This window comes from Rhipicephalus microplus, chromosome 5, assembly GCF_043290135.1.
Source record: "Rhipicephalus microplus isolate Deutch F79 chromosome 5, USDA_Rmic, whole genome shotgun sequence".
Taxonomy (NCBI): Eukaryota; Metazoa; Arthropoda; class Arachnida; order Ixodida; family Ixodidae; genus Rhipicephalus; species Rhipicephalus microplus.
In genome coordinates this window covers 41,581,865-41,642,812 of record NC_134704.1, presented here as the reverse complement: position 1 = coordinate 41,642,812, position 60,948 = coordinate 41,581,865, and the positions used below count along the sequence as shown (strand labels likewise).

General features: G+C 46.4%; 2 protein-coding genes across 5 annotated transcripts; both read right to left on the bottom strand.

Moving 5' to 3' along the window:
- Positions 1-511: 511 nt before the first annotated feature.
- Positions 512-16,539, bottom strand: LOC119173462 (uncharacterized). 2 transcript variants are annotated; one of them, XM_075894308.1, is made up of 6 exons: positions 16,365-16,539; positions 6,437-6,549; positions 5,002-5,073; positions 2,789-2,824; positions 1,629-1,694; positions 512-1,179 (listed from the first exon to the last, which is right to left on the bottom strand). In XM_075894308.1, exons 1-6 carry the CDS (start codon positions 16,441-16,443, stop codon positions 1,081-1,083), a joined length of 465 nt encoding a protein of 154 aa, XP_075750423.1. In that variant the 5' UTR covers positions 16,444-16,539; the 3' UTR covers positions 512-1,080. The 2 variants fall into 2 exon arrangements, with proteins under 2 accessions (XP_075750423.1, XP_075750424.1); XM_075894309.1 differs by lacking the exon at positions 2,789-2,824.
- Positions 16,540-27,274: 10,735 nt separating this feature from the next.
- LOC142817245 (uncharacterized) lies at positions 27,275-37,850 on the bottom strand. Of its 3 annotated transcripts, none has more exons than XM_075894305.1 (6): positions 37,654-37,850; positions 33,613-33,725; positions 32,469-32,537; positions 31,175-31,210; positions 28,035-28,100; positions 27,275-27,470 (listed from the first exon to the last, which is right to left on the bottom strand). In XM_075894305.1, exons 1-6 carry the CDS (start codon positions 37,748-37,750, stop codon positions 27,375-27,377), a joined length of 477 nt encoding a protein of 158 aa, XP_075750420.1. In that variant the 5' UTR covers positions 37,751-37,850; the 3' UTR covers positions 27,275-27,374. The 3 variants fall into 3 exon arrangements, with proteins under 3 accessions (XP_075750420.1, XP_075750422.1, XP_075750421.1); XM_075894307.1 differs by lacking the exon at positions 37,654-37,850 and adding an exon at positions 35,407-35,536; XM_075894306.1 differs by lacking the exon at positions 32,469-32,537.
- Between the last annotated feature and the right edge of the window lie 23,098 nt (positions 37,851-60,948).

The window sequence follows — 60,948 nt, the reverse complement described above, 5'->3', positions numbered from 1 at the left end:
CTCAGCAGACGCTCTCCCCACCCTATAGCGCGCCTTCATGGAAGCCAGCAGCGAGATTAGTCGTTTGTATACTATTTTAAGTGTTAATACACTTTATAAGCGACCCCAAACCATCCACCGCCGTCGGCGGCGTCCGCAGTCTTCTCTCTATCTTTAAAAGAAAGAGGACTTGGCGGGCCGCAGCGCGACGCTCTACCGAATAAGCCACGGACGTGACGCTGATATCGGTGTCGCTCCTCCGCTCTCCTCGCTCGCTGCAGCTTCGCGCGCACCCCTCTCTCTCGCGCGCCCGCCTTCTCTCTCAGTCTCCCCCGTCGAGAACGGGTCGTGCGATGGATGTCCCGGACCATCTGGATATAAGGCGCGTTACTGACACCGATATATATATATATATATATATATATATATATATATATATATATATATATATATATATATATATATATATATTTTTATTTATTTATTTATTTATTTATTATATATATTTAAGGAGCTACGCTCATCGGCTGTATTCGTAGACAGAACAAATGCTAGCTTTATTCATTTATATTGCGTTTGCAGTACAGTGCCAGTTATAAAGTTCCATATAGCCACATAACAGCTGATACATATGTTTAAATCACTTTGCTGTGATGGTTTAGCATTACGATGTACGCACTCCTAAACACACGGTATGCAATTGTTCCACTTAACTGGGCTATTTATGAATGGAGAAGCTTTATAAAGAACGGAAGAAGGTGGCTCGTAGCGCACATTTTAGAACTGTGGTGAATGATACGAGTGTTCCATGTGCTCATTAAAATTTGATGCGAGCTTCCTTGTTCGCAGTACTTATAGCGTGAGCTAACCTTGTTTCCTTTATTGTTACTCGTTCGGTCGTGCCTTTCATTCTCCTATATGTGAAAAAAATAGTTGATTTCCGATGATTGTCTATTCAGAACTGCATGTCCCAACTCATTAAAGCCAAAACAATAATGAACTATTATCATCCGAGATATTAAGAAAAAGTTCAACCGAAAAGTTCTGGCTATGGTCGGCGCGCTTCCTGTGCCTCGCGCTTCATTGCTGCTTCCGCATATTTCACCGGCCCGTCGACTTGATGTACCGGTTCCCAAGTGCAGCGAGGTCATCCAACACGTGCGGGGGCATATCGATCACTTCGGTATTAAGAAAACAGTCCTGTAACAAGAACGGAAGAGTCAAATCTGTTTGTCATAGGCAAGCAATATATCGTATAAGTAGTTGTAATAGGCTACGTCGAGAACGGACCATTTAGGTAGGCAAACCACTGGTGGCCTTAAATGTAGTATTACTGCTACTCCTCCTCCTCCTACTACTACTAATAATAAAAGTGTTTAGTTAGAGTTTCTCGCCTAGGTGTGTCTACGCTTGTATGTGTTAGGACGGACGACTCTGAGGATTGATATAATTGGTATGACAGATTTTTAATTGGTTCGCCATCTTGCAAATTTCTTCTGTAACATGTGCTACCAAAAATAATTTATGACTTTCCATATTGGTATGGTTGCGTAGCTAGTACACAATGCTTTCCCTCTAGGAGATACGTAAACCTCCATTTAAAGAAAGCGAAATAAGGCACAAAAGGATATTATGAAATGTTGTTTTACGAGAATTTTTTTGACGCCTTGGAATTGAACGGGAGTGAAGTCCTTAGGCGAGTACAGCATGTACGTCTGCAGGGAAAAGTAAAAAAAGAAAAGAAAAATTAAGGACTACGACAACGGTGGTTTGTTGTCTGCATACAATTGTGACAGACTGAATGTCTTCACATGTTAGTTGAACGCACTTATTAAATTGCGTTAAATAATTACTTCAATGCATGTAATGCGTTAAGATGGCAAAATCCATATGACGCAACTCTGAATTTGAGCGTTTTTAATTTTGCAAAATTAGACAAACAGTTCAAACGGGTGATGAAACTTGTGAAAATGCCAAGTTAATGTCCGCAAAAGCACCCTTCTTTCCTTTAGAGAGTCGATATGAACTGGAAAGGCAATGTACATTACATCAAATATTGAAGGCTCATTGAGATCGAAAGTGGTGTTAGTTTTAATATTTCCGCCAAGCAGATATGACAGCGTTTACTTAAGGCCTTAAAGGGACACTAAAATCAACTATTAAGTTGAACTTTATTATTAAAATGGCGATCCAGAAACCTCGTAGTGTTATTTTTGTGCCAAAGAAGGGCCTATTTTGAAATAAAATCACGTTTCAGTGCTCCGAATAGGGTAAACGCACTTCAAATATTCTAAGAGAACTTGTTGTTGGGCTAGTTGGTAGAGCATTCCGAAAAGTTAATTCGAGCGCGAAAACTTGACACAATCACTCACACACGCACACACCCATGCATCAAACACACAGCGCGCTGTGTGTTTGATGCATGGGTGTGTGCGTGTGTGTGTGTGTGCGTGAGGATACTGTTCATACATTGAGCTTTCACTCTGACGTAAATGGTCATTTGACTTTGGTGTCACTTAAACTACGGACTTGCAACATATCTTCTAATATGTGCGTCACAGAACTTTTTAATAGACGCTCGAAATCGTCGTCTTGAATACAGCAATTTTATATGTGCCCATGTACGTAATCTCGTGAAACATACTGCAGAAAAAATCGGAGAAATAAATCTGAAAACTGTTTTTCTGTGGTGGCTCTTCAGCCGCTTTTATACTGTATATCGATGCAAGCACATATCATTTCTGCTTTATGCTGTCTAACGAACTTAGCGTTACATATATAGCGCCAGTATTCTCGGCTGCCTGTTTACCTTATTTTCGAGAGCCACACCCCAACACTCGAGGACCTGAAAACAAATAGATAAGAGAGGAATATTAGAGCCATGAAACTGATGTGATAATGTCTGCGATATTTGAGATCGTTATCAGTTTGATGAATAAACTAGAGTTGAGGAAACAAAACACAAACAGATAAAAAATTAGGGGGCACTTGATCTTCGTCTTCAGTAGTTGATTGTTTCCTTAGGGCACCGTTGAGGCGTGCGCCGAGGACCGAAACTATAGGCCATTAATAGTGTAATGTAGGGTCTCGTGCGGAGCATCTCCTTCTCATTTGCTAACCTATAGCTTCGGTTCTCAGAAGTGTGGTGGTTTGGGCTAGTTGGTATGACATGACGGTAGATATAGTGCGAGAACAGAACGACGACAAAGGGACAAGAAGGGGACGAGCGCTCGTCTCCTTCTTGGTACCTTTGTCGTCGTTCTGTTCTCGTGCTACATCTACCGTCATGTTCGGTTTTCGGTAAGGAAACGATCGACTGTGCGTGTAAGGTAGACCGTTTTAAACTATTCTAGATTGCCTACTGCAAGCACAGCTGTTAACCGCCCGCTAAGCCATAATTCTTCCTTTTGCGAATCAGAGATGGGATCACTACGCGTGCGTAAAGCAGCATGTGAAACTGAGCAGCTGCTTACTTTGTTGATGCCTTTGCAGGTCATGATGATCAAATGTGTCAGAGTGGTTTGTAATGGGTGGGTTTTCGAAACACCCAATTGTTGCAAAATTCACATGTTCAGACGCCTGGCGCGATTTTATACGCTTCTGGCACGCGATATTACACGCGTTAAGGAGAATCCTTTCACTACATGACATTTGTGTTGTGTTTTTTTGTTATTTTTGGAAGCTGTTTTGAAAAAAAAATATATTGTCACCCTGTGGCAGAACACATACTTGCTGCACAAATGGCCTTGGTTGGATTCTTACTACACATAAAGGTTTTTTATTGTTTATTTTATTTGCTTCTTTCTCGGTTTTTCGGCACCGCCGCGGTGGTCTAGTGGCTAAGGTACTCGGCTGCTGACCCGCAGGTCGCGGGTTCGATTCCCGGCTGCAGCGGCTGCATTTCCGATGGAGGCGGAAATGTTGTAGGCCCGTGTGCTCAGATTTGGTGCACGTTAAAAAACCCCACGTGGTCAAAATTTCCAGAGCCCTCCACTACGGCGTCTCTCATAATCGTATGGTGATTTTGGGACGTTAAACCCCATATATCAATCAATCAATCTTGTTTTTTCGGTCATGGACAAGATGATGACTTTTCGCTCTCAACCAATGGCGCCGACACCGCAATTCCTGCGATACGTGCTCTTTAAACGTAGTGGAACCGTGACAACAACAACAACAACGACAACAACAACAACAACAACAACAACAACAACAACAACAAAAGCGTATACAAGCACGCATGCACGCGCTCTCCCCCTGCTCTACGAGCATTCTGGTTACCTATTATTGTATAACGACTACTCCTGAACGTCATTGGTCTTGCGTCCGATCATCAGAACAAAATGAATTTTTCTCGTCCTGCAAACATCTTCATAAACATAGATAAGTTTTCTACGTACGCGTCTTTCTCTTGTGGCGTCTGAAGGTGGTGAGCGCCACCACGCTCTTGGAGTGAACGGACACAGCAGCCACGGTTGGAACAAACCAAGTAAAACATATTTATTTAACTACTTTGGAATCGACGATATTGTCAGCCGAATTATTATAACATCAACTGTCATCCACACGCTAAACAACCTTACACATAATTACACAACACTCAACATAACAAACGCAAGGTGGCGTCACCAATGCCTGACTTACCACAGTGGTCCCCGGCAGACGGCCCGCGGTGCCGTGCACCGGGGACACACCGCGAGAGACAACCGTTCGTGCAAATGCCATCAGAAAAAAGCGACTAGTTTCGTGCCGCCACTGAGCCTTGCCGCCAGGGGTCACCACTGGTGCTCATACCGGTCTAACCATGATGATGATAGTGGTGATCAACGCCCGCGAGCACAACGCCACCTACCGCTGAACAGTTGTGATCCCCAAATTACGGCTCCTGTGCGAGACACAAGTGCTACGCGGCACAAACAACATTACAGGGGGTGTCAGCACACCCACAGTTTAAACGTGGCTGCTCACTTGTTTATCCCTCATGCAGTGCGGCAAGCTTCGTCATACAGGACCAATCGTTACCTCTTTCGCTGTGTCGCCATCCACCAGTGAATCCATGCACGAGCTGTGTACCTTGCAGAATGCCTCCATTCCCTTAAAGAGCAAGCGATGGAGTTATCTTCAGGGGTCAAAACATGTACAATCGGCATCAAAAGTTGTAAGACCACTAGTTTTTTTTTTTTACTTTTGCGGCAATTTGTGGCTGTATTTGGTTGAACTGCTCACTATACGTTGTCAGTGCATTTTATAACAGGCCGGAAATCGGATTACAAGTCTTCCTACAGAAGCAGAGGGAATCTTCAGCATTTTTTTTTTTGCGTCTAGCGGTTCCTAAACTTTTGATGCTGACTGTACGTGGGGTAGTGATTAAGGGAGAAAAAAAGTTATGTAGCAATCAGTACGAGTAAACAATCACACGAAAAAGTTAACGAGAAATGAAACCAAGTTTCAGAGTTTCGCATGTCTCATTGTGAGGCAAGTTGTATAGCCCCCAATAATGTAAAAGTTCTAATGCTCTTTGAGTTTGCAACTTCGTCTCATGACATTCAGCCACTTCTTAATCGACGCAGTGCCACTTTATGAAAATTTAAATACATCCATCCTCTTCACCAACTATTTCAACTGAAATTATCCACTGTGGTGCATAGGCTTTTTCGTGGTATCGTATATATTGATGGCATTATCGAGGATAACCTTATGAATGACAACGATACCAGGTTTTCTAAGCCGAGTAATCATCTTTTGCGAAAGATTCGCACGAACTACGGCAAGTTTACCATCGTGTTTATGGGAAAACAAGCTGTGGCATTCCCTTTCTCACATAATTAAATCGACAACAACTGATCATGCAATAAAGTAAAGAAATGCTTCTTGCAACAGTCTTCATCCTATACTTATTTTTATTTGGTTCATGTTACATTGTTTTTGCTATTTATTGTAATTTCCGGTTTTTTTTTTAAATGTTACCTTTTCCTTTTTGTCTGTTAAACATATACGTATCTTTGATTTTGTGTTCATTTTCGCACTGTTACTTTTCTTTCTCACCGAAGATACTGTAATCACTGAACCATGCATATATTCTTTCCCGTTCACATCTTGTATGGTAGCCCTCCTGATAATTTAGAGACTCTGGTGCTTCTTTTGTATTACCAATCTTGTACACACTTTTCTGTACACTTCTGTAAACTTCTGTATCTATATTTAGGCACACTAGGCTTTCCAAATTTCATCCCCATTAAGATTTCGCCTCCATGGCTTAAATCAAACCTACGACCTCAGCAGTATTAAGGCAATGTCCTAGCCACTTGAATACCGCAAAACACCGCAAAGGTGACTTAAGTTCCTCGCTTAAAGCAGTGCTGCGATAAAAAAACGAAATTTGTTTTACAAGTGTTTCGAGGACGCAATGAAGAGAAGAAAAAGAGTCACGGAAATGAAAGAGAGAGAAATATCGTACATATTTCAGGTCACCTCTCTGAAGGAGCCCTAGGATGTTGTGAACCTCGTTCTTGCATTGACTGAGTACTCTGCCTAAATTCGCTTTTAGATCCAGAAGCCTCTTTCCTTGCGCTGCAGAAAAAAAGCCATTCACATAAAAAAATGAGTCATTTCATTCTGTGACGGTTAAGGCCAGTAAGGCTGTGTAGCACAGCAAACTAGCCCTTTAATTTACACTTCATTTATTCATTCATATCTAGGGTCTCGTCCTGGCAGACTTGATGCCTTCGGGTAGTATGCGAGGGATTGTTGGTTAGCTGCCAGCACCTAATGAGATCACGTGCTATGTGACCTCAAATGGGCAAAAAAAAGTGTTCCACACGCGCGCCGTTATGACGACAGGTGACCCTGACTTACGCTCCCACGTTTAAATGCACAAATATGGGCAACGTGTCACAGTCAAAGGTTATCAGTTTACCGGAAAGCGCACAACAAACAAACAAACAAACAAACAAACAAACAAACAAACAAACAAACAAACAAACAAGCAAACAAACAAACAAACAAACAAACAAACAGGCTCGCTGTTGCGCGCCTGTGTTTCAAAATGCAAACATCATCTTAGGAATAGCAGTTATGTGAGCCGGATAATAAAATACGCTTTCCACATTAGAAGAGAGAGAGATGGGTGCGTCAGTGAATCTTCTATAAGTCTGTTAGATAAGGAACACGCATATCTGAGTTTCACATGTCACTGTTCACTATATGTCGTTTTACATGTGACCCTGTATGAATGAATATCTTTGTGCGTTTTGCGGTATGCTGAGAACGCTAGACTGTAGCAGTTTGCCTTTTCCTGGACACTATGTAGCTTCGATTACGCTTACAAGAAATCAGTTGTGAGTCTGCGCTCGTCTGTCTCATTTCGTTTCTTCTTTATGTCCCGTCTGCTGCGCGGTTTGCTAGGAGATGAACCGTGTCGTACGCTAAAGAAGCTAAAGCAGTACTCGCATTAAAAACCATAAGAAAAAAAAATGGCCACGTATCTGCATGTTACACCACAAATGTCGTCGAAAGACGATAGTCTTGCGTCTGGAGAGAGTGAACAAAACGTTTATTTGATGTTCTGCGCAAGAAAATCGGTGAATGGTATACTGGAGGGGCTGCGTTAGAGTGCCTCGAGCATACAGTGGAGGCGAACGAGTGCACCAAGTCACGTCACACGTGAGACATGAGCGCTATCTGGCAGTTATCTTGGAAAACGAAGCGCGTGCGCCTTGCACGCCAGTCTCGGAGGTGATAAGGTGTAGAACGCAAGGCGAAGGGTAGGTGCCACCACTGTGTCGTCTTACTAAAGCGTTGGAAACGCTTGCCTTTTCGTGCAAGTGTTGCATGGTCAGCGCAACGTAATAAACGCTATGGTCCTTAGAATTACTTATGTGCCTTTTCTAGTAAAACATACACATTCATTGATTTGTGGGGTTTAACGTCCCAAAACCACCATTTGATTATGAGAGACGCCGTAGTGGAGGGCTCCGGAAATTTTGACCACCTGGGGTTCTTTAACGTGTACCCAAATCTGAGTACACGGGCCTACAACATTTCCGCCTCCATCGGAAATGCAGCCGCCGCAGCCGGGAATCGAACCCGCGACCTGCGGGTCAGCAGCCGAGTACCTTAGCCACTAGACCACCGCGGCGGGGCAACATACACATTCATAATATTGACGTGTTGTAATGATGCCTCATATATGCGCAATAATTGCTTTTTAATTGACAATCGCACAAGTATGAACGCTGAACCTTGAGCAATATTGGTGGGCGCTGCGGATGGTGTCGGCCGTTAGGAGTGTCGTTTGGTCACTTTGGTGCCATTTAGGGTGCCATTAAGGGTGGACAAATAGACAAATGTACAGACAGACAGACGAAAATTATTGCGTCTAAGGTCCCCAAGAAAGACTGTCGTCTTTAATAATTGTGCAAGATGAAGCACCAGTGAAGTAGCGTTAATCTTCGAGAAAAATTAAGCATCCAAAATTTGAAATATCGAGATTTTCTCCGATCAGGTTTCATGACACGAGAGCTAAACCTTACCCGGATGGGGCTCTGCGTCCACTAATAAGTGTTAACACGCTATACCATGTACATAGTGTCTGATATGTGCACGTGGCAACCACCGCAGTGATTTGATGTCATGGCGCTTCACTCATAACCCAATGGAAGCGTGGTGTAATCTCGTCGTCGGCGGCTACATTTCGATGGAGGCGAAATTACTGGTGGTCTGTGTTCGAGGCTTAAGGTACACGCTAAAGAACCCCACACTCTTAGAAAAAAGGTAGTAGTACTTGTTAATTTTGGGGTAGTAATGGTTTGTCACATATGCTACAACTCTGGTGGTAAGCGCAGTTAGTAACGGCGAGGGTGTTAACAGTTACTACCTTTGCTATTACTACAAGCATTTAGTAACTGTTACTAACTACCCTAGCCGTTACCACCCATGAATAGTAACTTTAAAGGCTTAAAAAAGTAGTAACTGATAATACACTCTTCATACATTTTAGTTATTATTATTTCTCCGTTACTAATGCTGGTCAATCTTTGTCTCACTACACAACTCCGGGTAAGCTAGCGTGGTGTGCTATGAATGCGAAAAATACATAGACGCATGTCTGGCACAAGGGAGCACTTATGTTTCAGGATGAATTATAACAAATGTGAACTTATAGCACTTTATTATACTACTTAGTTACGTGTGCTTGGGGACGTAGCACAGAATGTTTAATGAACCTTATTTATAAAAAAATTACATGTATTCGTTATAAAAGGGCCACAAAAAGGCACTATATTGCCACGTTCTATTTCCCAAGTTTTTGTTATCGTCCCAGAACACCACACCGATCAACTACTAACAAGCGGCGAAGCGCGTCGGCATTTATACTCTTGCCATCGAATGTTCTAGCGTTATCGCTGGCGGTGGCGTAGGTTCCAGAACAATCTGTACCGTTCGCACAGTGGGCGTGATCTTATCGAAATGATCTACTACAGTCTGGAACCTTCTCGAAAACTGCAGGCGCGGTTCGCGCTGAGAATGGTGTGGTGTTTTGGGACGATAACAAAAACTTGGGAAACGGAACGTGGCATAGCCCCCATCTTAAAAAAAGGCATCGTCCCGATGCTTTAACTAAAGATGAAGGTACAATAATAATGCTAGAAAGTACAATGAATAAATTACGATACAACTATAATACAAAAAAACACTGTTTCAGTTTGTTAACGCGCATGAAACGGCTTGAGGCGCGCGACATGTACGACTTCAGGTCGCGATCGGCGTCGTTGAGAGTTCGTGATGCCGTCGGGGACAACCTCGTAATCAAGTGGGCCGAGACGTCGAACCACCATGTACGGTCCGAAGTACCGTCGCAGAAGCTTTTCACTTAGTCCACGTTGGCGTATCGGCGTCCACACCCAAACACGTTCACCGGGCTGGTATTCCACGAAGCGTCGTCGATGGTTGTAACGGTGGCTGTCGGTCGTCTGTTGATTCTTGATACGGAGACGCGCAAGTTGTCGGGCTTCTTCGGCGCGTTGAAGGTACTCGCTCACATCGAGGTTTTCTTCGTCGGTGACGTTGGGTAACATGGCATCGAGCGTCGTTGCCGGGCTCCTTCCGTAGACCAATTTGTATGGAGATATCTGCGTCGTCTCCTGCACCGCCGTGTTGTATGCGAAGGTCACATACGGAAGAATGGCGTCCCACGTCTTGTGTTCGACATCGACGTACATTGACAGCATGTCGGCGATCGTCTTGTTAAGCCGCTCGGTGAGGCCGTTGGTCTGTGGGTGGTACGCTGTCGTCCGGCGGTGGTTTGTTTGGCTGTATGCCAAGATCGCTTGAGTTAAGTCGGCAGTGAATGCCGTTCCTCTGTCGGTGATAAGGACCTCCGGGGCGCCGTGACGTAGGACGATATTTTCGACGAAGAACTTAGCTACCTCGGATGCACTGCCTTTTGGCAGGGCTTTTGTCTCGGCGTAGCGGGTGAGGTAGTCGGTAGCTACCACGATCCACTTGTTTCCGAAAGCCGACGTCGGGAACGGCCCCAGTAGGTCCACACCATTCTGCTGGAAAGGTCGGCAAGGTGGATAAATTGGCTGCAGAAGTCCCGCTGGCCTTGTCGGCGGTGTCTTGCGTCGCTGACAGTCCCGGCATGTCCTCACATAACGAGTGACGTCGGTGGTAAGACGTGGCCAGTAGTACCTTTCTTGTATCCTCGCGAGCGTGCGAGAAACACCGAGGTGCCCTGCCGTCGGATCGTCGTGCAGGGCCTGCAGGAGTTCTGGTCGCAGAGCTGAAGGCACCACAAGGAGGTACTTAGCTCGAAGCGGTGAAAAGTTTTTCTTTTGTAGAAGACCGTTTCGTAGAAAGAACGACGCAAGTGCGCGCTTGAATACCTTCGGGACTTCGGTGGTCCTGCCTTCGAGGTATTCTATTAGGGCCTTAAGTTCCGGGTCGGCCCGCTGTCGTTCAGCGAAGTCGTCGGTAGTTATCGTTCCCAAGAAGTACTCGTCATCCGGGTCGTCGGGTAGCGGTTGGTCGACAGGCGCACGAGAGAGACAGTCGGCGTCAGAGTGTTTTTTGCCGGACTTGTAAATGACAGTAATGTCATGCTCTTGAAGTCTCAGGCTCCATCGTGCGAGGCGACCTGAAGGGTCCTTCAGGGTGGCTAGCCAACACAAGGCGTGGTGGTCGCTCACAACTTTGAAGGGCCTGCCGTAGAGGTAGGGGCGAAATTTCGACGTAGCCCAGATGATGGCGAGGCACTCCTTTTCTGTTGTGGAATAATTTGCTTCTGCTTTGGATAGCGATCGGCTGGCGTAGCTAATAACCCTTTCAAGTCCGTCAGCCCTCTGCACAAGAACGGCGCCAAGACCTACGCTGCTTGCGTCAGTATGTATTTCTGTCTCGGCGAATTCGTCGAAATGGGCAAGTAACGGAGGCGTCTGGAGGCGACGTTTAAGCTCCTGGAAAGCGTGTTCCTGTGGCGTTTCCCACTTGAACTCCACGTCGGCCTTGGTAAGGTTAGTGAGAGGATCGGCGATGCGGGCGAAGTTTTTCACGAACCGCCTATGATAGGCGCACAGGCCCAGAAATCGGCGCATGGCCTTCTTGTCAGTGGGCGGCGGGAAGTCGGCGATGGCGGCTGTTTTCCGTGGATCGGGACGAACTCCAGACTTGCTGATAACGTGTCCCAGAAACAAGAGCTCCTCATACGCAAATCTGCACTTTTCTGACTTCAGTGTGAGTCCGGACGTCTTGATGGCTTTAAGTACAGCTTCAAGGCGCCGAAGATGCTCGTCGAAACTCGAAGAAAACACGACGACGTCGTCCAAGTACACAAGGCATGTTTGCCATTTCAATCCTGCCAGTACTGTATCCATAACGCGTTGAAAAGTTGCAGGCGCTGAGCAAAGGCCGAAGGGCATCACATTAAACTCGAAGAGGCCGTCCGGTGTTATAAACGCCGTCTTCTCTCGGTCTCTTTCGTCGACTTCGATTAGCCAATAGCCAGTCTTGAGGTCCATTGACGAAAAGTACTTGGCGTTATGGAGCCGATCAAGTGCGTCGTCTATTCGTGGGAGAGGATACACGTCCTTTCTTGTGATTTTGTTCAGGCGGCGATAATCGACGCAGAAACGTAGGGTCCCATCCTTTTTCTTCACAAACACCACGGGGGATGCCCAAGGACTCTTGGACGGCTGGACAATGTCATCCCGCAGCATTTCATCAACTTGTCTCTTCATGGCCTCACGTTCTCGCTTCGAAACCCTGTACGGACTCTGACGGAGTGGTCTGGCATTTTCTTCGGTTATGATGCTATGTTTCGTGATTGGGGTCTGCCGAATTTTCGATGACGACGAAAAGCAATCTTCGTATTGCAGAAGCAGGGCCTTGAGTTGTTCTTGCTTATCGTTCGGTAGTCTGGGATTGACGTCGAAAGCTATGGGAGGGGCTTGGTTCCTCTGAGCAGGTTCCACAGAATCGGCGAGGGCGAAAGCACTGGTGGCTTCGACAATTTCTTCGATGTATGCGACCGTTGTTCCTTTGTTCACATGTCTGTACTCATTGCTGAAATTCGTGAGCACAACCGTTGCTTTGCCTCCCCGCAGCTTTGCAATTCCTCTTGCGACGCAAATATTTCGGGTGACCAACAGATGCTGACTGCCTTCAACGACGCCTTCTAAGTCAGGTGATTTAGGAGCACCGACGGAAATAATGACGCTTGAGCGAGGCGGAATGGTGACTTGTTCTTCCAGCACATTTAAGGCATGGTGTCCTGACGGCGTGCGCGGTGGTAGTGCTTCTTCTGTGAATAACGTTATCGACTTTGTTTTTAGGTTGATGACAGCACCATGGAGGCATAAGAAGTCCATGCCAAGGATGACATCTCTCGAGCAACGCTGTAGAACTACGAAGTCTGTAGGATAAATACGGCCGTTAATGGTGACTCTCGCTGTGCAGATTCCTGCAAGCGTTACAAGATGACCTCCGGCTGTGCGGATTTCAGGGCCTTTCCAAGCTGTCCTAACTTTCTTTAACTTCGCGGCGAACGACCCACTGATGACAGAATAGTCGGCTCCAGTATCGACGAGAGCGGTCACACTGTGGCCGTCAATAAGAACGTCGATGTCGCTAGTTCGCCGTCTCGCATTACAGTTAGGGCGTGGCGTCGGGTCACGGCTGCGTCGGCTTGATCCGCTGCTTCCATGTTGCGTCGTCAGGCCACTTCCGGTAAGTGAGCTTTCGCCGTCGGGCTTTGCCTGGTTGGCATTGTGTCCGGAAAGCTCCGTCGCGGCGTCGTCGTCATCGGAGGATCTTCGGTAGTTCGTCGCACAGCAACCGCACCTCCACCGGTTGCTGCCCTTAGTTTCCCGGATACGGGCTAGGAGACCGGCCCCGCGTTGGGCCGGAGTACTGCCGGGGGTGCGGTGACATGCGGCGGCTGGGCGACGGCGAACGGGAAGGACTTCGAGGTGTCCATTGAGTTCCTGTCAGGTAGTCGGCGATGTCACGTGGCCGTTCCCCTGGCTGCGGACGTGGTGCATCGACGGCGAAGTCACGCAGTCCCATCTGTCGGTACTGGCAACGGCGGTAAGTGTGCCCGGCCTCGCCGCAGTGGTAGCACAGTGGGCGGTGGTCAGGGGTGCGCCAAACGTCGGTTTTCCTCGGCGCACTGCGCTGGCCCGCTGGTGAACGGTAGGTCGTCGGTGGGGGTGGTGGCGGCGGTGGTGTCCGGCGACGGAAGTGCGACGGGGCGGCGTTTTGGCGTGGACGGGGAGGAGCGTTATGGCGCACTGCAGCGGCGTAGCTCATAGTTTCTGGCTCGGGCAGCGGTGTTTGGGGAATTCGAAGTGATTGCCGAACTTCTTCTCGCACAATGTCGGCGATCAAATCCACTTGAGGGTGCGCCGAAGGCAACAGTTTGCGCAGCTCTTCCCGCACGATCGCTCGGATCGTTTCACGCAGGTTGTCGGAGTCACTGGTTTGAGCAGCAGCGCATTCTGGAGTCAGGCGACGATTATACTGTCTGGTGCGCATGTCAAGGGTTTTTTCAATGGTGGTCGCCTCGGATACAAATTCTTGGAACGGTGTTCGGTGGATTCCTCATTAGTCCGGCGAAGAGCTCCTGTTTGACCCCTCGCATGAGGAAACGAACTTTCTTCTCCTCAGGCATGTCTGGGTCAGCGTGACGAAATAGGCGGGTCATCTCCTCTGTGAAAATTCCAACCTTCTCATTTGGTAGCTGAACCCGGGTCTCTAGTTGAGCAGCGGCCCTTTCTTTGCGAGCGACGCTCGCGAACGTTTGCAGAAATGCGCCGCAGAAGACATCCCACGTTCGGAGCGTGGACTCACGATTCTCTAGCCAGGTCCTTGCGGTGTCTTCCAGGTAGAAGTACACACGACAGAGCTTTTCTTCGTTGTCCCAGTGGTTGAGGGCGGCCACACGGTCGTATGTTTCTAGCCAGGACTCCGGGTCTTCGAACGATGACCCATGGAAAATTGGTGGTTCCCTGGGTTGATGCATGACCATCGTGGGCTGGGATGCGGCGGTTGTCATTGTCGCTGCAGTCGCGGTCACGGCCTTGGTCTTCCGCGCCTTGTCTTCTAGAAGCCCGTACTCCGGTGGTAGCCCTTGCTGTCGGCGGCTTGTTCGCTGCTCCTGTTTGGCGTCGGTGTCTTCTCCGCGACGTGGGCTGGGTTCACGGCTTGACGGGGGCGTCCGGTACATGAACGAAGCAGCACCTCCACCAGATGTCACGGAGTCGTGACGTGGCCGAAGACAGGAGACTTCGTGTTGGGATTTAGCTGTTTATTTGGGCGAACCTGTGCCCGGTAAACGGAAAGTCCAATTACAGCAGTAGTCTCGCACAGATAGCAGTCTCGGACTGATAGCGGCGAACGGAGCGTCGGCCTTCGATCAACTACTAACAAGCGGCGAAGCGCGTTTTTCCGATGGAGGCGGAAATGTTGTAGGCCCGTGTGCTCAGATTTGGGTGCACGTTAAAGAACCCCAGGTGGTCGAAATTTCCGGAGCCCTCCACTACGGCGTCTCTCATAATCATATAGTGGTTTTGGGACGTTAAACCCCACATATCAATCAAATCAAATCAAGCGGCGAAGCGCGTCGGCATTTATACTCTTGTTGTCGAATGTTCTAGCGTTATCGCTGGCGGCGGCGTAGGTTCCAGAACAATCTGTACCGTTCGCACAGTGGGCGTGATCTTATCGAAATGATCTACTACAGTCCGGAACCTTCTCGAAAACTGCAGGCGCGGTTCGCGCTGAGAATGGTGTGGTGTTTTGGGATGATAACAAAAACTTGGGAAATGGAACGTGGCAATATGTACAGTGGCCGAATCAAGGTACCGAACTGATTCTCAGTGCATTTGAATGCTTCACACGGCTAATATATTAGCGGTTAGAAGGTAATAATCGTTTTTGGGGTATGGCGCGCCAAAACAATGATAATATTCGGACACACGCCGTAGTGAATTAATTGTGACCATTCTCGAGCTTAATTGCGACCGTCTGGTTATTTTCATTCGCTGGTCTTGTTAATTTGTTGTAATTTGCTAAATTGGCTGTAATTGTCTACTACAAAAATTAACGCGTGTAGCACTTATGGTTCGCTAACTTGTAGTTCTCTGTTTCGACAATATCAAAATGATATTTACATATCTCGGTTGCACAATTTAAAACAAAATGTAGTTTTTTTTATCTATGGATATCTTCTGCGTCATTTTTCAGTTTAATGATAATACGTCGAGGCGATTCCTCTCATAAATGATCAGATTCGGAATCACAGACTATTTTGGATTAGATAGTCAGCTTCTTGGTAGCAAAAAGGTAGTAACAGTGCAAGAAAGGTAGTAAGGGCTACAGTTACTACCTCTTTCAATCCAGTTACTGTTTACTAACGAATGTAGTAAACAGGTCACGAAAAGTTAGTAACGGTTGCAGCTAGTATCTGTTTACTAACGTAAGTAGTAAACAGGTAGCAAAAGGGTAGCAACAGTCCAAGAAAGGTAGTAACCACTGCAGTTACTACCTATTTGCTTGCGGTTGCTACCTTTTTACAGTTTTTTTTTGGAGAGCGCAGGTAATTCACGCTTCCGGAGCACTCCATACGGCAAAATCACATCACGGTTTTGGGTGGATGAACTCCCCAAATTTTGTTATCTATACTTACGCATGATAATGTAAGTCGACAATTGATTACCTTTCACACTATCGCTGCCATATTAGCGCTAGGCACTGCGCCGTGCTCCCGACCGGGTTGCAGAAATTAGGTGCCTTTTCTCATCTTCTAACCATTACCACCACCACCATATTCGCGACGAATGAGTTTGTTTTTGTCTATATATGCGTGTAATGAAAAACATCACACTCACAGATTTCGAAAGGCTTACAACAAAAGACCCCGCCGTTTCCGAGTGCGACGATCAGGAGAGTTAGCGCGTTCCAGTGCATTTCGCCTTATTGTATTGTCAGGAAATTATATTATCCTCTCGAAGATGCGATATTCCTAATTTTCAGATGGCAGATCCCACCCGCTTGTGAGCTGGCTTTGCTCCTCCATATAAGTTGAAGAGGAAAAAGGAAATGTCGGAGCAATCCGCATGGGACGAGAATTCTACTTTTTCATTACAGAAGTCGTACGGTTCTCTGAGAAAATAGTCGGTCAGGTGTGATTAATGGCGAAGGCTAACGCGCTCTGCACGTGGTCTCACTCGCCTCTTTTTTTGGCATTAATTTCGTCTATTTATGCAGCGTGTGGGGCCAGATCGTTAATTTCGATGTTACAGCTGTATTACAGACTTTTTGTTGCGACCATATCACTATTTTTTTTCACCGATTCGCTCTTCGTAAGCCATGAGCCCGTTCCAAGGTTGTGTGCATGTCTGTCGATGCCTTGATGGCACCCTTCGATTGAAACTCGCTGCTGTGGCAATAGAAAACGTGCATATAACACAACTGTTCTGGGTGCGTGCATGGTGTCATTGCACGCATCGTTTGTTATACCCCTGTCACACGGGCACCCGCGCACTCCTTTTAACTTCCTAGTCTTTACGACAATTGTCGTAAAGACACGGACCACTTCTCCGTTAACGGAGAAGTGGTCCGTGTATTCTAGTTCACTATAGGTCTGTGCGCACGGTGTCACAAAACGAGCGCTCAAAAAAGGGCGCACCGCCAAATTCTCGCGACGAAACGCCGTAGTGACGCCGCGAGGTCAACGATAAAAAAAAGAAAGAAAACAAGCATCCAAAGACTCCCCGGGCACGCGTCCTTCTCCCCTCGGAAGCGTATACATAGGTTTGCCGACGAACCTCCTCACCCCACATCGGCGGCCGAGCAGGCCCTGGAAGATTCTCGATGGAAAGGGGCGTGGTGATGCCCGGTTGCGTCATCCGTCGCGGACGGCCTTCGAACCGTCTCGCCCTCTCCCCAGCCTTCGCTGCGTATCGCGCCGACGAAATGATGAGAACTTTCTGGACTCTCGCGCGGAAGGTATTTAATCGAGCAGCCGAGATGGGAGATCAGGAGAAGAAGGAAGTTAACGCCAGAGTGCGTAGGGTATCCCGCCGCGTCGGTCGGTGAAGGCTTTGTTCTTAGTGACAAAGCAGGAGAAGAAGAAAGTATGCGTCAGAGTGCGTAGGGTGTTCCGCCTTGTAAGCGAAGCCTTTTGTCTTCCGTGACAAAGGAGGAGAAGAGGAGGATTTCCACCTGAGGGCTGACGACTCGAGCTACAGGCAAGAGCGTGTGTCTACCGCTATCGAGCGAAGACGTGTGGCAACAGCTGCGAGTGTGAAGCCGACGTGTTTCCGGCGAAGAAGTTTGAAGCTTGGAGTGCGGCCAAGTGAAGACGCGAGGTTTCCTTGAAGAGAAACTTCGGGGGCAGCGGAACGACAACAACGCTGGACTTTGAGTGAGTGATTCTCGAAAGAGTATCATTCAGACTTCTGTTCCAAGGACTTTGGACTGAATAAGCTTCATAACTCTTTAGTCTTTAAGTGTCTTGGTTGTTCGATGCATGCGACTGCATTGTAGTGCGTATTGTTGTCTGTGTCCGTTGTTTCGGGTGTGGCTGATTGTACTGTGTAGTACATTGTTGATTGGTGACATATTGTATTCAACAATTGTCGAGTGTGCATACTTGTGTATCGTTTTTATCTGCCATTATTGAGAATATAATTTTGTTTTGTTTATCAACTCTCGGCTCTGACTTGTTCTTTGGGCCACAGCCGGCGTCCGCTGGCGCGCCAAAAAGGACCACTTCTAAATTGTCCACGCTTTCGTGGTGCGGTTCGGGGGGCCGATACTTCGGCCCTTGTAATTAGCCCGGCGATTGCTTCCCGAATTAACGGGACCTGTGACAATTAATCTGGCGTCCGCGACGAGGACCTTTTGGTGCACAGTGTGTCCAAAGTAGTGAGAAAGAGCCTCGAGTTGTTGATACTGCTATCGAAACGATTTTGTGTGTTGTTAAGTGTTATCGTTAACGAGTGCAGGGGAGTGTTCCCATAGACTGATTTAGGCAGATACGTTTTACACGCGGCAACGTTTTATTTGCAAGACACAATGGATCTTGAAAAAATAGTAGCTCTTGGTGAGAAGATGGGTCTTTCTGGCGCCGAACTAAGGAAGTGGGTCACCCAGAAGGAGAAAGAAGAAAAAGAGAGGACCAAAGAAGAAAAGGCAGCTGAGCTGGAAAAAGAAAGGTTGGCGGTCGAAAGAGCCGAAGCGGAAAAAGAAGCTGAGTTGGAGAGAGAGAGGTTGGCAGCTGAGAGAGCCAAGGAGGAAAAAGCAGCTGAGTTAGAACGAGAGAGGTTGGCAGCTGAAAGGGCCAAGGAAGAAAAGGCAGCTGAGTAGGAACGAGAGAGGTTGGCAGCTGAGAGAGCGAAAGAAGAAAGAGAGCAGCAATTGAAGTTGGAGCTGGAGAGAGAAAAGAGTGCAGCTGAAAGGGCAAGAGAAGAAAGAGAAGCAAAGGAGCGACAGCTGGAAGAAGAAAGAGAGGCAAAGGAGCGACAGCTGAAAGAAGAAAGAGAAGCGGAGATGGCTGAAATGGAACGGCAGCAGCAGCACGAGATGGAACTCGAGCGGCTCCGTTTGCAACAGCGAAGTGAAACTCCCGTCCAAGCTAGAGTTGAAAGCAGCGAACGGGAGGACCACGGCTTCCGCTTGAACCCAAGCAAGCTGCTCGTATCGTTTGATGAAAGGAAGGACGACCTTGACGCGTACCTTCACAGATTTGAGACGATTGCGAGGAGCCAGAATTGGCCGGAACACCAAAGGGCAACTGCTTTGAGTACTTGCTTGAGTGGTGAAGCGCTCAGTGTGTACGGTAGGCTGACGCCGACCGATGCAGCCAACTATGCAAAGGTGAAAGCTGCTTTGCTGAAGCGACTTAGATTTACTGTGGAAGGATTGCGGGACAGATTTCGGACAGGAAAGCCAGCTGATGGTGAGACGGCTACGCAGTAGGCCGCCCGACTTAGCCATTATTTCAACCGATGGATTGAACTTTCGGGGACAGCGCAGGAGTACGATGAGCTTAGAGAGCTCCTTATTAGAGAGCAATTTCTTACTAGTTGCCACCCAAGCCTGTCGCTGTACTTGAAAAAGAGGAAGGCTGAGTGACTTGAAGGAATGCTTGAATTGGCTGATCAATTCTTGGAAGCGCAAGGTGGCACTAATTGGGCCAAGGTCAAGAAGGAGTGTCCCGAAGATTCAAAGAAATCGGCACCAGAACAAAAGAAGCGTGCACCGGAGAGCGTTCCGCGATGTTTTCTGTGTAACCGAGTGGGTCATCGCGCTACCAACTGTCGAACTAACTTTACGAGTCGCACGGTCGTAAAATGTTTCAAGTGTGGTCAGACTGGGCACAAAGCAGACGCTTGTCGTAACGGAGTGAGTCAAACTCACCAGGTATCCTGTGTGCTAGCAGCACCGAAATCCGATGGCGATGCCGTCACCAACGGATTCGTAGAGTTGAAAAATGGGGAGAAACTTCTTATTGTGGGTGCTGTAATGACAAAACAGCTGACCGGTGTTACGAAGGGAAGTGTTACGAAGGGAACGCTGCCGGGAAAAGTTGCGGACAAGAAGGTTACGGTGTTAACAAATACCGGCTGCTCCACTGTTATCGTGCAAAGAAATTTGGTACGGGAAAGTGAGTTAATAGGCAAAACGAAACCAGTTTGCCTAATTGACAGTACGGTTCGGATGCTTCCCGAAGCAGAGATTGAGGTTGAAACCCCGTACTTCAGCGGGAAGGTTACGGCTCTATGCATGACGACCCCCCTCCCCTGTACGACCTCGTCATCTGAAACATCGACGGGGTGCGAGGGCCGAATGATCCAGAATGTTTGGGGGAAGACCTGAAGATGGAGCCCCCGCCGACACAGGGACCACGAGATACAGCAGAGAACAATCGCGTGAAGGATTTCACTCGAGCCCAAGGTGAAGCCTGGGCGCAAGAGACAGTGAATGAGAACATCATCGTATTGAATGAGTTTACATGCTGGGCAGCTGCACTTACGTCAGCTCGACCTCAACCGACCGACAGTGTAAAAGTGACGGAGTCGGCCAGCCAGGCCCAAAGTCGTGATATGAACAAGCGGGTGACAGGATCGGTTGAATGTTATGACCCGTTAACGGTGTCGAAAGTGACAACGATGGCTGAGACTCCGCCTCAGATACCATCGGTGGAAAGGGCTCGCCGGAACAAAACGAGGAAAAACAAGAAGAGATCGAGCGAGCACCGCAAGAAAGGACGCAAGCGCAGCTCGAAGTACACGGGATAGGTTTTGAGGTCGACTCGAAATGTGTTTGACAGTGCTGAGTGCAATATGTTAAGTTAATGTGGTTGTTGTCCTGTGTCACAACTGTATGTCGAGTGAATCAAAATGTTTGTTGCAGTGATGTGATGTATAGTATTGTACAATTGTTGTAATGAGAGAACTTTGTACATTTGTATTGTTTGGAATATGTGATGGAGCGTTGTACTCATGTACCTGTGGTTATATTTCGTGTGTTGTGAGATTGAATTACAATGTAGAATTGTATTGAGTGATCTATTGTGAATGTGACGTGTCATGGGCGACGGACTATGTTACAGTCTTTGAGAGTGTGGGGACTGTTCGCGTTCGTTTGTGTGGTTTTGAATATTATGAGATAATATTCTTAAAGTGGGGGGCAGTGTCACAAAACGAGCGCTCAAAAAAGGGCGCGCCACCAAATTCTCGCGACGAAACGCCGGAGTGACGCCGCGAGGTCAACAATAAAAAAAGAAAGAAAACAAGCATTCAAAGACTCCCCGGGCACGCGTCCCTCTCCCCTCGGAAGGGTATACATAGGTTCGCCGACGAACCTCCTCACCCCACATCGGCGGCCGAGCAGGCCCTAGAAGATTCTCGATGGAAAGGGGAGTGGTGATGCCGGGTTGCGTCATCCGTCGCGGACGGCCTTCGAACCGTCTCGCCCTCTCCCCAGCCTTTGCTGCGTATCGCGGCGACGAAATGATGAGAACTTTCTGGAATCTCGCGTGGAAGGTATTTAATCGAGCAGCTGAGATGGGAGATCACGAGAAGGAAGTTAACGCCAGAGTGCGTAGGGTATCCCGCCGCGTCTGTCGGTGAAGGCTTTGTCCTTAGTGACAAAGCAGGAGAAGAAGAAAGTATGCGCCAGAGTGCGTAGGGTGTTCCGCCTTGTGGGCGAAGCCTTTTGTCTTCCGTGACAAAGGAGGAGAAGAGGAGGATTTCCACCTGAGGGCTGACGACTCGAGCTACAGGCAAGAGCGTGTGTCTACCGCTATCGAGCGAAGACGTGTGGCAACAGCTGCGAGTGTGAAGCCGACATGTTTCCGGCGAAGAAGTTTGAAGCTTGGAGTGCGGCCAAGTGAAGACGCGAGGTTTCCTTGAAGAGAAACTTCGGGGGCAGCGGAACGACAACAACGCTGGACTTTGAGTGAGTGATTCTCGGAAGAGTATCATTCAGACTTCTGTTCCAAGGACTTTGGACTGAATAAGTTTCCTAACTCTTTAGTCTTTAAGTGTCTTGGTTGTTCGATGCATGCGACTGCATTGTAGTGCGTATTGTTGTCTGTGTCCGTTGTTTCGGGTGTGGCTGATTGTACTGTGTAGTACATTGTTGATTGGTGACATATTGTATTCAACAATTGTCGAGTGTGCATACTTGTGTATCGTTTTTATCTGCCATTATTGAGAATATAATTTTGTTTTGTTTATCAACTCTCGGCTCTGACTTGTTCTTTGGGCCACAGCCGGCGTCCGCTGGCGCGCCAAAAAGGACCACTTCTAAATTGTCCACGCTTTCGTGGTGCGGTTCGGGGGGCCGATACCTCGGCCCTTGGAATTAGCCCACCGATTGCCTCCCGAATTAACGGGACCTGTGACACATGGCCTCTCTTACGTAAAAAAATGTTAAACGAAGCTTTTATCAAAGGGAGTTCGGCGATTTTCCTTAGCGGCGGAAGGCAGTACTCTCGTCCCCAGTAATCTGTAGTTACGAAAAAAAAACTGCATATATGCAAGGTTGTCGCAGTCCACAAAGTAATAAACTTTATCTCTATTAATAGTTCCTTTACTGCGTAATGCGCTCATAACGTGCGTTTAACCGAAAGTAAATATGCGTACAAGTGTATACCATGTCTCGATAAAAGCCACCGTGTCGCCATTTTGAAGAAGTTATCCAAGTCCGTGCCTGCGCGCTCGCCTCCGCGTGATTACGTCCGCTTCGTTCTCGTCGCTGCTTAGGCACTGCAGCACGTGGCAAGTTCCTACGATGAGTGTTTCGCAAGGGTACCGACATCCTCCCAAGCCTCCTCACCTGCCTGCTCTTAACCCCGTTGAAAAGCGCCTGATAGCCCCACGTCTGCCATTTGTGAGCGACAGACATTTTCAAGGCAGCGGCCAGTATGGTATAAAAGGGGAAGGCGGTTAACGTGCCCATTGACGTGGCCAACACTGTGCAGTACCGGCTGCCGAATGTGCCTGACAACACTGCCTTCGAAGTACACATCATGCGTCGACTCGTTAACAAGCCTTCCTAAACAGAGATGGTCGCGCCCAGAAATGCCCCGCGCACCTCCGAGCAAGCTCCTCTGACATTATTCACTTTGTGGATGTGGTGGTGATTTGTTTTTATTTAGGTGTGAAGGTACAGCTGCTGAGACGACGACGACAACTACAACAATGACAACGAGGGCGAAAACGACAGCAGCAATGACAACAACGACCAAACGACATCGACGACGGCGAAAATAACGGCTGAGTCAACTGAACATTATCTCATTTATTGTAATAGAATCTCTGCCTTACGTAAAAACACTTTAGGTGCCGTTTGCCACCTTCTCGGAATAGATTTGAATGCTCAAAATGTGCTTTTTTTCGGGGCTTTGTGTCTAGGCCACAGTCACGGGAAGATGGTTGACGCATTGCAGGATTTTGTCAAAAGTTCAAAGAGGTTAAAGTGTTGAAATCATTGTTCGGTAGATTTTGAAATTTTCAAATTCATATTAAATCAAATACGACGCTTTATTGCATTACACTACAGATTATTTACAATTCAACCATCAAATTCGTCTTGTTGCACATTTCTTTTATTTCTCGTAAATAGGTTAATTTTAATCTGTTATTAAAGACGAAATTCATGAATACTATCCAGTTCTTGGCCAATCCCCCAGCGTGGGTACGCGCCCCACCGTCAAGGATCTTGACTCGACTTGGCTGCGATGGTGGCGGTGTTACGCTGTTGGAGCGTGCTGCTGTCGCGAATAGCGAATAGATGGCCTGCTCATGGCGTCACGGACGCAGTTCCTGGAAGGAATTGGTGCTCCACAATGGCTGCTTCGATGACAACATTTCCGATGGAGGCGGAAATGTTGTAGGCCCGTGTGCTCAGATTTGGGTGCACGTTAAGGAACCCCAGGTGGTCTAAATTTGCGGAGCCCTCCACTACGGCGTCTCTCATAATCATATAGTGGTTTTGGGACGTTAAACCCCACATATCAATCAATGCTTCGATGACAAACAAGTTTCTTTTATGTGAAAACAGGAACGTCTGTGTGAGTGAATAATGAAGAGATCTGCATGTGATGTGTTGATAATGTGGCATCGGAGACGTGGTACCCCCCATGCTGGTGCTCCAACATGGCGCTTTCAGTGACGTTGGTGCAAGCCATCTTTAGCTTTCGGACTGAATATATATATCGGCAATATATACCAAATTTCATTTTCTTCCATATGCACTAATCCTGCACTACCTATTACATCTTTTTCACCGAGACAGCTATTAAGCATTATTCATCTACAGTCGCTCCAGTTAGAGCACTCTCAATTATTTATGTATACGCTTCAGGTGACAGTTACTAGGATCACTGTCAACAGAACAAGTAAAGCTTACATTGCCGCCGAGGACGACACATATACAGGAGCTGTGCTCTTTGGTTACGTTTATAACACTTAATTTAATTGGGACTAACTAGTGAGTTAGATTTACTCGCAAACTCTGGCATCAGCACCCTAACTCCCCATTAGGTACTAATGGGAAGGGTAAACTGAACTGGGCGTGCACGTTTATGACATCAACTAAAGGGAGCTTTAACCAGGCGACCTTATTTTATTCAATTTGTTTCTCCTACTGGCTATAGTTTGCGTCTGAGTTGATTAAGTGGGGACACTGCTAATCCGTTTAGTTTAGCTCAAGGGATTCTTTTTACTCCCACTTCACGGGGAACCAAGAACATTGCAGAGACGTTGGTGACAGGCAAATGTGAATGACCCCAGTAGCTTGTCTGAAGCCGTGATCTCATCGGACAGTAGATCCACGTTTTATCTCATCCCTAATCCGTGACAATATGACTGGGAACAAGAAAAAAAAAAGAAACGCTTGTTAATCTTAATCAAGCCGTTGCTGCCATTTTCGCTCCCTCGAGCTTTTCGCGCGACGTTTCGCTCGTATATATTGTTACGAACGATTAGGCTTAGATGACTGCACTTCAATTATTGTCAGTCACTCAGTTGACACGTACCTTAGATGACCGAGGTTATTAGATATGTTTCATATGATAGCTTTTGATTCGATTATACGGTATGGAGACACTGCGTACTTGTTTTTTTTTTCATGCCAACTCGAGATAGGTGATACGTACATTACAGGCACTATTCATCGTATGTGGAAGCTCCAAGATTTATAGATTATTAGGAGTAGTTTTTTTCTCAAATCTCGCAGCAGAAACAACGTCCATGCGCTCCACCTTTATGCGCGCGTGATAGAGAGTGAACAAACGTTTACATAGAGCAAGCGCACTGCGCACCCACGGTGAACAGCCTCCGTATTTCACCCAGCCGCGGGCCTTCAACATATATCATGCCTGTTAAACAGGGCTTTGTTGATTCTTTTATACACGTGAATAGTACTTCAATTAACCGCCTTCCAATAGGCTTCAGGAAAATTGTCAGATACAGTGTGCGAAATAGCCTACACAAAATTTAATAAAATCTCACATGGCGCCTTGCACATTTACCCAAAACGACCCGAAGACGAAAGTGATAAGGGTTGCTGATCTGGCGAGTTGGTCATCCATGAACTCAGCGTGTATCAGCGCAGTACATAAAAGAAAGGGACACGACACAGACGTAGAGAAGGTAGGCGCCTACCTATCTACGTCTGTGTCGTGTCCCTTTCTTTTATGTACTGCGCTAATACACGCTACGTTCACGAAATTCATCTTTTTCTTGTCGATCCGTTGATCCTCGCCCGCCCCTTCCGAAATATTAGATGCGAAGCAGCTCTTTGACTATCCTGCGGAACGCTGTCCCTCCGTACGAACGCACCGCGCACAGCAGGTGTTGGGGCGGTATGAAGTAGGTCACACCGCTGCTGTGAATTGACGTCACGCTCCCCTCGCAGTGCGGACTGACGGCACTCTCTCCCTCGCGTATACCGCGCGCTCGCCTCGGCGCCCGCAGCTGCCGCGTCGTCCGTTCGCCCGCTACACCTGCCGCGACTGCCTCTCGCTACACCCACTCACTAACCGGGATCCGGAGAAAAAGCTGTCCAACCCAGATGAGGAGGACACAAACACGGAACTTCAAGGACATCGAGACACCCTCGATTACTATAGACGAGAACGCATTCGGTACCCTCCACCACACCACACGCTCACACGAGAAGATGCAATTGCGGTGCGTCAACTGCAGGCGAACACATTTCCGAACCTCTATTTCCTCCACATCCTCCATCCCACTTGTTTGTCTGACTAATGCCCTGGCTGTGGAGCGGTACCGACGTTATTTCACGTGACGCTGGAATGTCAGCGTCCGCCTGCCAGGCGCTCTGCCAACTCCTCTCCTATTCATACCCTACAAGACTGGGGGGCCATGCTGCGTGATGAAAGCCCGAGTGGCCAGCGGGTGCTGGTTCGGCGGGCGCGGGACGCAGCAGCGGCTGTTGGAGCTCTGGACTGAGAGCACGACCCGACATTTTTCTATGATTGAAATAAAAAGTTTCTCTCTCGCTACACCGCCGACTTGTCGGTTCACGCGCAATAAACCTGACGCGCGTCTGACGTACGCGTTGAAACATGTGTGTACGTGTGACCTACAAGACCTACGCCAGCCATCGCTTCAAACGAATCTTCCAGCGCTCACCGCAGCACCCACGCTAGCGCCGTTCAACCCGTAACGCCACCCGTGCGCAACGCTGCTGCTGCTTCGCATCCCGTAAGGGTTTCCTTCGGGGAGATGGTCTAAGTTTTTTTTTATCTGCACTTAACTTGGTTTTCTATTGCCTCCGAGATCTGTGGCATTACCGGCTTTCTGCACGGCCTCAGCGATCTGTCAACCTTTGACCAAGCGATGGCATCTTGTGATGATGTAATCTTACAATTACGTCATGTCGTGTTCACAAATTTCGGTCATCTCTGACTTCACCATCGTGATGATGCACGAATTTTTTCATCACTCTTGTTGACGCTGACTGCAACAACGATCAATTTTGCGTTTGAGGATGCTCTTAATTGCTTCTGATTGCTGTGGTTTCGCATCCCAAAACCATCATGAGGAAGCTGCAGTGGAAAGTTTCTGTAATTTTGACCATCTGGTCTTCAACGTACACCTAAATTTAACCTAAATTTAAGTACACGGGCCTCTATTATTTGCGCCTCCCTCGAAAATGCGGCTGGTATTCGACCACGTGACTTTTGCGTCAGAAGTCGAGCACCGTAATCAGCTTCAAAAGAGCACCGCGGTTTCATAAGGTAGGATTACGACGTGCGTCAGAAGTCGGTGCCTTCATGGCGTCAGCGCCCTCTTTATTTCCAAGAAGTACAATGAACCTTTTATTGCTCTGAGATGACTCCCATTTCGACGTGACTCTCAGCCGAAGGAGAGGGCAACCCAACGTGAGTACGTTGCAAGATCGTCGATTGCTGTGATGGGGCTGTCCAGGATGTCAGTTAGACCGGCGCACATCTGACAAAAAGAGAGAAAGAAATTGCGAAACGACAGGAACGTTACCGCGACATCGTTGCGTGGGACACGGTCAGCAATGTTGCTAAAGGCGTAAATGGGTACTTCGACTTCGGCATAATTTAGGAAGTACTTGTCTCGACTTTTGGCCTCGTTGTATTTAGGCACTCGGAATTGAAAGCGACTGCGTACGAAACAAAGGACGCGCACGTTGAAAAATCGCAGTTGAGCTGCAAGGAATGTCTCGTTCTATTCTGTACGTAATCTCGTATCCATTCGGGTAGTCCCGCATATCTATTCAGATTATCTGACGGGTTATTAGGAACTAACGCCAAATCAGCTATATCTGAAAAGTGCAGATATAAATAAAGGGACAAGTTGGTATTGAGAACTGAATGAAATAACTTGTTACGCGTTTCTATACTTCTAGCGGTGTAAAAAGAATAGAGTCATCGATGTCAACGATATTATGCTTCTGAATCCAAGCGTCAGTAAAGCGACATTTTTTACTTGAACAACCACCTAATTTTCTGCGAAGCCGTGAAGTAGTATGGTAGTATGCCTTACCATGCCGTCAAACACAGCCTGTCTAAAATCTTCTGTTACGTTGAGGTAGGTGTAGAAAGGGCCGACCTGGGCAAAGTATACAGTTGAGACGTTTTCAACGTTTTAATTTGTGGGCTGAAAGAATAAGGTTGCACAAAAAGTTTCTCAAAACATTGTTTTTTATTCTTTTTTAATGTACCGCTTTCTCGGAGCATTAAGAGTGTGTAAGTCGTGGGAGATACTTCTTCTGCACACGGTCTTGAAGATGACGATGAAAATCAATTCAGTTGATTTATAACTGCAGCACGTTAATAAAACTGCACGACTGGTTGTTTTGAGACTCAGTTCACTTTCCTTTTTATTTATACGGCCAGTAAAAATCAAGAGAATAGACCAAGACACCTACCAAAATAATTTGAAAACACAAATGTGGTATTCCCTTCCCCATAAGACTGAAATCCTGAGACTGATATTGGGCTAAAAAAATATCAGAACGTAAAGCACGCCGTATAGTGTCTTTAACGTTTGAACTGTTTGTAATCAAAATAAAGCCATTCCTGATTGTAACGTGGACTAAAAAAAAATCACTTTTCAATGGAAAAGGATTGGAATCCTGCACCTGTTTGAAATAAACTAAGCTAGATTCGTTAAATTTGCGCTACACCAACAATTGCGATCAAAACAACCAATCCAACATGTCACAGTTTTCGTCAAGTTGCTTTCCAATCGTGCTTTCGCTTGGAAACTGCAATTTTTTCCGAGTTGAAGTTCACTGAAGTACGTGATGGTGAAACTTGAATATAAAGAATAAAATACCAAATTTACTACTTCCTCATGTGTATCATGTGTTTGTTTTCCAGCTTTGTGCTATAGTATCATGTCTTTTATTTTGCTGCAGGACAATATGTTTGAAATGAGAGGGAATGAAAATGAAGTTTTCGGGCACCTTGAACAAAAAGTGTTTCTAAATGGTGCGTCATATTGATTTTTTATTGATATGTTATATAAGGAGATGTTAACGCACAATTATGGCACAGGCTACTCCTTAGCCTTTGAGTGAAACTTAAACACGTATCCTAACGTAAAACATACAAAGTAGCGTATGGAAAATAGAACAATTGGCTACAGATATGCAAAGACACACTTATATGCACATATCACAACAAAATGGTAAAGAAATGTTCGAAAGTCAACGAATGAAGCCTCTGTTAATGTCCCTCGTTAATATCCAGTCCAACCAGCACAAAGCAGCAGAACACACGTCTGGTCCTTATGAAGATGTATTCGCTGGTCTGTACATAATAGTCGACACGTCATTCACTTCAGTACACACATATGATGGATGTCACATGATACTGTGCATAATAAGTACATGTGTTATACAAATTCGTTATTTCTAAGTACTTGTCAGCAATTCCGCTCTCTTGTAAGAATCGTGTCAATGCTTTTAAAGCGTGCGACTGTAAAACTCCAGTTGGCCACGGACCCAGAAGTGTCTTCATGCGAAAGGGTCCGTGGTCTTATGCCAACAGTTCCGATTTAAGACGGCGTCTCGGTGTGTCATGACGTGGACAGTCTATGAGAAGGTGACATACGGTTATAAAACCAGCTAGGAAGCTAGAAAGAAGATGATTGCTGACGCATTTTTTTTGCTTTTTCGAATGCCTTCAATAGACGCCAAGAACAAGTAAACGCTGCCTACAGTTCAGGAAAGTGCACCTGTTTCCAGGAGGAACCACACGCTCTTCAAGTCTATAGCCTTCACTGCTACGTCACTTAAAAAAAAAAGAACGCAGTCGGCAACTACGAAATCACAAGATGGCGATAAACTTGTGGAAACTCATCGCAACACCGTTCTTTCGCTGCCATTTAGATTACGTTTGCGCAGCCACTTCAAGCCCAAACGCAATGCTTCGATCCATAAAAGCCCCATTTAACTTTTATTCACCTCCCGCCGACCAGCAATGGGCCGTCCAGCAGACCCTGTCGGTTCCTAAGTGGGAGACGCCCGCTACGTGCTAAGCGTGTCCTGCAGGAGAAAAATACATATTTTACATTCTATTTCATTCCTTGATACCCACGATAGTGAGCTGCAATAAATGTTCGAAGTATACTAATGGCAGGACGACACTGGCAAAAAAAAAAATGTGGGAGCTGGCTCGATCATATTTTCAATTCCAACAAACCGCATTCTTTTCGGTTTAATCTAAGCCCCGCCGCAGTGGTCTAGTGGCTAAGGTACTCGGCTGCTGACCCGCAGGGCGCGGGTTCGAATCCCGGCTGCGGCGGCTGCATTTCCGATGGAGGCGGAAATGTTGTAGGCCCGTGTGCTCAGATTTGGGTGCACGTTAAAGAACCCCAGGTGGTCTAAATTTCCGGAGCCCTCCACTACGGCGTATCTCATAATCATATAGTGGTTTTGGGACGTTAACCCCCACATATCAATCAATCAGTTTAATCTAAAGTGGACTTGACTCATTAGGTTTGGGGGGGGGGGGGGGCAAAAAGGCCACAAATGTGCCAACGTTCCTGCTTTCGCACGGGGGCTATGTACACAGCCTATCAAAACGTTAAAGCATATCTTTTTCGTAATAGCTTTTGTTGGCGTCTGAATTCATTATTTTTAACATGTTTCAGCCCAGTTAGACGGGCTTAAGTCATACTAGATTTCGTCATTTGAAATGTACGTTATTTTTTTCTCTCTTCATAATGCATGATTTCTGCCGACGTTTCGCTCGCTTCAAATACAAACGTGCCGTCTTGGAAAATTATTGTTCGAACAAAGTATAAACATGAGAGAGTTCATGTATGAGTAACAGTATTAGTACTCGTCATCTCGATTGATATGTAGGGTTTAACGTCCCAAAACCACCATAAGGTTATGAGAGAAGCCGTAGTGGAGGGCTTTGGAAATTTCGACCACCTGGGGTTCTGTAACGTACACCCAGATCTGAGCACACGGGCCCACAGCATTTTCACCTCCATCGAAAATGCAGCTGCTGCAGCTGCAATTCGATCCCGCGACCTGCAGGTCAGCAGCCGAGTACCTTAGCCACTAGACCACCGCGGCGGTGCAGTACTCGTCATCTCAACTTTTTTTTTTGTTTCAATGAAACTCTGAATTGCTTTGAACTAGCTTCAAAATCAACTTCTCCACGTACCTTATTTGAGGCTGCATTGTAGAGACACAGGAAGAGCTGTTAAAGACGAAGAAAAGCATAAGTTGCATGTCGAACCTCTCTGAACTCCCCCCCCCCTCCCGAAAGAAAAATTACATGTGAAAAGATAGGAATTCAGGTTACGTTACAGCTGGCTATTTGAAAGTCTCGAAAGCAGCACACAACTAACAAATAATCAATAACGGTAAATAAAAAGCAGTTACAAACAGCATAAATTACACACAAGGTCATCGGTGCATATACAAATAATTCGTCTGTGTGAATAGCTCCGGATATACAAGCCGTTTATTCATAAGGAAGTGCATCTAGTTTGCGCAAGTTATTATCGTGCACTTCAAGGCAAGATTGCCTTCGAAATGGTATACTTCTTGTATTTTAACTTCGTATTAAACGGCTATGATATAGGAACGCAATGTCGATGTTTATTGTATAGAATGTTCGGGGCTAGAATACACTTGTTTTCTCAATCGCTTACTATTTTTTTACTGTTAAGTACAAGCTTTCCACAGTACTAATTTGTGTAAAACTTCTACTGCGAATTGTACATTTCCTTGATCATGGTAGTCTAAAGAAGTTGTAGATACATCCCACAAGTATTGAAACATTATACCCGCGTTTCCATCAAATGTCGAGTTCCATACAATACTGATTCAGTGCCGAATTGTCGAAATAATAGTACTTCTAAAGAGCCCTTGCCTACAATAGCGCTTATTTATGCTTAGAAAAAAATATGGGAAGGTAGGCTACGTGAGAGCCGGATATCCCAACATCATGTTAGTAGCATACAATACCCACACACAAAAACGAAAAAAATAGGAATAACAAAAGAAGAAAAATTATGTGGCAGTTATCGACAAATCGTCACTGGGTTGCAGGGAAGTAACTCCGAAAGTTGGGTTACAATGGGAACGTTACCGTCACGTACTTTATGCCGGCCTTCACTCCAGTGACGCGTCCACGCTATGACCGCTGTGTGCATGATGACGAATTTCGCAAACATTGCTTCATTTCATGCACAACACTAGTATTGTCACCCACATGGGCATGTATCGCAGAGTACATGCCCATTGACTTACGTTCAAGTCAGTGTCGCAATTATAAACAAAGCGAGGTTGCTGTTGTTGTTACTTGCTTTTGCAACTGTGGCTCACATTCATTACTGTGGATTGTTATGAAGCCGACGGTTAACGTTAGCGGAAACGTTAAAAAAAACGGGTTGATTAAATGTATGATTTTAGTTCTATACAAATACCCATATGTTGTTGATTGGTCGTACCTGTCGCGTTGTCTTCTCTATTATGGAATCTCGACAAACGTTGTAGGAAAGGCAGGCGAGGGCCACAGCCTAAATAAAAACAACACGAAGGCCCAACGTATACATTATGTGGGCATATGCGAAACAGGTAATGAAAAGGTATACATATTTGGCTAAACGGCATTGCCGCACCATTGCGTCCATATTTATTACATGTTAAACTCCCAATCTAACAAATAAAATGCTTACACAATTTATACGTTGCAATTTTAGCCTAAAAACACTATGATATATATCTGACATTCTGTTTGCTATACTACGATATACTTATGAAAGACGTCTCAGTGGGAGGCTCGGGGAATTTCGATCATCCGGCGTTCCTTATCGCACCGCTGACATCGCACAAAACACACAACTCTACCTTTTTGCCTCCGTTGAAAAGCGACCGCCGTGCCTGTGATCCAACCCATAACCTGCGGGTCAGCAGCCGAGCATCATAACCACATTGATTGATATGTGGGGTTTAACGTCCCAAAACCACCATATGATTATGAGAGACGCCGTAGTGGAGGGCTCCGGAAATTTCGACCACCTGAGGTTCTTTAACATGCACCCGAATCTGAGCACACGGGCCTACAACGTTCCGCCTCCATCAGAAATGAGCATCATAACCACAAGATATTGCAATGCGAGGAATTTTCTATGGGATAAGAACGGGTGCTTCCAATAAAAATTTTAGATTAAATAAAAATCGACCTAATACCACATATTAAGGGGAGAATGAAGTCATTTAATGTAGATGGGACAAAATACACCTATTCTGAAAAGGCTACTATAATAAACTCAACGTGCGTTATAGAGCATCGAATAATTTTCTGAAAAAAAAAGGATAGTACGTGGGAATCATATGTAACGTATACATGCATTCGCCTAATTGAAACTATAATTATTGTTTGCTACCATTAACAAATTTTTGGATATTGTTCGTTCTCGGCCGTCCACCCTGGGCAAATAAAAACTCTTTGTTATTGTTTTTTTAATTTGGAGGCAATAACTCATATCCTTGACTTGGAGTGTCTGGTAGCATCACTCGTACTTCGGCGTTCGTGTGCACTGTTGTATTCCCTCAGTAAACGTCAGTTGCAGTGCTGCCAAGAATGCTTACCTTAGAAAACTCCTTCGGGTTGAAATGCTTGGCCATGTCGTCGAGGTGCTTGCGGCACCGGCGTATGAGCGTTCCGAAGACTGCCTTGGTCTCCATCATCCTTTTCGTGTTCGCTGTACAAGCGGCGAGAAAAGATTGAGTAGCGTTAACTAGACAGCTTTAGTTTCACGTACGTAGACGCTTTGCGTACGTATAGAAATTCTACGTGTAAGCAGTGCGCATGCTCAGAGCCTAGTGGACCGCGCGCTGGTCTCACGGACGTACGTGAGATTCGATTCTTTTGCGGCGTTTCTTGCACACGCATAGACGGCCTCTCGCGCGCGCGCTTATAACAAGATAGCGTTTCGAGCCCGCGCAGACGGATTTCGTCGAAACGCGGCGACTGGAGCGGCTCCGCCCCTTCGCTTTTCGAAGAGCAACGAAACGGTCCGTGGAGGCCGAAATGTTGTAGGCCCGTGTGCTCAGATTTGGGTGCACGTTAAAGAACCCCAGGTGGTCAAAATTTCCGGAGCCCTCCACTACGGCGTCTCTCATAATCATATGGTGGTTTTGGGACGTTAAACCCCACACATCAATCAATCAATCAATCAATCAATCAATCAATCAATCAATCAATCAATCAATCAATCAATCAATCAATCAATCAATCAATCAATCAACGAAATGGTTCGCTCGCGCGCTTCGTGACCGGGCTGACCTGCTGCGCGCGCAACACGCCGAGCTACTTACCTTCACAGGTAAGTCGCTTCGTGGTTTATATTTAGTGTACAAGGCACAATGCGCACTAGACTGGCCTGTACTGAGTGTCCTGCTTGGTGGCACCTCCAAGGTGCGGGACTGAGGAGGAGTATACGTACTCGGAACAAGACTAATTGCTCGAAGAAATTTGGACAGTTGTGAAAGAGAACGGCTATAAAATAAGAATCCTTAAAAATGCATCGTTGGGCCCGAGCAGCTGAAGCACATTGATGATCAGTAAAAGGTAGCAGTAGAAGCTACATCATTCACTGCGCGTCGCGTACGTGTAGCTAAAAGCGTCGTTTCAGGTGGCGTGCGCGTGGACTTTTCACGTCTGCGCACGGGTAGTCCCGACGTACATGAAACTGAAACTGCATACTGGAGAGTTTTAGTACTGCGTACGCTGCGTACGTGGCGGCGTTGCGTACGTAAGGACGCCACGTTCTGCGTAGTGCGCATGCGCAGACCGCAACGCGCACGTATCGCGTTACGTACGCAGCCGCTACGTACGCACGCATGAGATGCGTGCGTGCGTACGTATGAGCTGATCGCGCCGCTCTCGAACAAGTTCGCGACAGCGCGAGACTTCGTTTTGCAAAATGGTGGCATCGAAGGCAAGCACCGACCAGCTCTGTGGCTTAAAATATGGCCATAGTCGGGCTATAACACTTGGATTGGCTCACATTGGCTGTCAACAACACGTGCTTCTATTTTGTTCTACCAGATGACGCAACACGCTTCACGCTCGTTACGTACGCGTGTACTACGGCGTACTAAAAGCCGGTTAGTGGCAAACGACGCCACGTAACGCAAGACGCTTGCGTGATGCGTACGTAGCACCATTCCGCAGTACTAAAACTCTCTACTATCTCGACACGGTCTTCAAATCATTTGTAGTGTAATAGAGCAGGTGCACCGATGAGTATACGCGCCCGTGAAGAAGGTGACGAGGACCGACGCTGGGGAGCCTTCGCTGCTCGAAGGCCTTGCTGTGCTTTACCGCGCGATCACTCACTCTTCACCAATACACGACATCGTCGCATCAATAACTCTTACCAGTAAACCTCGCCACGTTTGGTGTAGATGCGACTGGAACACAACGCGAATCCACTTCCAAACAAGGACACTTGCTTCCGACCGTGTGATGTCATGCAATGTATGCAACGTGTTCATGCAAGGCTCTCATTTTCACTGCGTTTAACACCCGTGTGAACTGTGGCGGCTGCATTTCCGATGGAGGCGGAAATGTTGTAGGCCCGTGTACTCAGATTTGGGGGCTCGTTAAAGAACCCCAGGTGGTCAAAATTTCCGGAGCCCTCCACTACGGCGTCTCTCATAATCATATGGTCGTTTTGGGACGTTAAACCCCACAAATAAATCAACACCCGTGTGAACGACGCCCTATTAGTGAGGCAGTAGTATTACGCTGCGGATGGACTTCTGTTTATCAGGGGATGTTCAAGACCGATCAATGCTAATAGAACGAAGTACGACGTATGTTAGCTATCTTGCTTGTCACCACCGCGAGAATACAGTGACGAAAGTTTGTATCGTACCATCGAGATATATATGGTTCTACACATGCGGCTGCAATATTGCCGCACATGCCCGTTTATTTTTGTATTTTCCGTTGCCGTCCGTGCCAGAATGTCTGAGAGTATTCCATATTTAAACGTTAGTCCCCCGGGCTAGGACGAATTTTGCAGCAACTAAGAGGCTTTTGTTTCTGAGAAATCCGTACGGATTTCGTTGTGGCTTCGTGCGACAAAGGGGTGGTTGTTTTCTTTCTCCTTCGTAGCATTCGATATTATTTTAGGATCATCTGTCAGGCTTGAACACGCAAACGTGAACAGCGCAGTTAATTCTCGAATGAACACGGCCACCAGTGATAATACTCGAATGTTCGATGCCAAACGTATAAATACTGACGCTCCTTGCCACAGTTCAATTTATCGATGGCCGATGCTCTATTTGCCGATATTAGTGTATAGTGTGCATTCCTTGCTGTAATTAGACTTTCAGTTTCCTAGCTGCAAGTTAAGCCAAATACAGTTTAATCTTCGATACGCCGACTGCTGTCTTCGACAACGTCACGGCCACATGACAATATTCTTGCCGAAATATGCCTCAAAGAATTGTTTTGGTATCACGCAAAAGCGAAATGCTTTGCTAGGCTAATCGAATAAAAAAAAAAAACTGCTATCCTGCTGAATTGGCGTCGTTCGCTGTCTTTGTGCATCGTGTTTTAGTCCACATTAAACTAACTGTGACGTGTAAAGTTAATAGTAGCCAAAAGTTCAGGAAATATTGCCCCATATGTATTGCCCTAGCCCCGCCGCGGTGGTCTAGTGGCTAAGGTACTCGGCTGCTGACCCGCAGGGTGCGGGTTCGAATCCCGGCTGCGGCGGCTGCATTTCCGATGGAGGCGGAAATGTTGTAGGCCCGTGTGTTCAGATTTGGGTGCACGTTAAAGAACCCCAGGTGGTCAAAATTTCCGGAGCCCTCCACTACGGCGTCTCTCATAATCATATCGTGGTTTTGGGACGTTAAACCCCACAAATCAATCATTATGTATTGCCCTAATGGCGAAAAAAAAGTGGGGGGGGGGAGAGGGGGGCAAGCAAAGCTTGGCGTGTACGTGCACCATACAGTACTTTTCCTTTACCATGTGTAAGTAAAAATGAAATAAGATGAGGCAAAATGACAAGCATTCTTGATAAAAGATTAGACTGCCGTATCAAGAGCAGCTGATAGCCGACAAGCCCACAATCAAGAGATTGGTGATTATTAGAAAACAGCGCATACAAATGAGCACGTGACCAGAGCACCTTTGAAGGTCGCATCTGTTTACACTCAACAGCATTGCCATGCTCAGCTGCAATAAATTGATTGGTGAACATCTGTCATAAATCTAAACATAGTGGAGTACCAAGTGCTCTAAATCGTTAACTAATTTTTGCAAACACAGCGCTGTGCCTGACTGTGATAGCCAAGTTAGGGACGGCTTAATGCTCTCCCATAGTTAAGTACGCAGTACTCGTAATCGTTAACCCCTTTCTCTATACACACCAACAAGATCATTTCGAAGGCCGCTCAGCGTGGGGCCCACTGGACGGCTTTAAGATCTCCCGTAGTCGAGTGCCAAGTACTCTAAGCCGATAAAAACTTTTACCTGGTGGGTGTTCTGTGCTTTTACTATATACACAGTACACCGTATTCTTAGTCATCGAACAATTGTTCTACTACGATTCGGAAACTGTTGCGCCGGAAAGGTGAGCGGTATGTCAATAAGCGATGTCTCACGTATGTGGAAGCCATTGCAGCTCCGTGCTTCACGGAAGGTGAACGCCGCCGCAAGGAAGAGGAGAATGCAGAGCCCTTTGGTCACTGTGATCCCCATCTCTGCGCGCAAGGCCGGGCAAAGGCAGGCAGTATGGTGACGGTAGAGACGTATAGCATATGAAAGTTCAAACAACCGACGCGGAGAAAGGGTAAAAGCACGTGAGCCGTCCTCTTCATTTACTCATGTTCGTGCTCCCTTATATTTCTGCAGTATACGGGTAACCCAGCTATGCTTGACCAGATTATTAATAGTGTGACCACTGCGACGGCCTACATACGTTATGAGCAGACGTTTGCATTGACATTGCCACTATGTTGAAAATTTGAAAGATAAGTTAATGCAGTAGTGGGAAACACGTGCGGCCGACGTGTAGCTCCAGCTGTTAAATAAGGGCATCATCGAAGTGTGCGTTTCAGCAACTACTACGGCCATCGCGTGAGACAGCTTTACATGCCATTTTTCTCCTAAAATACTTCACTGATTGTGGCGACGCGTGGCAGGCAGTTCATCGTTCTTAGAAAACTCTTATTTTTTCGGAGGTGCATGCGTTCGAGTGATTGAAACTCAAACAACTGACTGAAAGAAAAAAAAACAACAACAAATAGTGTAATTTTTGACAGACCTTGCTCATATCATGATCAATATTGCCACGCGTGCTACTTTCTTTTGTTTCTCAAAAGCTCATTTCTTTATTTATATGTAAACACGGTACATGTTATTACCAACATCCGGCGCAGGTCTACCGGAACGTATGGAAAGCTTCGCGTGTCAGTAGCGTAGCCATTTTTTTAGGGAAGAGTGGCGTTATTCGTGCTTTATGTATGTTCATACGTGCGTTAATATTCGTGTGCGTGTATAGCTAAGCTTGACTCCCCCCCCCCCCCCTCGCACCCCTGGGGCTACGCCATCGTCACGATTGTTCTAGAATGTGGTAGTTGTTGTAGTGGTGCACACCAAGCGATACTTTTAGTGTATTCTCGAACCGGCGTAAACCGCAGTTCTTCACTCATACATGTTGCGAGACTCCCCATAGGCCCCCATGTATAATACAAATCGGGACTTGCCATAGGCAGAAATGACGGGAGGGGGGTCTGGTGAATGTCGCGTCATTTGTTGACTATACAGCAAACTAAAAAAAAATGCACAGCTTTGCCGCAAAAGCGAAGCAATGAACACGATAGCAACAAGTTGGAAGGTCAACCGCAAAGTGGCAAGTATATCAAATGTGCCCCGCGGCGTGTTTCTCACGCACAAATGACGTACGAAGCGTATTCACAGGCACAGATGAACGCGAATAAGCGTTTCAGTTGTTACTTCACTGTGTCTGAAAAGCGCGCTATTTTCGCAAATGGTGACTGCAACGATTGCAGTGACCTTTGTGCGCCTGGTAACTTTTCACCTGGATTTCACCGGAACACTGGTAACTTTTCGCCTGGATTTCACCAGAACATAGCCGTTCCGGTGAAAGGTGCGCCAGCCAAAACGTACGATCCTCCGCACCGCGATGACTCGCAAGTGGGCGTCTACACCCCTCCTCTCCACGAGGCAAAGTACGCGTGGGAGATGAGAGCCCACGCTGCCGCTTCGGGACGATGTGGTGACACGCGCTCATCACGCCATCTCGCTGGTAATGCTGAAAACACGATAGTTTCGCACCTTGTATGATTAAAGAACTCTGACACAAACACAATCGATAACGCTGCGATTTTGCATTAAGTATGCGTAGAAGACAACGTTCTTTATGGAGGACCAGGTTATCGACGACCGATGATTGTACTCGTCGATAATGTTTCACTGTGTCGCTTATTTTTCCCGGCGCAGCTTCGCCCAATGAATGGCTTGCACTGACTTTATTGAAACAACTCGTTGGAGCACCAACATAGTGGCACGCGAACTTTGTGATGTCACGTTAGTGCTATCAGTAAATCACCTGCCGGTTCTTTCATTTCAGCAGCGACGTTGCCACGTTGGAACAGGCTAACCACTGCATTATTATGCTGCCCTGACGTTATTTAAGCAGACAGTAAAAAAAAAAACCAGCCGAGAGTGTCTATGTAATTGCTAGCGCAATAAAATTGGGTATAACTTAATTTTTGTGGCTCCGAGATCTCTTGATGATTTCGTGAATAATGCTGCCATGCGCGCTGGTTCCTTTATTTCTATGTGCGAACGTAAATGTTCTCGCCGAGATGTGGGAGGCCTAAATATCTAGTCGGCACCAAGACGGCCAGCGAAGGCTCGTTATACCAAGCCCGGAGATAAGATAGTGGCCAGAGGGGGAACAGAGTGACCCAGACCGGAACTTGCTCGCACAGAACACTCTTTCGGAAATGGCGATGTTTCTTTCACATTTAACATCGTTGCATTCGTTACCATTGCCATTCTTAGGCCGTGCGGCGAAGCATGGGAAGCTTCACCATTATTCTCTAACGTGTTAAAAGTATTGCACTCTCCACGCGAGCCGTTTGGTTCGTTTTTGCCCTGACGCACGCACCATCGACAACGCTAGAAAATTTTTTCGACCGATCATCTATGAAAGACGGGCGTATACTTTATACCTAGGATCAGATTACCGACGATTGTGCTCACTGATATCGTATCACTGAGCGTCTTCTTTTTCTGGACAGAGGCTCGCCTAAACAAGTTACATCTTTACCGGATTGATCGTCACAACCACGTGACATCTGGAGAAGCCGCTGATAACCCTGCAGACAGGCTGATCACGTGTCTCAAGAAGAGCGGGCTGTCGTACGCGCATTGGCGCTCTTCGGTTTCAGGGCAAGGCCGCATGACTTAATGGTATTCTACACTGTCTCAAGTTGCCGGAAGTGATTGCTTAATGGTGAGTCCCGATTACTTGATTCCTGTAAGTACTATACGTCGAGCCGTCAGTGCTTTTCACCTGACTTCGCGGCAAACATGGTGGTGGTCCTTCAAATGCACGATATATTTGATCCACTTCAGGCCTTGAAACATTGAGCGCGTCAAAACGCAGCTGGTGCCGCTCAAAGTGCGAGCGGTGTGTTCTTAAGCTCGAGCAGGCCACCTGGCTTCATGATGGTAATTTTCTATCGAATCCTCTTCCCGTCTTCAAGCCCGTTTTCAAGTACCATCGACGAGAAATACCTTTCGTTCCACAGCCAGTCCAACGTGGTGTCTACCTGTGGCGGGGAGTACACGTCTTCGTGATTTGTTCAAACGATTATTAACGATACATAAAAGTAGGGATAAGTCTTCCTACATTAATACCACGGAGGACAGCCAGGGACTCTTGGATGGATGTGTAGCGCTGAGGCGAAGAAGGGCCCGTGTGCTCAGATTTGGGTGCAACCCCAAGTGGTGGAAATTGCCGAAGCCCTCCATCCACTACGGCGTCTCTCATAATTATATGGTGGTTTTGGGACAATAAACCCCACATATCGATCAATTAAGGATTACATTACATTGCATTACAGAAATTGGGGCCTTATCCTGTCTCTATAGTGCTTACTGAGTTCAAAATGGCTTGTACATACATACCAGTGAGCTTTTCCATACGGCTGCATTCTGTGTAATGGGTGGCACGCTTTAAACGACGGGCTGTTGTGTGCGTAATATATTTTCGAGCTTGTTCGTGTGTTTGTAAAGCACGCAAGTTAGTTAATTTCACTGCATTTCCAAGCAGATCGTTATTTTCACTGTATTTGCGAACAGACGCGTGGCTGTGTGGTAGAACGTACCCCCGAGTGCCACCCAAACGACCCCGGTTAGATTCTCACTGGGACCCACAATTTATGTTATTTATTTTATTTGTATCGTTCTCGATTTTTCGGTCACGCGCAAGATGATGATTTTTCGCTCATAATTAACGACGCCGACACCAGTATTTCTGCGAAACGAGCTCTTTGACGCTATATCGCGTTAAAAGCAACTGATTTATTTGGAAGTCCAAGCGCTCACATTGCTCGCGCCTCCGCTGACCTTGTTGTCGTCGCTGCCCCCAACGTTATTGTAGATTGCCCCGGCACTTCAGCACGTGACAGTTGTTTGATTCCGAAGTGGCTTTGAATAAGGAGGAGAAACGGGCCGATTTTCATCCCCCTGCATTACATGGACTTGTAGCTTTGTGGCCTCATGTTCACGCGCAGAATCTCGGTACGTCTTCGACTTAGCCGACGGGCATATTTTTCGGTCGTTATGCGGTGCTTAGCGACAAGGCCTCGTCAAACTCCTGTTAGCGACGACGAGCATAGCTTTCGTTGTCAGCGCAGGCCCTGGATATAATCTTGCTGATGCCGGGGGAGATCTGGAATGACGTTCTAAGCTGCTCAAGGTACTAGGATCTTTAGAGTAGATTTGATATAATCCGACAAGGCATGAGCGTTGCTGGCTTTTTTCGTATATGTAGACGACCTTCGGGCTTTCGTTGATGTGCTCGCATTCATGGCTGTAATGGTGTGCATTGATACGTAGAATTCGTCACTTAATGAACTGTTAATACGTGTTTTCTCTGTGCTTGTCAACTGTACGTGCCGACTCGGTCTTTGGACTACAACCCGAGTTCACTGGCGGGCCAAAGTGTCCACTTCTAATTGTCTGTGTCTTCACGGTATGTTTCGGAGGACCCACAAGTCGGCCCTTGCAATTGACCTCGTTTCAGCATCCCGTTTCCAGGTAGTGACAGCTATGTTTATAACACCCTGTTTCCACAGGACTAACCAGTGGCTCAAATTAACCGATTTTAAGGTACTTTAAATTAAAGGGTTGGATGACTGCGGGAAGTTAAAACATCGGTACGCTTTGAAGAAACATTTACTTGGCTACGAAACTGATTTCCACCTGTACACCATCTCAGTTGAAACATATCAGCTACAGGCGTCAGCGCACAAACCGTGCACGCTTTGGCAAGAGGGCAATACTAAACGTCGAGTACATCCGATGGAGGCGGAAATGTTGTAGGCCCGTGTGCTCAGATTTGGGTGCACGTTAAAGAACCCCAGGTGGTCGAAATTTCCGGAGCCCTCCACTACGGCGTCTCTCATAATCAAATGGTGGTTTTGGGACGTTAAACCCCACATATCAAATCAAACGTCGAGTACATGAGCGAGAGACGGTATTTTAATTGTAGGCTTTATTCGCGATCGTCATTCATTGGTAGAGATACGTCTATTATCGTCGCTTCACGCTGGCCGTTGTCCGCTGACAGACGCAACAATGGTTTCTTAGTTAGCTGTGGTAGTTCGTCGTGAAAACGCCGAACTTGTCTGCTTTCTGCGGCTGCGTGGATATGGTGACCCTCGCATCCTTTGACGCCTGTGGCAGTGATGTCATGACCGTGTCTAGTAATCTGGAGCAGCATCACGTTGTACTTGTTCAGCGTTAAGAGCCACGGTTGCTGCAGCGAGGGCGGTTCCCGCAAGAGGAAGGAAAAAAAAAATCCTGAACTACACTACATGGAAAGTAACTAGTACCACATTGTGGGGTATGGATGCATGAATCACCTGATCATGCATGATTACATGAAAAGTGGTATGAGTCGCACGTGTACCCATCTCCTCATATCTGTTCACACGTGTTTATGGCTGCCCATCTGTGTTCATACGAGGTAACTGGAGATGTGCCCCAGGCGTCATATTTTACGATAGCAATATATGGTATGTTGATGCGGGGGGCCTCCATATTTTTTTAATGTCTCACTACAGTAATGTCTAGCTACCGTTACTATGTTACAGAGTAACATAGTAAACTGCCCACGCTCGCGTTTCGTGCCGGCCCAAGAAGACACCCGAAAAATTGTCGCTCCCCTCCCCCACTCTCGCCTCGCAAGGCTGACGCAGGCAACGTCTCTTAGAAAAAAAAAAAAAAACTGCTGGCGCTGCACAACCATTGACTAACCACCCCGTATATGTTGGCACTAGATCGCGTGTTCGGAATTCAGTCAAGGGCGTCTTCACTTGACTTTCGCATGGCGTTGAAGGCAACGCTTCTTCTTCATTCAATAAATAATAGTAATAAAGATGAAACAACAATTAAGCATTCCCAAGCCATACCCAATTACGCAACATTCACGCGATACAACCCTCCCCCCCCCCCCCCACACACACACACACACCGCGACGCATTTCCTCGAGTTCCCTCCGTGGGAAGGTGCGGCCGGCATTTTTCTAAACACAAATTACCTGCAGGAGGAACAGCGATCGCTTTGGGTGAAGATTGTATTTTTTATTTTAGGGGCGAAGCTCCTTATAGCGGCACCCGTTCGTTCCTTGTAGCTGTTGTAGTGTGTAACAAGTATAACATTTTGACCTCCAAGGTGGTGCCGGTGAGAAATTTCTTCTGTGCGTTGTTGAATAATAAAAAATAGTGCTCAATGTACATGCCAATAGCTGCTAATCTGGAGTTTTACACATATATACCGTATAGAGTGGACGGGGAGATGACCGCCGCAGTAGTCCAGTGGAGCATCGGACGCGTTATTAGAACGTCGTAGGTTCAGCCCCTGTTGGCGACAAGTTATCCCTTCGTCCCCTTTTTTTTCTTCTGATTTACATTACAATTACTTATAATGGCATCCCCTATACTTTTCTTGGCGTGATGTCTGTGAGTTTTTATTAATATTGTGTTTAACATGGACAAATAAACCCTTAAGTTTACACATCTGTCTTTCATTCGCATTCTTTGGAAATTTAGAATTACCCATGGCTCGTTGATTGATTTTACCTGACGGGTTGTCTTCTCCTCTATCGAAGCTTTACAGCTGTTGTAGGCATGGCAGGCGAGGGCCAAAGCCTGAGGAAAAATAGGATAAAGCACATAAAGCTTTAGAGTCGGCGTTGTACGGGTACATGTATTCAGCAGATAAATAAAGGAAAGTTCCGTTTGTTTTCGTCCTACGTCTAACATGTGATATCGTGAATCTTATAAGCTTACGTGAATAAGAAATGAATTTGTAGTTGCTTTCCCGTCTTGCTCACCGTTTCATGCGTCAATAATGTTTTTTGGACTGGACGTGTATTTTCTTAATTCAGTGCAACAAACAGCCCAGTATAGTGTTATGCTTTAAACACCTCAGAAGCATAAGCGTATGCATCGATGAAAAGGTGGGAGCCTTCTTTAGTGGTCCGCCTTTGCACTGCGCTTTCATTGTAAGGCCCCAGTGGAAGGGAGCGTGAAAAGGGGGGCGGGGGAGAAGGTGACACTTCGCTTCAGTGACACTTCGCTTCAGTGACACTTCGCTTCAGTGACGATCCGCTTCAGTGACGATCCGCTTCAGTGACTATTCGCTTCAGGGACACTTCGCTTCAGTGACACTTCGCTTCAGTGACACTTCGCTTCAGTGACACTTCACTTCAGTGACACTCCGCCCCCATAAGAAACAAACCATCTATGTTCACAGATTGTAATAGTTGCGTGAAAACGGTAATGAGAAAGATTTTATATGAGAAGTAAGCTGTAGTTTGAGCTTCAGTTTTCACGTGAGCATAAAAAAAGATCTTTTTCTATGCACCGCCTCTACCCAACGACGCATGGCTACATGTGCGCGCTCTGCAGGGTACCGGACACCCCAGTGCACTTGCTCCTGGAATTCCAGGGCCGTGCACAGCATGCCATGCAACTGGACCGGAACCAAGCACCGAGAATGAACGATGACCACCTAATCGAAACATGGGAGGCAAGACTCGTCCTCTAGGACTTGGAAGACCAGCTACAACTCGTTGCCAGGGCTAAGAGGGCAGTGGAAGTCAGAGGGTTCCTTGACTAGGGAACCTTCCCACTGGTGCCCGGTGATACCGGGCATCGCTCAGAACACTGTTTCGGAATGACCGTTTACTTCTCTCTCTCTTTACTGAAACAAAAAAAAAGTTATACATGACGGGCAGCTACTTAATAGCCAGGGAAATTAAAGCAAATCAAATGATTCGGTGGTTATCATGCAGCTTTTAACGTCCATGTGAGCATTACAGGTTGTTCAGACATAAATAAGCCGAAGGTATTTGTGCAGTGCTGATGTCCTCATTTATTGTTTCACACAGAACACAGCTCGCGCTGGCCAAGTACAGTATAACCTGTTTACCGGAGCTTAAACTTGACTTGTTTGTAATCTTTACTGCCAATTAGGATGCAAATGCTATCGCTAAACCTACATAAAGGCATTTTATAAATTTATTCGCTGGGAACGATCTATTCAAGGGAGAGCTATGCATGGAGTATTCAAGGCGGAACTGTAGTGGAATAATGGTAAGCGCTGCTTACTCCTATTAACACAAAGATGGTACTTCAAAGACTGATGCACGCTTCGCATCTTGCGTCCGTGTCCGTGGCGATCATGCTTACATTTGAAAACTCCTTCGGGTTCAAGTGCTTGGCCATGTTGTCAACATGCTTACGGCAATGGCGTATGAGGGTGCCGAAAACCGCCTCGGTCTCCATCAGCCTCTTTGTAACTGGGTGTTCGGGCAAGAACAGAGAGAGAAGACCGTTCGTTCCTCTGATGTGGTCTTAAAATCATTAACGCTAAATAAGCCTATAAGTTAGGAGCAGTGACGTAAGGCTTGCCATCATCGGGGTCGTTACGAAAGCAACAACTCCTACGCCAGAGCTGGTGGTAACCTAACTCACCCATAATCACTCGAAACGGTGCTGCAAGAGTAAAAAGAATCTCGTCTATACAACCTGGTACTAAAAGTGATTACCTTCCGAAACCGTGATATCATTATGAGGCACGCTCCGGGAATATAGTTCCGAGAATCAAGGCTGTCTGTTTTTTTTTTTGGCGTGCACTGACAACGCTCAGTATACAGAACTAGAGCATTTCACCTTTATTAGAATGCGCTCGTGCGACAGCCGCGGCTAGGATCGAACCCGCAACCTCCGGGTCAGCAGTCACTCACTCACCGTAACCGCTACATTACAGTGGCAGACTATAGAAACCGGTGAAGACAAGTGAATACGAGTCAAGCCCTAAGACACTATCCTTAAAGACTGTTGTGATGCAGTGGGCGTATCAACGACGTATCGCTATCATAAAGAAACTACTTTTAGAGCACCGACTTCTCAAACATTTGCAACACATGCCAACTAATGAGGCACTGTAATTCTTTCACAGATGTCATACTTTTCTGCGAATAGCAGTGATTTTTGCATGGGGTATTTCTCTCATCTTTATCCTTTTCTCTTTCGTCTTTCTTGTTTCATCAACTATTGCCAGCGCAGGGTAGCAAGGTAGATTTGCCTTTTATCAACATTTTTACATTTCCTCATTTCATTTAGCTCTCTATTCCTGGCATGGTTATCCACCTTATCTTGAGTAAGGGATACAAATACTTATATAAAAGTATGTACCCTACTATAGACTCACCAGCGGAAAAATGGAACGTTGATTTACACTAAGCTAGCCTGTTACGTAAATAATTTATTTTACATCATACTGCAGGCCATGTGGCCAAGGAGGGGAGGCTAGGTATAACATAAAAAATACACGTACATGACATTATTAAATATACGAAATAAAAGGTGAACAACAGCTGGCACACAAATCACAAAAGAAAAAAAACAATTGATTAAAAAATAGAAAGAGCATAATACTGAGTTGATTCTGCCCAGTTGAGATGGTGGTGGTAATGTATGATGTTCTATTTCTCCATAGTTCAGGGGAAAGAAATCAGCATATCCATGGAGTGAATTATGATGAGTGGGGCGAAGCGTCCATCTGTCCGTCCTCCCGTCCGTTCATGCGTTCGTCTCTCTGTCCTTCCGTGCATCCGTCTGTCCGTCCATGCGTCCGTCTTTATGTCTGTCCGTCCATTCAGTGAACACACCAAGTGCCACCATCTCGCACATTTTCATCATATATTCATCATATACAAGTACCGCCATCCTGTGGACATTCTAAGGACTAAACGAGAAGTGGCTACTACTATGACATGAGACGTACGACCCACGGCGCAAGGAAGGGTCTGAGGAGGTTTTACTGGTTTAAAAAAAGTGATGTAAGGTCGGGGATCTATGTAAAATTTACGATTTAACAAGGAGCAAACGAACTTCAGTCATAATATTCACCACCTCATGATTTGACGTGCTCGACATTCATTAGAAGGGAAGAGCTCAGTTGTAGAGTCGTCTAGCTCGTATGTAAAAAAAAAAGAAATAGAAGAGGCAAATTTTTGAAAATATATAACAGGCAACATTAATTGTAGAAGAGAATTTGGGGGCCGTTGCCCTATTTAGAAAACGAAGGTTGTCATAAGCGTGTATGATTTGATGTTCATCTTTTTTCTTTCTTTCTTTCTTTCTTTCTTTCTTTCTTTCTTTCTTTCTTTCTTTCTTTCTTTCTTTCTTTCTTTCTTTCTTTCTTTCTTTCTTTCTTTCTTTCTTTCTTTCTTTCTTTCTTTCTTTCTGTCTTTCTTTCCTTCTTTCTTTCTTTCTTTCTTTCTTTTTCCTTTATTTCTCTTTTTCTTTCTTTTTTTCTTTCTTTGTCTTTTTCTGTCTATTTTCTTTCTTTCTTTCTCTTCTTTTTTTCTTTCCTTCTTATTGCGCAATACTCCATACCAATTAGTCCATACCCGAAATTGAACCGTGATCCAGGCGTTTAGCAGCGCCACACCTCCGCTGCTACAGGCAACAGCGATGAACATGCCTTCATTTCCAGACAACAGTGAACTGTGAATATGTTAATTGACAAGCCACCTCGATCAAAAAAAAAAAGAGAAACAGATTGTCGTATCGGAAAAAGTTGATCACCACAAGCCCATGATTCAAGAGAACATCCTTTATTGGAAAGAAGCGCATATGCGCATGTGACCGGCACAGCTTCGAGGCGTTATTTGTTGGCACTTTATTATGTCCACTAATTAACTCTGTACGTTAAATTTTGTACACTCATGGTCAGATCAACATTCACCTAGGACGGAGATAATTTCAACAGCCGCAGTTCGGTCGGTTACTAGCTCTGACTATTACTAACACGCCCATACCACAACTCGGTTTCAATCAATAAGATCAACCCAGGCTATGGCATAGAAACCAAATGTCACAAATGAGATGATATAATCCCCTATAGGGGATTATATCGTCTCTTTTTTGTTTAGTGGTATAGGGATTATATCACCATGGAAGAAAGGTGATTACAGACGCCACAACACAGTGACTTACTTCAAGATCAGCTCAGGGCCGTCCAGAGGGCCCACGAGGTGCTAGTAGGCTTAAGTCTACCTGTCTCAGATGGGGAGCGGCCCGCGCCAGCCTTTATCTAAGACTCGGGTCCTAACGAAGTTTTACCTTGCATTGCCGGACCATATCATACCATACCACACAACGCCAAGTTGTGAGGCAATGGAAGCTTCACTTGAAAAGAAATGATACAATTGTTGAGTGGCTTCCTAGGAGCAGTCCGTGCATGCTACTCAGAAACTCTCGCGCGAGAAAAATGTGAAGCGATGTCTCACGTATGTTGAAGCCGTTGCAGCTCCTCGTCTCACGGAAAGCGAAAGCAGCCGCAAAAAAAAAAAAAAAAAAAAAAGATGCAGAGCTTTTCGGTCTCCGTTGGTACCCATGTCCGTGCTCGAGTAGAATCGCATGGATGACATAATGACGGTAGAGGCAAATATGAAAGAAAAAGTTGACTATCATTGCGGCTAAGGGTAACAGAGCCCGTCTAGAGTACTTTATTTATCAATGTTCTTTGCGTGCCATAATCATTGCAGTAGAAGGCGGCCATAGTGTGCTTAACCTCGATATTAATATTGCGACCTCTACGTGCGACGACCAGCGCATGCTAAGACGACTTTGCGTTGACTTTGCCAGATATTTGAAATCGTCGAAGATTAATTGATGCAACAGTGGGAAGCAGTAGTGGCTCATGTTCCAGCTGCCGGCTAGATACACGGCTAAGCGCTCTTTCGAGGGGGTCATATAGTCGCATTGCCGGCCAGTTGTGCCTACATAGAATATTTCACGGAAATGAATTGCCTGTACACGGAGTACGCAATTCATCGTCTCGAAAAAGACGCTTAATTATTTTCTTTTTTTATTTCTCAGATGCAAACGTTGGAGACAATGATCGAATTTCTGAAACAAGGATCTAATTGCTGGAGAAAGAGAGAGAAAGTTAAATTTGTGTCAGGCCAAGCTCCCTCGCTAAGATTGGGAATTATACGGGAAAAAAGTAATGAATACGTAAGAGCAACACTTCTGTATTCAAAGTGCGTGCTGTTTCTGACCTCTCTACTAAAGGCTCTTTTCACACTTACCTGCATGTATACTGAGCAGAGCTGAAACGCAGGTGAGCTTATAGGACGATGTCACTCGAGGAGCAGCAGTGCAGCAAAATGCGATAATAATAAATGAATTAATTAAAAACTGGACAGGAATGAAGAATATAGCGATGTGTGCTTCAGCTTTCAGCTGCACTAACCTGAATCTTGTGGAGGCGAGATGCATGGATTGTCCTCAGAGAGATTTCTTTGTTGAGGCACTAGTGATGCCAAGCTCGAAACCAGGAATGTAAGGAAAAGACGTTTCCGGTCCCCTGATGTCACCTGAAACCTGTGTCGGAATGCAGCATACCCTATGGTTCTTCGCCATTTTCCCTACATACCCGGTTTCACTTCCCTATAGGCGGCATATAAGGCAGGGTGTTTCTGTTCCACTAACTTCGTCGTATGTTGGGCTAACCGTTGCATTCCTCACTTTTAGTGGACTAGTGGCGAGTGGCAAGATTCACATATTGTGGCGCATATCCGTTTATGTTGTCACGTGAAAGGAGTCCGTCGAAGTGAAGAAGAGGAGGAAGAAGCGGGCGAGAGCAGCGAGGCGTTGTGGGGCTGACCGTCCTGTCCCTTGCGTTGCGCTACGCATGTCTCACTAGACCCTGACTTAACATACCTTGACTACAGTAGACGCCGGCAAGCCGAGCTCCTGAGGGGCTTCGTGCCTAAAACACTAAATAAAGTAAAGATGACCATATACTGATCTTTCTTCTCTTTTAGATGCGGAGCATCTTATACTCGCGCCTTGTAGTGCGCCGTCCGCGCCGTCCGCACCGCTTCTCGACCATTCGAAAGCTGACGCGCGCGCATGCGCCGTCGCGCCGTCGCCCACTCTTCCACCATCTGTGCATCCCTTCCTCCTCTACACACCGCGCGCGCTTCACTCCTCCACCATCTGTGCACCCTTCCTCCTCTACACACCGCGTTCGACATCTACAATTCTCCTGATTCTCCAGTGGACGCGCATGTGGCGTCGCGCTTCGAGAACATTCAACAGCTGACAGTGCATGCGCCGTCGTGCTGTATATATACTCAAGGTCGGCGCTCGCTCGCTCAGTTGCCGCTCGTCGGTTGGTTTGTACGGCGCGTCGACGTCCAAGGTCGCGGTGAAATGAATTCCAACGAATCCACAAACACAATGATCGACGTCCCTTCGACCAGCGCCGCCCTTTCGCATACGTGTGTACGTGTTCACTCATTTAACACCCCCTCCTACAACCACGTTAACCAATTTAGCCATCGACCCAAGTAAGTCGCAATTTAACACCCCATTTCACAACCACGTTAACCAATTTAGCCATCGACCCAAGTAAGTCGCACTTTAACACCCCGTTAACCAATTATATGGTCCGCATCCTCCTCAGTGTTCCCCCGAGGGAAGCTGCGGGCAATTTTTTCTCTTCTCCTCTTTTCTCCTGTCCTTCTCTTTTCCCCCGCCCTGTTCACAGGCCAGCGTTGTTGCTTCTGGTATTTGAGCCCTGTTCGCTAGAGAGAGATAGAAATAAGTGTTTTCTTTTTCAGAGAAAGATTGACAGAACAGCGAACATTTTGAGTTTTATCTGTTTGGTCGGAAAAACTGCGTGGTGTGATTAAAGTTACCGAAATCATGTTAAGAAAAGGACTCGTAGGCCAAACAACGCATTATCAGAATTTCCACTGACGTTTACTGACGTCCTGTAAAATTATCTTATTATTTATAACCCATTTTCTCATAAACCCGACATTACCTTACATTACATATAACTCAAATGACAGAGATAATTCAAGAAGAGCCCACTCACCAGTTTTTCACAGCACCAGCGACCACCGAGTCTCTCGCCACTCGCGCGATCACAATGTGTCGTTCGCTGCCAGGAACCATCACATGATTACCGTTCGCACAACTCCCTTCTGTCGATGATAACCTTCGTTGCTGCTTGTAGTCGCTTGTGATATCCAGAAGCTGCACAGAACGATTTATTTTTCCTGAACGCGGCCGAATGCTTCGCACAATCCTCACTGCACCGGCTTGGTCTGCGCCACGTTGCTTTGTGGGGAACGGCCTCCTGGTGGTGAGGCTGCCTATACGTCACTCCTTGAACAGCCAATGAATGCCGCTGAGCGATGAGCCGAAGCAATTGGGGAGCATCCACCGGAACAAAAGCGATGTGCCGGGTCATTTCCGGAGCAACCACGGGAGCTTAATCAAGGGATTGGCCCCGTTTTCCTCCGTTTTGTTTTTCGTCTGGCACCCACCGGAGGCAAACGGGGGAAAACGAATGTATTTGCTCCGTCACAAGCCGGTTTGAGTGAGGCCAACGGAGCAGAGCGGGCGCATCATTCCCCCATTTCTCCCAGCTGGGTGTACTTTTGTTTACAGTGTATATAGTCGCTGTAAAAGCTGTAACACCATCATTTCTGAGTTAAAATCGTTGCAAACTCTCTTGGTGCCACTATAATACGAGCACGCTTGCAAGGTACTTACTCCGCTAATGTATTCTAGCTTTGTTGGAGGTCGACGAACAATTATGGATGAGCCCTTTAGGCTTAGTATGACGAGAAGTACCTACGGCTTCGTCGGGTGACGATTCGTCCTGCGTCCATCTGCGCCTCCATGTCATTTACGTCAGCATCGTGTATTTTATATGCGATTCGCTTTGGCACCGGGTTGACCTGGTTCGAAAGCCAGTGCCTTGAGTTCTGGGTCATGTGCCCTTCATTACACCAAAGCTGTTCATCTCGAGGTATCCTGTGTGTCGTAGATAAAAATTTCTCTATACTTTCGCTCACCGTTTTTGCTTCCTTCGCTCGCAAGAGGCGAAAACACACCAGTATGATACCTCTATGCAGATTACCAAGCGGCTGCTTCATCGCTAGCGTACGTATTCTTACGTAAACGTCCATGGTCTTGTTACGTGGCCATGTGATATGAATAGCTGGCGTCATTGTATGACTTGCACCAGAAACATGACTGCAGATCTAGAATACAGCGAAAAGTGAATAACATGGTGATGGCAGGTGTAGGTGTCATGCGTGTTAATGACGTCGTTGATGATGCGATTAGATAAATCGAAATGATTATACACATCGAAAGGATTACTGGCACCGGTGTGAATTGGAGCACATGTAAGCCGCTGGAGTACGTCGCGGAGTTGTAGATTGGCGAGTGTACGAGGAGCTGAATGCTGCATGTTTACTGCCAAGATGCAGGGTATGTGGCTTCAACGAGTTCGCGCGTGTAAACACGCTCTGGATTGTTGATTTGGTAACGTCATAGATACCAAACGAAGTCCGGGTGTTGTACATATTTTTTTTTATTGGTTTTGTAAGTTTCAAAGGGTCCTTCGCGGGCCATATTTAACCGAGATTGCGCTATCGCAATCACGTCGGCCAAAAGTTACATCTCCACACGGCGCCGAAGAAGCGGAAATTTCAAACTATGGCTTGTTTGCCCGAGAGGAGCGAGCGCGTCAACGAAGATTACGGTGCCCGCACATGGTGAAGTGTTCGTGATATGTAGATACGCCAAGAAGGAGTTTGTTATTCCAAAGCATTCTGCAGATACCATGGAAATTGATGCTCTGCGAAGAATGCGCAGGGTGGACGACTGTGTGGTAATTTGTGGCGTCCATGTCACTCGCAAAGTCTCCCCTGTTTGACCAATACCAGCTAGACGCGGCCGATTCAATCTGCAGAAAGCCGTGTAGTCTGAGGCGAATTGAAACAAAAACGGCCGCTTCATGAAATACAACCCGCACTAAAAGACTCTTACAGCACTCGTGCAGTGCAGCCGGATGAAGACTATCGTCTTTCGGGGACATTTGCATCGCAGCGTGCAGACACGCGGCCAGTTTTTCTTATCTAGCGAAACTTCACGAAAAAAAGATGGATATGTGTTGAACAGTCGCATTTGTCTTATGTGAGCAGTTGTTTACAGCTGCGTCATTATGTCAACATATACAGGGCTATTAGCCACACCATAATGGTAAGCTGATCTTGTAGTGATGTATCAATCGTAGTGATCTATACCACTACAGATTATGTTAACCTTATGTGATAGCTATATCTTAGAAATAGGTATGTAAGGGTTATTAATTTAGACAGCTATCGCTGCCCCCAGTACTTACATTTCAGGAACTCAAGGATGTCTTCGAAAAGCAGTTGCAGGTGATGGTGGTGGTGGTGGTGGAGTAGGCGTAGCTTTATGCTATAGAATACTTCATTGCCCGCAGAATGTTTCAGTTCTATTCCTAGTGAAACCATGACATTCGTTTTTTTTTTGCATTCGCCGGGCCAACGTCAATGTCAGTGTTTTGTCGTCTTCAACAGCGTTTTTTTTTGTAGCCTTCAACCTGTCGTTTTCAACCCAGTAGAATTTTCGGGGTTACACTCTGCCCAGTGGTTGGTCCGCTGCCTGGGCTGGCTCCTGCTGCGCTCAGCTCGCCATACGCTTACTCAGTCAGCCTCTTCTGCCATCGAGAGCCGTAAATGGGCAACTGTAAATGCCACAGGTAGCTGTAAGTGTGGATCACCTGTGGCGCATACGTGCATTCCGCGACCCGCGTACGAGTACGCACCTCCGTGTCCAGAAGAAAGAGTATGACGTCGTACTCGCCGGGATTGTCATGTGGTTCTGTCATGACTAGCTAGTCGTATTCGTCACACAATCTTACCCTCGGAATAACAGAGCTGAGATAGTTGAAACTTATTCATTGTGAACAGACACGCGTGCAAACACGGATACAAGAAAGGCGCTATAGGTACGCCAGGTAGGATTCCTGCCGCAGTCGGAGAAACAATGAGCGAGCGAAAGTCAAGAAACGAACCGCCGTTTGTTCCGTAAAACACAGCAACTATTCACTGACTGCCGTACAAGAATGCCTTGTTAGGTCCCTTTCAGATTCGGCTGACTTCAACGTTGGACAGACGGGATGCTAGAATAACCAGAAAAACGTGGATCGTAAGAGATAGCACACCGGTGGCTCACCTTCTACTCTTTCATTACGTTGTTGATAGTGGAAGTGCACGTCAATGCTCGATCAATGCGCTGTTTCATACCGGTATAGCAATAAAAAACGCGTCGGATGAGATAGGCATGGTACGTCGATAATAGTGGTTACTCATGCGTGAGCCAACCATCGATTACCTAGAATACAGATAAAATCAAATGTCTTAGCAGCCATATTTCACATAGACAGCTACACGTTGATTGATATGTGGGGTTTAATGTCCCAAAACCACCATATGATTATGAGAGACGCCGTAGTGGAGGGCTCCGGAAATTTCGACCCCCTGGGGTTCTTTAACGTGCACCCAAATCTGAGCACACGGGCCTACAACATTTCCGCCTCCATCGTAAATGCAGCCGCCGCAGCCGGAATTCGAACCCGCGACCTGCAGGTCAGCAGCCGAGTACCTTAGCCACTAGACCACCGCGGCGGGGCGACAGCCACACGTGCCAGACAACCGAGTCGCCATAGTACGCTGCATTCACACAGCATTTAAAAGTCGTCATGTTTGGGAGGATGCCAAGATCATTTTGCAATGTGCTTGAAACGAAAAACAGCTCTTACTCTGAAATTGCTTTGGTTAATGGAGGGTGCGACGACAATAAACATCATTCTGTAAAGTTGCACTCGCCGATCTAATTACAACGAATTAGCAGCCGAGCAAGACGAAATGCTTTCGTACGTCGTTTCAGGCATACGTAGAAACAGTTACACTCACGCTGACACGACCAGACAAACCACACTTTGAGAACGTGCATGGCGTACGTGCACAAAGGAATAGAAACACGACGTGGCCAGCGGACGACGCAAGGAGCAATCCAAACTTCACCATTTCGGCCAGTTGCAGTCAATATCTGTCCAAAAGCCAAATAACATGGAGTTAAAGAAAATTGCCAGATCCCACGTACAGTGGGAATCGATGGTATGTGAAGCAGGAATGAGAAATGTTGATATGTCACTTTAAAATCAGCCCAATGTTACGAGGTGGAGGTAAATGATTCCGTACATGACTCTTCTGTCATGATTATCATGTTTGGATGTGTCGTTTACCTTCTTCATCTATTCACGTCATGTGATACCAAATTTAGTGCATGTGAAGCTAGCGAAACGGCTGCTAGAACGCTATTAGCGTGGTATGTTGTCATGTTCTTACATGACACGCGTAACCATATTATCATGTTTGCACCAGTAATATATTTCGCCATCCATTGACGTCACGTAACACCAAATTTGGTATATGTGGAGCTAGTAAAACTGCCGCGAACGCATAATGAAGGGCCCAAAATACCCAAATGTAGCAATGACGCACGCGCACGCTGGGCACAGCGACGCTACGTTAGCGAAACGCGAGCAGAGTCTGACACCAGGCGCACCAGCGTCCGTCGGCTCGGCCCGACGGCAACCGTCGCGATATGCGACATGCTGCATTTCGCACCGATGCCTTAGAGTAACATAACTTTATGCCGATGCGTTACCCATACAACACTGCGTCTCCCTCTTTTCGTGACAGAGGGACGCCGGAAGCACTGAAACGCACTTGCGTCAAAGCAACGCAGCGCGGCGCGCCTGTGCAGTATATGGCAGGACCGGCGCCTGGCGTGGCAAACCCGGCGTGACTCGACGAAATGAACGCCGGCAAGCACGCCCACCGAGTCATGTCGAAATGTATTGGCGCCTCGACTGTGGCATTGTCATGTTCTCACATGACACGCATCTCATGATTATTGTTTGCATCCGTCATATACCTTCGTCATCCATTGGCGTCACGTAATACCAAATTTGGCATATGTGCAGCTAGCGAAACGGCCGTGAGAGCATCACGAGTGTGGCATGTAATCATGTTGTTACATGACACGCATGTGATGATTTTCATGTTAGGGTCTGTCGCTTGTGTTCGCCGTGCAATCATGTCATACCATATCAGTTTTGGAACATGCCATGTGAATGAAACCACCGCAAGAGTGACAGGACCATGAAATGTAAATCATGACATTCATGACATAAATGTCATGATTTTCATGCTATGACTCATAAATATGTTTTTCATACAGTCATGTTATGCCATACCAAGTTTGGTATCCATACCATCATTGAAACGGCCAGGAGAGCTAAAAGTCGTAGGTGGCTAGATAGATACATACGCTCAAAGTCGCCGAAATTCGTGAAGAAATGCTTCACATTTAAAAACGCAGTATCAAAGAAGCACTTTCCCTTCTGTATTTTTATTATCGGTAGTTGGAACGCGTCAACAAACTCGTGTGAACAGCGATGACATGGTCGACGGAGGCCTTCAGAGGAGAAAAGAAGGCGGATGGTCTTTACGGCTGGTTAGCCAAGGAGAGAGCAATATCAATGCAGCGACATCCTTGGATACGTATGGCAGAGGCCGACACCGTTACCGTATTTTACGGTGTACAGCTCGTGCACCACACGTTATGCAGTACTTAGAGTAGAGAGGGCGCCTCAGCTAGCGTTATCTCCCTTTTCTTCTCCCAACATTTAGTAATTCACTTAGCCAAGCCACTGATGCGCACAATATTGTTTGGTGAAGCGATTGTGCGGCAAAACAGTTCATAATTCTAACAGCTGTGAAATGTACAGGCTGTAGCTTCTTTCGTTAAGCTCGGCTTTTCAAAGTTATCTAGCGAATCTAAATTCAGACTACCCCACTACGGCGCGCTTCGTAATCGTGTCGTCAGTTTGATATCTCAAACCTCATAATTACAAAATGTGTACGGTCATACGTACAATGAATGTACTTATAAGGTTGATCTAGATTTATTTATTATATATTGTTTGGGAGATTCCAGCACTTTTGTGCAGCGTGGGCTCTCCTTTCACCGCTAACAGGATACGTGAATATCATAGTAATGAAAAGCACTTATATAAAACAGAACCTGGGAAGTGGTCGTGTAGGTGCATAACTAGCGACACATGAAGCGGGTTTGATTTTATGCGTAATCATTTGTCTCAATGAGTTTTCCTGTGTACGTGTCAAGCAATACAAAATATCTGAGCTGGAACGCCTATACATGTGAACTGATTTCTCGTATTTCAACTTGTCATACCCCTGTCACACGTGTCAGCGTAAGTTCACTGTGCCGCGAGTGTCATTTGAGCGCTGTTACGCGATAAAGTTTCGTGTCACTCGCTGCAAAGTACGCTTGCCGGCAAGCGTGTTCCCCAACGCCACTTCGCTGCAACGAAATGTGTAGCCTCGGTACCAGTGGCTTGCAGAGAAATACGATGTTGCCTAAAGCGACGCTCATACTATTTTCAAACTATTGTTTTGGTTGTAAGGAACACCGCTGTGTATTAAAGAAAGTCATAATAATATAAAAAGCCTTGCTACTCTTGCCCTCGGGCAATTTGCGTCCGTGTCCACCAGGGGGATGCGGCAACACATGATGTGCAAAAATAGACCTTAAGCGGGTAGAGTTAACAAGGAGGTCATCTGATTGGTGGCTGAGCTCAAGGCACGAGTGAAAATTAAACCATTTACTGCAAAGCACCAGTATTATACTTCACTATTTAAAGAAAAAAAAATCAATGTAGTTGTTGGTTCACTAAGTATTACGGCTAGGTGGCGTTAGCTGCCACCCGATCTAAAGGGTACAGCCACATCAATCCATCCATCCATTCATGTGGAATGGCCTTCTCCTTCGCGTTGTTTTCTTCCTTGCACACGTATAGGTGAGTCGTTCTCTAGTCACTTGGGATGGTGTGGGCCACCGGTGCTACTCCCACGAAGACAACATGGTCCGATGATGAAATATGGGCGCGAAAACAACACATATAGGCCGCTCTACAAATCCGCCAATTGTCACTGCCATGATTTCTAAAGTACACTTAGTTTTCTCGTGTGGCAGCGAAACGCCAAAATGACACTTTGTGAGCGTAAGCACACTCGCTCAAAGTCCACTTAAGTTGCCACGTGTGACGGGGGTATTACACCACATTTGTGTACATGTGAACCTAGTAGATGTATCTGAACTCTTATGTCATGTTCGGCTGTGCTGTATTTTCACATTGTGGGTTGTACCGTAAGGCATTTTGTACCCATACAATTTTTCTTACTACATATTTTTTTTTCTGCTAAGCGAGAAGGAGGAGCCGGTGCCACTATAATGACAGCAGCCTCTCTTACTTCATTTCACGATTTCAATTAAAAAGAAGCACTATATAACTAACGTAAAATGCAGTCTACGTTTTAGCCTATATTGAAACCATGCGAACCCGACGCTCGCTGGTTATTTGAAAGAAGTTGCGGTTGGTGGCCCTCCTTCGTCCCGGTTGTAGAAACGCTTCGAAGCGAGACGAAAAGGTTGAGAAATCACCGGAACGGAAACGCAGGTTACAGGGAGACACTTTTTTTCATGCAGGGTATGGTGTGCAGTGTCGCGAAAGACGGCTGTTGAATCAATCTGTGACGATACAAGGTGTTTTGTAGAACCGCTGTATTGTTGAGGCATCCGCAGATCTTTCGAAGAGCAAATGACTGAGTTGTGCAATCGAAGACACGGTTTCTACGTCCATGCCCTGCTTGCTGCGACGAATCGGGTGCGTATGGTGTTGAAATGTTCGATACACCACTCAAAACGTTTGAAATTCAAAGAAAGTTGGGTTGTTAAGTTATCCGTAATGAAAAGCACCTACTTTGCCGCGATCGAAGAAACGCCGATATTTTTTATTGATCACTTCTACCCTTTTCGCCATTGCTTCACGCCGTTCATATGCACTCGTTTCGCGCTGCAAATGCAAACACGTTCGATCTCAATTACAACAACTTTACATCTGCATGAGCGCGTTATAGTTACCTTAAATTATACTGATAATGAAATAATTATTTCAGAAATTGCGAGCACAACATTTCTAAATCAGCTTTACAAGTGCACTTCAATGGGTACGTACGCTTGCTTCAGGTGCAGCTGGCTTGCTTGTAACACGAGAATGTTGTTTAAGACGAGAAAGAAAAAAAAAACGCTCAAGGTATTGAAGAAGGAAGAAAGAAATTCCGCATGCGCTGAATATTTCACTCAATGCACGATTACATACATTATGACGAAAAGCGACAATTTTTAGACATGAGCGTTGGAGCAAAGCACGAAAACTCTATGTCGTAGACAGCATGTACGCCAATTTGAGCATGGTCTAAAGAGAACAAGGAAAGCAACCATTAGAAACGCAGAATTGAAACGCCGTTCGAAACAAGTCTGCAATAACGCGACGGTTGGGTACGAAGGAGCCGCTTTTGAACGTGGATGTTTCTATTTCAAACAACTTGGAGTGGCTCAGCTGACATCTCGGAAACTTTGAAAAAAAAAAAAAATGAACAGAACAGATGTCAGGAATAGGCTTATATACCACTCTTTTATACCACTCGGAGTGTCTGCTACACCAATTGTGCATCTAGAGTCAGGGGCTAGAAATGCACAGGTACAGCTTGTATTCAATTTTATTCTTTGGCTTAAGACGCTCGGTGTATTTTGCGGTTGACGGTTGTCCCGTCTGCGATATCCTCTGTTCGATGACCGCTCGCCGATCGAGGCCCCGTCCATAGAATTCTCTAACCATCTCCCAATCTTTAATTTTTTCCTATCTCTTTTATTCCATCCTTGTCCCTTCTCCTGCTTAGGCGTCGCACTTTGATGCAGTCAGTTGAGGGGTCCACTTCTCTCTTCATTTCCTTTTTTTAAAACCACTGCCACTCTCTTTCTTTGGCGTGCGTGGTTCAACGTGTGTTTCACTGCGTTCTCGCCCCCGGGTTCGTTGACCTCTAAGACGTTGCGTCTATCGTTCGATTACTTCTGTCCTCGCCGTGGCCATGCGGCGCACCTCTTTGCCCACTCAGAAAAGAACACCACTGACGTCTCCCCAGAGACTAAATGCACAAAGACCAAATAATTCCCAGTAAGCCTTCCGAGTCGATGCTCTCGTCATTACGTACTTCGGTAAGGCCCCGTCTTGAGGTGCCTTTCGTGTCGAGAAAGATCTGGCTCTCCATAGATCGCGAGGCGTAATT

Coding starts and splice junctions, on each gene's coding strand:
- LOC119173462 (XM_075894308.1), bottom strand. CDS start 16,443: ATGCACTGGAACGCGCTAACTCTCCTGATCGTCGCACTCGGAAACGGC. Junction 2,825..5,001: donor ATGGCGACACAGCGAAAGAG/GTAACGATTGGT, acceptor ATTTGTTTTCAG/GTCCTCGAGTGTTGGGGTGT. Junction 1,180..1,628: donor AAGGCGTCAAAAAAATTCTC/GTAAAACAACAT, acceptor TTCTTGTTACAG/GACTGTTTTCTTAATACCGA.
- LOC142817245 (XM_075894305.1), bottom strand. CDS start 37,750: ATGGGGATCACAGTGACCAAAGGGCTCTGCATTCTCCTCTTCCTTGCG. Junction 33,726..37,653: donor CTGCAATGGCTTCCACATAC/GTGAGACATCGC, acceptor CCGCTTGTACAG/CGAACACGAAAAGGATGATG. Junction 31,211..32,468: donor TAGAGAAGACAACGCGACAG/GTACGACCAATC, acceptor CGTCTTTAACAG/CTCTTCCTGTGTCTCTACAA.